At 39.8% G+C, this 72,089-nt stretch overlaps 4 protein-coding genes and 1 pseudogene across 4 annotated transcripts; all 5 read left to right on the forward strand.

The window, feature by feature from the left end:
• The first annotated feature begins 9,910 nt into the window (after positions 1-9,910).
• Positions 9,911-10,687, forward strand: LOC124084475 (proline-rich protein 23C-like). Its single transcript, XM_046431778.1, has one exon. It carries the CDS (start codon positions 9,911-9,913, stop codon positions 10,685-10,687), a length of 777 nt encoding a protein of 258 aa, XP_046287734.1.
• A 9,804-nt stretch (positions 10,688-20,491) lies between these two features.
• LOC124084476 (proline-rich protein 23B-like) lies at positions 20,492-21,211 on the forward strand. The gene has a single exon (XM_046431779.1). It carries the CDS (start codon positions 20,492-20,494, stop codon positions 21,209-21,211), a length of 720 nt encoding a protein of 239 aa, XP_046287735.1.
• A 13,571-nt stretch (positions 21,212-34,782) lies between these two features.
• Positions 34,783-35,520, forward strand: LOC124084477 (proline-rich protein 23B-like). Its single transcript, XM_046431780.1, has one exon. It carries the CDS (start codon positions 34,783-34,785, stop codon positions 35,518-35,520), a length of 738 nt encoding a protein of 245 aa, XP_046287736.1.
• An 18,846-nt stretch (positions 35,521-54,366) lies between these two features.
• On the forward strand, positions 54,367-55,113 carry LOC124084478 (proline-rich protein 23B-like). Its single transcript, XM_046431781.1, has one exon. It carries the CDS (start codon positions 54,367-54,369, stop codon positions 55,111-55,113), a length of 747 nt encoding a protein of 248 aa, XP_046287737.1.
• Positions 55,114-64,983: 9,870 nt separating this feature from the next.
• Positions 64,984-65,500, forward strand: LOC124084479 (proline-rich protein 23B-like; annotated as a pseudogene).
• Positions 65,501-72,089: the final 6,589 nt, after the last annotated feature.

Here is a 72,089-nt window from a genome sequence, read left to right on the forward strand (position 1 = left end):
AATGAGATGTTTAACATACCTGTATATTAGAAACTCTAATTTCTATAATTCTTAAGTCAAAGAAGAAATCAAAATAGAAATTATCAGCTAGGAATAAATATAAATTACAAATATGTGGACACAACCAGCAAGGAACTCAAAAGATTTGTATGTTTTATTTGCTTTCATTGAAGTGGGTCGGGGAGTGTTGAAGGGAGTTGAAATTAAGTTTTTCCTTACAGACCAATAAACACAAAAATATAGGAAAAAAGTTTCCTCACCCCTTAAGGAATTTAATGAGCAAATGCTGCCAAAGCTTCAAAGAAAAGATAAGTCCCAGGTTATAGAAACTGTTTCAGGGCTTGGGAAAAAAACAGATAGCTACAACTCATCTCCCAATGCCAGCAAATGCAAATAGTGGGGAGATCATGAGCAAACAAACAAAAAACTATATGCCAACCGCATTTATAAATGTAAACATAAAAATCCTAAAGCAAATACATATGATCAATTTAAACATCCTGTATCAGTGTTTTTTTCTTTTTCTTCTTTTTTTTTTTTTTAAGAAAAAATTCTCCTGACATATGGCTGAAGAACAATTCTAGCAGTTGATAATCTAGAAAAAAACTACTTCAAAATCCAATTTGGAGAGGAAACTTTAGGAACATTTCCAATAGTCAAGGCCTAGCCAATAATACCTGCCATCAGCATTGACATTCAACTGGGTGGCAGAGGCTTTCAACAATGCAGAGGAGACCAAACTGTGCCAGTGTGCAGGTGCTGACACTGCAATATCAAGCAAATTCAGCAGAATAAACAAGAAAATAAATCATGAATTCGGTGCTATCATTAAATACCTGGAAAGAAAAGCCAGAAACAGGAGGAGAGGGAAGAGAAGCCTTTTCTTTATACCTGCAAACAAGTAATCATAAAATTTAATCCAAAAAATACATATGCTACTCACAAGAGCAACAAAATGATAAACACCACAAGAATTAATCTAAGAAGAAATTCACAAGATCTATATAGAGAAAACTTTAATACTCTGTATAAAGAAAACCAGAATATATAACAGATATGCTGCTCCTGGCCAGAAAGATGTGAGACTATACAATATCAAAAAACCCTCAAATCAATCTACAACCCAATGCAATTCTACACAAAATATTATTAGGTTTTTATAAGGAACTTAAAAAGCTTTGACAATAAATTCATCCAGAAGAAAACACGTGCAGGAAGAGTCATGATAACTTAAAAAGAAAAGACTAATAGGGCCTGGGGTTGTAGCTCAGTGGTAGAGTGCTTGCCTAGCACATGTGGGGCACTGGGTTTGATCCTCAGTACCACATATAAATAAATAAATAAATAAATAAAGTGTGTGTGTGTGTGTAGAGAGAGAGAGAGAATAAACAAATCTATTCTCCTAGACATCAAAAGTAAGTAATAATCATTGAGTTTTTAAACAAAAACATATAGTAACATAACAAAGAGCTCCGAAATAGACCAATAAATACAAAAAAAATTATGTATAAAGTGAAGGTGACAATTCAAATGAATAAAGAAATAGGACTGGGGATGTAGCTCAATGGTAAAGTGTGCTTATTAGCATAAGTGAGGCCTGGGCTCAATCCCCCACATCAAAGAGAGAGAGAGAGAGAGAGAGAAAAAAAAATATTGTAATGTTCAATAATGGTGTAGATACAATTGGATATCTATTTAGAAATATAATAGCAATTCTCACACACAATATTCATGAAAATGAGCGAGCTGACAACATATGCTTTTGGTGCCTTTGTTAAGAATCAGTTGGATGAAGGGCTGGCGATGTGGCTCAGTGCTACAACACCTGCCTAACCTGTGAAGCCCTGGGTTCAATCCCCAGCACAGAGGGAAAAATCAGTTAACTGATTCTCTTCAGTTTGATAATAAGACAAAAACTTGAATTTTAATATAGAATATTTTAATAAACATTGCATCATAGAATATTAGCATGGCTAATAAGCTCATGAGATGTTCAACATCATTAGTCATTTGAGAAATCAAAGCCATAACATACCCATACCATTCTATATTATGCCCTTATAGAATGGCTGTAATAAAAAGACAGACAGTACAAGTGTTGATGATAATGTAGACAGACTGAAAAGTCTCATGCATTGCTGGTGGAAATATAAAATGGCACAATCATTTTGAAAAAACATTTGGCAGAGTTTTTGTGTTTTCCCCCCATTGGTGCATATTAATCATACAGAATAATTGGTTTCATTGTGACACATTCATATATGCATATACAATCAATTTCACTCCCCCGTACTTCCCATTATCCTTCCATTCTCCCTCTCCTGATCCCTTTTCTCTATACCAATGATCTATCTTCTACTCATGACATCTTTTTTTTTCTTTTTATTGCTCTAGCTTCCACATATGAGGAAAAACATATGATACTTGTCTTTCTGAATCTGATTTATTTCACTTCATGTGATACTCTCCAATTCCATCCATTTTTCTGAAAATGATATAATTTTGTTCTTTTTCATGGCTGAATAAAACTATATATATATAAAATATAGTTTATATATATAAAACTTCTTATATATATAAACTTTATATATATATAACTACATATATAAACTATATATAGTTATATATATATAAACACATATATATACATATATATATCACTTTTTCTTTATCCATTCATCTGTCAATAGACATCTAAGTTGATTCCTTAAACTTGGCTATTTATTGTGAATTATCCTGAGACAAACATGGGTCTGCAGTTATCTCTGAAGTATGCTGACTTTAATTTTTTCAGATAAATGTCAAGGAGCAGTATAGCTGGATAATATGGTAGATCTATTTTTAGTATTTGAGGAACCTCCATCTGATGTCCATAGTGGCTGTAACCAATTTATTCCCATCAGCAGTGTATACAACCTCCTGCCCCACCACATCCTCACCAGCATTTATTGTTATTTGTGTTCTTGATGCCAGTCAGATTGCCATTCTGACTGGGATGAGATGTAATCTCAATGTAGTTTTGGATTGCATTTACCTGATGGGTAAAGATGTTGAACATTTTTTCATATAATTGTTGGCCATATGTACTTCTTTCGAGAAGGGTCTGTTCAGTTCACCTGCCCATTTATTGAATGAGTTATCTGGGTTTTTGGTGTTACATTTTTTGAGTTATTTTTATATTCTAGATATTAATCCTCTGTTGGAAGAGTTTCTGGAAAAGATTTTGTCAGATTTTTGCTCACTCTGTTGTTATTTTTTCTGGGCAGAAGCTTCTTTTTTCTTTTCTTTTTCTTTTCCTTTTTCAGTACTGGGGATTTGCCCAAGCTGGCCTCAGACTTGCAATCCTCCTGCCTCAGTCTCCTAAGTCACCAGGATCACAGATTTTTTACCACCACACCTAGCCAGTTATGCAAAAGCTTTTAAATTTTATTTAGCAGAGATTTTTTTTTAAGTGAAGCATAAACTTGCTATTTGACCCAGAAATTCTACTCCTTGGATTCGGTCCAAAAGGCATGAAAACATATGTCTACATAAAGGCATGTACATGAACATTAGTAACAGCCTTACTCAGAAAAAAATTGGGAATACTCCAAATGTCCATCAACTGCTTACTAAACAAAATGTGGTATGACCATGCAATTAGATACTAGTCATAAATTAAAATGAACAAAATACTCATACAACATGATACAACATGGTTAACAACTGCTGCAACCAAAGTAAACCTCAAAAATGGAAAGAAGCAAACATGGAGTGTGGGGAGCCACTCTGAATGATTCACGCCTTCCATCCTGGTGCTAGAGGCTTTGACCAATTACTACATAGTGGCCTGGACGTTGTCCCAGTCCAGGAAGTTGAGGGTGTGTCTTCAGATGTAGTTGTGTCACCCAAGGAGTTGACTACACTTACCTGTTCCTTTCTGATATTATCCCTTTGCCCTGTTTGGGATAGAATGTTCCATGGAAACTCCCTTTGTGTGTCCCCTTCTCTTGCTCTGCCTTTGGGTGTGGCCTTCCTAGATGACAGTCAACCTGCTGACAGTAGTCATCACCAAGCTAGACTCAACCCCCTGAAACCTGACCCCTTGCCTCATTTGAATGGCATCTCTTCAATAAAAGGCTTCAGTACATGCTCTCTCGCTGTTTCAGCGGACCCTTAAGGTCAGAGGAGCTATCACAGGACCCAAAGAAACAGGTATCTCTGTCTCTTGTGTGATTATTTCGTGCAGCCCAGTTCCCCTGGAGTGACCCTGAGTGTTTTTGTCGCGTGGAACACAACAATGGAAGTTACATATTCTATAACTGCACTGATATGAAATATCTAGTAAGAGGCAAATTTGTAAAGAGAGGCAGTAAGTGCCTAGGTCTGGGTCTTGAGCAGGGATGAAATGCAAAGAGGCATGAAAGAACTTTTTGAAGTAATGAAAATGTTCTAAAACTTCATTGTAGTGATAGTTGCACAAGTCCATTAATTTACAAATAACCATTAAGTTAAAAATAAAACTCATGTCACCAATCAGGAACAAATGGATATGATGTGCCTTCAAAGAAGAACACAAGATCATTTTTTAGTATTCAAGCCCCAAAATGTAGCTTTAACCTTACCATAAAACATCAAAGAATGCCAAATTATTCTATAAAATACCTACCTATATCTTTCATAATATTAATGACATGAAAATACAATGGTCTAAGAAACTGTTCCAGATAAAAGGTGACTAGAGACAGACATCTGAAAACAAGACACAACATTGCTCTGTCTTGCTTGGGGAGGGGTGGGGAAGAAGAGCTATTTTAAGGGCTTTAATGGTATAATTGGAAAATGGGCTAGATTAAAGTATGGTGTCAATGTTAAATTTCTTTTAGTTTTATAACTAAACTAAAGATATATAAGCAAATATTCTTATTCCTAGGAAATATGCACTGAAATGTCATGGGATAAAGGGACCTGATATATATAACTTCCTCTCAAATGGCCCAGCAAGTAGAGAGAGAAATTGATGATAAATAGGTAGGTAGGTAGGTGGATAGGTAAGTAGGTCAGTAAGTAGATACTGTACTATCTTTCTGAGAGATAAAGAATGATAAAGCAAATGTGGCAAAGGGTTGAAAGTTGACAAAGGATAAGTGGGACAACTTTGTACTATTCTTGCAAAGTTTCTGTGAGTTGGGAATTAATTCAAAATAAAGAATTTAAAATTTTAAAAATCAATAAAACAGACTGACACTTTTTAAACATGTTATTCCTGAACAATGGGAGCACCATCTTAATGGGCAAACATGAGCGGCATTCTCAACAAAGCCTGAGGTGACAAAAAAATCACTACTTTCCCACCATTATTTAACTTGTACTGGAGGTGCCAGTCAACAGAATAAACTAGAGCAAGACCTTACAGGTGTAAAACTTCAAAAAGAGGGGAAACATCACCATTGCAGACCATATGATTCTAAAACCTAGAAAACTGGGCAGGGGTCAGGATTCTGTAAGACATCTGAATACAAAACCAATATACAGAAATCAATAGCTTTCAGATGTAATAGAAAAGTGCTGTAGTTTGACTTTTGTCTAAGCATTTCACAAAAATCTGCTATTTAGCTTCAGCCTCAGTCTTTAAAGGACAGATAACCAAATAACTACTTCAATGTCTTTGCCATCATCACAGCTAATCTTTGTAACAGCATCAGTAATACAAAGCATTCCTCCCTCAGTTGTTTTCCGGAAGTAAGAACAACACAGCATATTATACCACAATTACCAGAATTACTGTGAGATAAGCAAAGAGAGAGCAAGCCATAGTTTTCATTTTTTTAAGGGCAAAGAAGTTGCTGTACAAGGGGTTTTCAAAGCTGCCTTTTTCTTGTACTTACACAAAACTTTCAAACAAGATAGAGAAACCAACATAGCATGTTGAAAATCATCTCTCAAATAAAAGAGAGAAGAGATAATGTACTTGTTAATATTTGGTGTTTGCAAATAATAGCAAACAGCAGGTAGCTCTAACATATGGCAGAAAAATACATACAACATGTTGCCATTACAGAAAGAAAAGGAAAACCTCATATTATGTTTGTAAATACAGAGGATAGAATCTTACCACACATCAACCTTAGGTGAGCAGTTGGGTGGGCAGTTGAGAGACTGACCTGTTCTACACTGGTTGTTTTTTGAAAACAGGTGTACCACTAGTCATTCTTAGATGTTACTCCTTGGGTGAAAAAAATAAATAGAAATATTTTACCCACTTCCTTCTGTATTAAAAGGGTAATAGAAGAGTCTTCATTTCAACCAATGCCAAGAGCACTATAGGAGTCCCAAGCCATTGGCATCTCATATGTAGCCACAAGGATTCCCAGTGCTCAAACAAGGCTCCTCAGGAAACTCTTGAGCACCATTCAATAATGTCCACCTTGTACCCAAGATCCTGTACCCAAGGTCCTTACACTTTCTTCTCCCAGTGGGACTCACCTGTGGCCACCAGATTGCCTGTCCAGACCCTGAAGTCTGAAGTCATTTTTTCCAAATGAGTCCACACAGAAGCTCATGCATTTCATGGTGCCTAGCTGGGTAGTATTGACTGATACCAAGACAGCCCAGAGAGCAGGCATGATAGTCCACCCCACAGCCTTTGTCTGGGCTGTTTTAAAAAGAAAGAAAAATCAAGCAGGATGAAAGACTATCTGAGTGGAAGCCAGCCCAGCCATTCCTGCACTATGCAGACATTGTGCCATGAAAACACCTGGAGAGTACTTCCTTACAGGTCTGATCTCTTTTTAGGATGATGATTTCTTTATCATTCTCTGAGAACCTGCTATATGTGGTTGGGGAACAAACTGACACTGTCAAGTGATTATAAGCATAATAAATAGTAAATAGCTACATTTGGTAAGTACTTACTATGTTCCAGAAACTGTGCATACTCTCTCACAACCGCCCTGCCCAGTAGAAGGCGTTCTCTCCATTTTACACATAAGAAAACTAAGGCTTAAAAGAAGTGAAGTGACTTGCCCACAATTACTCCACAGGAAAGCAGCAGACCAGGAGAGGAATCCAGGTGTGTGTGTTCCAGGGTGCTTCTAAGTGTTTCTGCCTTGGAGCAGGAACACGTTTCCTTGGAAAGAGAGCTCACAGAGGATTCTGAGTAAAGCTGGAATAAATCACAGGGTCAAGGACTGATGAGGTTGCAGGTGAGCACACTCAGACCAAGCATGCAGCAGACTCAAGTTGGCACTAGTCAGGGGCAGATGCCATCCACTCAGAGCTGCAAGCCTAGCCAGGTGTTCTGAGCCCCTCCCTGTGTGCCCACCTACCTTATGTTCCCCATCTGCTCCTGCTCCCTCTCTTCTGCATGGCACAGACGATCACAGACAGGTCTCTCCAGGGCCAAAGCAGGTTGTTTCCTTCAAGCTTCACTGCCACTCCTGTCCTCTGCCCAGAAGCCCAGCACTCAGCACCCAAGTTCTCCTGAAGGAGGAGCATGCAGAGACCCCAGGCTCTGAGCAAGGCCTTCAAAATCCTAGTAATAGGAGGTATTGATTTAACATTGAGCAGCCATCTTAAATGTTAACCGCCATCTTATAAATTTCGCTTTCCTGCACTTCCTCCTACCGAACTTCCCTCATCCCCTGTTAGTGACCTACCCCATGGTACAGTAACCCTAAGTCAATCCCAGAAGGACGACCCCTTGACTCTGGAGAGCCTCGAGGTGCCACTGCACAACAACTCCAAACCCCTGCCCATAAAAGCTGAACACCTGAATATTTTAGGCGCCTCTCTCCTCTCTACAGAGAGATGGCCTTTAATTGTCACCTTTGACAAAGAAACCTTTTCGTGGATCTCTGCCTGGTCTCAGTCCTTCATTTCTCGCTTGCTCCCCTCTCACTTTCTCACTTTCCTTTAAAGTACCTCAACCCAAGTCCTGCCCCAGCCCATGTCTCCCACCAACACAGGGGAAAATTTCCAGCTCTCAATCAAGAACACATGAAATTCCGCCAGAGGAGAGGATCCCTTACTGCAGGCCAGTTGTGCCCAGAAAAATTCTGAAGGCAACCCAAACATTTGAATCCCATCCACAACATTAAAAGGAAGAAACGGGGCCACCATCACTCCATAAATCACCCTCCACCTGACACCTCAACTGCTCAGCGAAAACAAGATCAGCAATGTTGAACTTCCACTTAAAACAGGATCTTGGGAAGGTGCTTACAGGGAATTCCTAGATCCTGTCTCCAAGCATTCAGATTCAGTGGCTCTGGGATGAAGCAAATAATCTGTATTTTTTAATATGTATTTTTTTACTTGTAGGTGGACACAATACCTTTATTTTGTTTTTATGTGGTGCTGAGGATAGAACCCAGTGCCTCACACATGCTAGACAAGCGCTCTGCCACTGAGCCACAGCCACAGCCCATAATCTGTATTTTTTCATGAGCCTGTGAGGGGATTCCTATGCCATTAGAATGACAAAATACAAGCTTAAATGTCCATTAAGAGAGACCTGATTTAAATTTAAAGATCATATAAAGGCACATCATACAGCCCTATAAAGGGAGATCCTGTTTAAAGGGCAGGTAAAATATGCATGTAATTTGCTTTTTTTAAAGAATTTAACCTTTATTTATTTGTTTTTATGTGGTGTTGAGGATCAACTGAGTGCCTCACACATGCTAGGCAAGTCATCTACCTCAGCCCTGTAATTTGCTTTTAAATGCACAAAATATTCTGGAATGAGAAATTATAACGTTACATAGAAAGTAAGGAATCACATGGTTAAGGGACAGGGATGGGAGGAAATGCTGATGTCCTCTACAATGGTTTAGAAATATTGCCTATTCCTAAATCAGTGTTGGAGTGTCTTCTCCTGTTAACACTAGATGAGGAACCGAGCCACACCTTCATTTTTGCCACCTCAACACACCATGCAGATGCAGATGTGCCACTAAGCTGACACTCAGATTAAAAAACCCTGATGCCTATCATCTTCAGTGGGGCTTGAAATGCCAGTCCCAACTCTGTAATTCCCGGCTCCTGGACAAATTATTCATCCTTCCAGATGACATTTTCCATATCTGTAAATTGGACTAAAAACAGATGCACCTCGGATATGTAATGCGGTCACCGTAGACAAACTCCACTTCAGCTGGTGGTAGCATAATAATTACTACAGCACTGACTCTCCCACCATAAACAGAAAATGCAGAAGCCGCATCATCAGAATGACGCTAGCTTCACTTTCCTCCTAACACCCCAGAAAGGTGAGACTGGTCATTTACAACTGAGGCTAATAGAACCCTAGGGGCGACCACCCCAAACACTCGCACCACTATTGGGCCTAGGGTAGCACGAGGGCACTTCCGGGGTAGGGCCTGAGTGGAGGCGGAGCTTACACCTGGGGGTGCTGATTTGGCATTCCACTCGCGAGACTTGAACCCTAATAGGTCTTCACTGGGCATCTGAGGTAAACGCGAGGAAAGCCGAGAACTGGACACCGGAAGCCGAGACCTAGAACAACTCTTTTGCTCTGCCCCCTAAGGGCCCATAGAGGTATTTCCCCACAGAGACCCACCAATCACAGCCAAAGCTATTGGCCAGCAGACGCCTCCCATCTGGGGCGGAGCTCCGTAGGGGCGGAGCTTAGCGTGACACTTTGCGACTTGGCTTGCGCTGCGTCGCTTGCAATACAATTGGCCGTCTAGGGCGCATCCGGGTCTGTGTAAAGAAGGCCTAAGGTTCCAAGGTGCTAGGCGGAGCCCAGCAGCGGGCGCAGATCCACAGAAGCCAGGACTGCGGCCCATCCAAAAGCTCAGCCCACCTCACCTATCCCCCGGGCCTGTCACCGCGCGCAGGACCGCGCCGCCCGCGCCCCGCACTCATTTTGCCCTGAAACGGGAGCATCCACCACAGCGCCGTCGACATGATGGGCATGAGGCCACGCAGCCCCAGTGCCTGCTCTGCGCCCTGGTGGGGACCACAGCCTGGAGGACCCGGCCCTGCCAAGCGCCGCCGACTAGACGACCCTGCAGACCCCGCAGAGCCCCCGGCGGCACCCACCCTGCAGGACTCCGCAGGAGCAGCAGATGCCACCGCGCTCACCTCCGTGGTGGTTCTGGCCGCGGGCTGCGCCTTACAGGTACCCCTGGACGACGTCGACCTGGTACTAGAGCCCGCGCCAACCTCGGTCCTGCAAGTGTCTCTCCAAGGACACACCCTCATCCTGATCCCTGAGGGCCTCGTGGGCCCCACTGACCAACGCCCAGGAGGCCAGGGAGACTGTCCTGATGACCCGGAACTGGGCGCCTTTCTGAGCGCCCCCGGGGAGGACGTGGTTGTAGAGCAGGGATTCTTCTGCGAGTCTGTCCCAGAGATCGCCAGCCTAGAAGAGGCCTATGAGGAAGACGCAGATCCTGAATCCCTGGAGTCTTGGATGGACCCTCCAGCCGGCTCAGCTGCTAGGCTCCTCCCCTCCACTGGAAGAGTATCCAGGCTGTTTCCTCTGGCCCCCACCCTTAATTTGGGAAGAAGCTCGCCTCGCCCCGTCTTAGACCTGGATTTCCACCTTCTGAGGCCTTTCCCCAGCTCACCGCTGGAACCTCTACCTCCCTCTCCAAGTCCAAGTTCAAGTCCCCAGGCACTTCCGGAGCGTTCTCCAGGTCCTCGGAGCAAAGCCTGCAGACGCCTGTTCCAGGAATGAACTGACTTCCAGGATCCTTCGCCACCTTACTGGGGTCCAGGTGAGGGTCTTCCCAAGTCTTTGGGTGTACCCTGCACAGCCTACAAGGTTAGATAACGGACAGATTTTTTTTTTTTTTTAATGTAGGCAGCACTGCAGAATTGTGGATCAATGGCCGACTAGAAAGTCCAGAAGAGATCACCTTGGCCAAAAAAGAAATGTTCTTCTTGAAATACAGTGTACTTTCGGATCCAAAGATTGCTACTTGGGTCCTTTGCCATAAAGAAGTCATCAACAATTCGTTCCACCTCGGCTAGTTTTGCTTCAAAACTCAGCTTTTAGCACTTTTCTCTAGGAATCCATTCTTGAGGCAGCACCGAAAGCTGCATCCCTTTTCTCCCAAATTCATTAGTAAATTTTTTTTGTTTAACTGGGTTGGGTCCTCAGCTACCTTCTCACCAAGATCTTTTCCTTGAGGAGGCCCCCACCCACTTTGAGGACTCTAGAAAGTTGTACTTAGACAAATGTTTGTTCTTTACAAAACCAGACACAGAACTGGGAAAGATGATCATGCACCCTCATTTTTTTTTCTTTTTAATGATTAGGTTAGCAAATAATTTAACTCTGTTGTGCTTTGTTTCTTTCCCAAAGAACCAGTTTTTTTCCATTTATTTCTCTTATGTATTTTTAATATAATTCTACTGTTCCGAAAAAGTTCATAATTCTAACATTCTGCATTTTTATAGTTATAAGATTCCAATTTATGTTGTATATTGTTAATAGTGTATAGAAATAATTTATTTTTGGTTGATCTGGTATCTAACAAGATTACTTAATTTCACTAATGATTTAACAGTAGATTGTCTAGGATGATTGAGAAGAACAACAATATCTCTAAATAAGAGACTGTTTTCACAAGCTTTATATCTTATTTTTCCTTAATCTTTTGTATTGGATATTAATTTATATCCAGGGTGAACAGTATGTCTGATAGGGGCATTCCAGTCTTATGTTTTATGTTGACATTTATAAATTTCCCTATAAAGTATTATCTTTACTGTACATGATTGGTCTGTAGCCCTTATCCTATTGAAGAAGTTAGTTTTCAATCTTTCTGATCAAGAAAAAATGTTGGATTTCTGTTTGGATTTTGGCTAAGTGACTACAGAGACTTTGTCAAATTATTTTAAATGTTGGATTTAAATGAATTGATTTTTTAAATTAATTATTTTTTCAAGTATATAATAGTTAACATGCAACCTTCAGGTCATTGGAGACTCACAAAAACTTGGCAAGAGAACACATGAGACCAGGGTTGGGACTTCAAGGATTTAACAAATTGGATGCCCTTGTGAAGACTTAAGAAGAGAGGAGTGAAAGAAGAAAGTGACTGCAGGGTCATTTTAGGTCTTAAATGTTAAGTATTAACAATTTTTTTCCCTGTATACATAAGTTTGTAGTGTCTTTTTTAATAAATTCCTGTGGTGATTTATACTGATAGAATTTTTAATGACTATGTATTTTTGCAGTTCTGCTCTTCCATGTAATTTTATAAGACTGTAATCTCACTCTGGGTTCTTTTTCTTTTTTGTGGGGGGAGGGGATGCCTTTTGTTGGCTTGGTTGGTTTGGTTTGGTTTTGATGCACACCACTCCTAATGTTAAAATGTCCATAATTTTGTCAAGTTTTAAAACCAAATAAACTACTACTGAATAAAGCTAAAGTCAACAAGATTCTAGGGGGTTTTTTCCCTGTTCATCATTAATAATTATTGTTTAGATTTAGCAAAATATTTTACCAATATTTAGCAAAATATTTTTTCTTTACTCATATTCTATTCTTGCATTGCTTGCCTTCATTCTGTTCTAAACTGTCCTCTTTTGTCTTCTTACTATGGTATACTTTTTTTTTTTTTTTTTTTGAGACATGGTCTCATTATGTTGCCCAGGCTGGTCTCTGACTTGTGAGCTCAACTGAGCCTCTCACCTCAGCCTTCTGAGTAGCTGGGGCTATAGATGTGCACCACCATACTGGACTAGTATGGTTTTGGTTTAGGGCTTTTTGTTTGTTTGTTACAGGGATTGAACCCAGGGGTGCTTAACCACTGAGCCACATCCCCAACTATTTTCTGTATTTTATTTAGAGACAGGGTTAAGTTGCTTAGGGCTTCATTAAATTTCTGAGGCTGGCTTTAAACTCATGATCCTCCTGCCTCAGCCTCCTGAGCCACTGGGATTACTGGGTGTGCCACCATGCCCAGCTTTATCCCTCAATTAGTATTGTCATTCTTTTGTATAGAATAAGCTGTTTTCACTTTAGTATTTCTCTTGACTTTGATGTTCTACAGTTTCAACCTGATATGCTTAATTGTATACAGTTTGCCTGCTTCGACACAGTGAGTTTCTAAGTCTGGAAAACTCATCCTTTCTTAAAGTCTCAATTTTAAAAATGAGTCCATATCTCTTGAACCTTTGAACCCTCTCCCATCCCTGGAACTCCTAATAGAAAAATTCTGGTGCGACTGATCAGTGTACTCCTCCATGTCTCTTATTATCTATATTATTATTCTCTTTTATCATAGTGTACTTTTTCTCTTATATTTAACTGTTTTATTGTCTGTTTTCAAAATTCTGTTTCTTTATAAGAGAGTCCTCATTTCAAATACTGCATTTATCATTTTCAAGGCTTCTAATTAATGGGTCTTTAAAATATACTTTCTTTCATTTCACACTTTTTGGTCAATGTCACATAAATGTTTTGCTTCATGGATGTTAATTTCCTTTGCTTCTAGAAACATTTACACATTCTTGTTTTAAATTCTGTGTTAATTTCACTAATTACATTTCCTCAGGCCAAAAAAATCATCCAACTATTTGGTAGAATCTAACAAAATACTGGTTTCTTCCTGAACAAAGACATTTTGGTTTTTAGACAAATTTTGAAAGAAAATTCATTTTCTGCTGCATAGGTGAATTTTGTATTTGCCTCTTTCTGGTTCTCTAAGACTCTAAGAGTTGAACATGGAGTACATTTTAACTTGCCACTTAAAAGTCATAGTTCTTGTCCTCAAACATCAGATGGTCCAATTTCCAATTTTAAACTGTTAAGTCCCATCATTCCTCTATAGGTAGGACACAATAAAAAACTACAAAATTTTATAGGACACCTATAAAATTGCACAGTGTAAGTTTTTATAAGATGATGGGACACAGTGAGTCAGTGTAGTTATGATACTGGGGTGGGTTCTCTGTATCCACACCCCCTCAAGACTGCTGGGAGAGGGGCTTGGGTTGTAGCTCAGTGGTAGAACTCTTAACTCCCATGTAGGAGGCACTGGGTTCGATCCTCAGCACCACATAAAATAAATAAATAAAATAAAGACATTGTGTCCATCTACAAATAAAAATATATATTAAAAAAAAAAAGACTGCTGGGAGAATTAGCAGCTAACGGTTTGTTCAGGAGTTTCTCTTAGCCTCCGTGGTTACCCCACTCCAATGACTATTCAACAGGCACAGCCTACATGCTTCAAATTGACACGCCAAAGGGCAAATCCAATTCTAGGACTCTCAGTGAGTTGGCCAGAGGCATTTGTTGCACCCACACCCCAGTTCAACTCCTCCTCCACCTGCCCAGTCACATTTTCTTTGTACTCCCAAATTCCTACATGCAAATCTCCATCTCAAACATTCCCAAACTTGAGTTAAGACACCTAGTGCCAGGATTTGTCATAGGACACAGTCACTAAAATGGGTTTCAGGGTTGAATCATAGAGCATGAAGAGCCCATGGTAAGCTAAAGCAAAGCAGATAAGATCTTAATCAGTATTGATCTCACTGGGACCCTAGTAGAATAAAATACACTGGAATTGGCTATATCCCAGGCACTGAGAAATTCAGAGCACAGAGTTACAATAAGAACTAATATTTTAAAAGTACTATGGAGCCAGGCCCAGTGGCCCATGCCTCTAATCCCAGAAGCTGGGGAGGCTGAGGCAGGAGGATTGCAAGTTCAAAGTCAGCCTCAGCAACTTAGCAAAACCCTATCTCAAAATAAAAAACAAAAAGGACTGGGCATGTAGCTCAGTGGTTGAGTGCCCTGGGTTCAATCCCTGGTAACAACAACAAAAAAAAGTACAGTGGAATTGAATGGCCATTTCTAAAATAATCAATCCATTTGGAAAAAGAAGGATGGTTAATTACCTATGAGATCCAGGCAGTCTCTTCAACTCATACAATTAGTCTTACATCTCTTGGAGCTAGGGGTAGGAACCTAAGCACCTGACCCACAGTTTACTGAACAGATAGGCTGAATTCTCAAATTAGGCAAGTCTGTGCTGGTGAGGTCACCGCTCTGATTGGGCTCTGAGACATGGGGTAAAGACAACTAGGTGGACAGATTTGAATACCTTGAATTCCCAGACCCCAAGCCTGGAGAACTGGCCTGCTCTTCTCTGTTAATGGTTGACACTGCCTTGCATTAAGTTGACAGAAGCAGCTGCCTGGCAAGGCAACATGCAGTGACCTCAAAATCTAACCTTACCTCCTCTCCACCACAAGGCCAGTAACTAAAGTTAAGCCCAGAATATGGGCCTGTAAACAATGAAGGGGAGGGAAGAAAAGCACATAATTGTGTGTGTGTGCACGCGCGTGTGCGTATGTAGGTGTGTGTGTGTTCTGCAGAATTCACCCAACATAAACCAGTAGGAATAAAATATAGAACTGAAGCTGCTGGATATCAGCTTGATAAAGAGAGAGTTTGGCAATTTAGAAGAATTCTCCTGTAATACAGGAGAGTTTTAACACCCTGGCAAGGTTTGAAGACAGTACTCACATTCTTATAAGCAACTCTTGGAAGCTTGGAGAAAAGAATGATCCACACAAAGTTAAGGAGAAATGCCATTGCTGCAAAGGCAGACTGTAGAAAAACGGAGCAAAGGTTTAGAGAAGTTGGGCGTGGTGTCATACACCTGTAATCCCAGCAACCCAGGAGGCTGAGGCAGGAGGATCACAAATTCAAAGCCAGTCTCAGCAATTTAGCAAGGCTTGAAGCAATTCAGAGAGGCCCTAAGCAATTCGGCAAGACCCTGTCTCTGAATAAAACATTTTAAAAAGGGCTGGGGATGTGGCTTAGTGGTTAAATGCCAATCTCCAATACCAAAATAATATATAAAATAAAATTAGCATTGATCAGTGTCTGTAAGACAGGGAGAGAATTTCAGCCCCACCTCAAAGAAGTTAATATCTCAGACACCACTACATGTTTTCAGATTCAGTTTCATAATTATTGGAGTATCAACAGTGCACTTTTTAGCCATATGATTTTATTTTTTGTTTTGTTTATTCTTTTTACATAAGTTTAATTGTCTACATATGCCAAGAACTTCATACTTGTGTAGTACGATCTCAATGAGAATATATGAAGAATCAGGAGATCTCAGAGAAGTCAAAAGACATGGCAGGAATGTTTGCATTAAAGGATATGATCATCCCACATCCCGGGAATTCATTTAGAGCCTGTATGTTCTAAGTTTACTCACACACTTTTTTTTTTTAATCTAGAGACTTTTAACCACTGAGCCACTTTCCCTTTTTTTATTTTTGTTTGAGGCAGAGTCTCACTAAGTTGCTTAGGGCCTAGAAGGGGTTTACTGAAGAGTGTTTGTTTTAAAATAGAAAGGCTTTACCTCTCAATTATACATTGAAGATATGGAATCAACAGCTAGCATTCTAAGAAGAAGCTAAAATGTGATAATGAAGGGCAGAGATGGAAGAATTGCTGAAGAGAGGTTCTCAAGGAGGCAAGACGCAATGAGATAGTTTACACAGGTGAAGGGAGTAGCCCTGGCTAGAACATGGATAATTTGGCAGGGAAAAGCAGAGCAGGCAGAATATATACTCCCCACGCATCTTGGTAGGTAGATGTGATTATGGCAATTTGGGGAAATCTCCTGATTGCTTTTATTGTTTCTGTGTAAAGGAAACAAGGGGACCATCTAGGAGTGAGCATGAGAGAAGAAATAGAGGAGGCTTGAGAAAAGAGGAGAAAGTAGGCAACATTCATCGAGGAAAGTTAAGTGACTGGACTTGAGCAATACAGTTAAATCACTAGCCAGCATTAGGAATCCACCTAACAGAATCCATCACATTTACACAGACATCATTCAATGGAGTTGAGTGGTTTTTTTCTCCAACACATTAGAGGCAGATAGATTTGACCTGCTAAGCAGGACAAAGGGAAAGGATACAAAGTTATAAACATGGCAGTGACTATCATGTTGCCCATGGAATCTAAGTTCCAGAAAAGGAGGGAAATGTGAACATGAGGGTGTCAGCTTCAGTGAAAATATGATAGAAGAAATGGATTTTTCCCCCCAGGAGGGCTGAGACAGATCAAGTTTGGATATTTAAAAGACTGAACTAGGAGGTTAGAAGTGGCACTCTGAAAATAAAATGTTTGAAATTGTGATTATACAGGGGAAACAACTAGGAGTAATGCAAAGTCAAGCATATAAGTCTTACAGGAGGGAGGACAAAGTGTTAAAAGGAAAGAGGACTTAGAGGTCACCTTTCAGGAAAAGTCTATGAGAATATTCAAATGACCACAAAGTATACCAGAAGTAGAACTGTAAGAATAATAGGGAATCAGGTAATAAGGTCATCAAAGAGTATAGGAGAGCCATAGACACTTGATTAGACATCTGATAAGTAAATGGTGTGTAGGATTCTGAGACCCAATTTTTTAAAGTAAAAAAAAATAGAACAGAGGAACATTTTATAGAAAATATAAAAAATAATTGCCAATAATTATATGAAAAAAAAATGATGTAGCCACACAGGTAATCAGAAATGCAAAATAAAAACACAGGGTACCAATTTACTATACCAGGTTGGAAAAGATTTAAGAATCCGGCAATAAGAAATGCTTGCAAGGCAAGTAACCCAGTCGATAAATGGGTAAATGAATTGTAGAGACACTTCTCAAAAGAAGTATGAAGGCTCAACAATTATATGAAAAATGTTCAACATTTTTAGCCATCAGGGAAATGCACATCAGGGTAGGGGATGTGGCTCAGCAGCACAGCACTTGCTTAGCACCAGCAAGGCCCTGGGTTGGATCCTCCGCACCACATAAAAATAAATAAATAAACGGAAATGCACATCAAAACTATACTGAGCAGTGGTCTATGCCTGCAATCCCAGCTGCTAGGGAGGCTGAGGCAGAAAGATTGTGAGTTCAAATCCAGCCTCAGCAACTTAGTGAGGCCCTTAGCAACTCAGTGAGACCCTGTCTCTAAATAGAATACAAATAAGGACCTGGGGATGTGGCTCAGTGGTTAAAGGCCCCTGGGTTCGATCCCCAGTACAAAAACAAGAAAACCTATACTGAGATTCCATCATACTTCAGTTAGAAGTGCAGCCATCAAGAATACAAACAATAAATGCTGGTGAGGATGGGATGACGGGGTAAGAAACTCTTACACACTGTTGGTGGAAATATAAATTAGTACAGCCACTATGGAAATCAGTATGGGGGTTCTTCAAAAGGCTAAAAATAAATCTGCCATATGATCCAGCTATACCACTTTTGGGTATTTATCAAAAAATAAAGACAGCACATTTTACAGATAACATGCATACCATGTTTACTGCAGCAAAATTCACATTAGCCAAGTTATGGAATCACCCAAGGTGACTGTCAACAGATAAATGGAGAAAGAAAATTATTTATATATATATATATATATATATATATATATATATATATATATACACATACACACACATATATGCACAAACACACAATGCAGTTTTATTCAGACGTAAAGAATAACAAATATGTCACTTGCAGAAAAAAGGATGAAACTGGACACCATAATTTTTTTGAGTGAATAAGTCAAAATCAGAGAGAAAAGTACCATGTGTTTTCTCCCATGTATGGAAACTAGGAGGGAAAAAAAGGACCCCATGAAATTAGAAGGGAGATAGGAGAGTAGAGAGAAGGGATCAGGGGAGAAAAGAAGGAACAGTGAGGGAAGCACTGGGGAATGAAATTGATCCAATTATGGTTTTGTGTGTGTACGAATAAGCCACAGTGAAAGTTGCCATTCTGTACATTTTATATGCACTGATGAATGGAAGAAAAGCAGGCAGGCCAGCAGACAGGCAGGCATATGAGAGATTAATGTTTGCAAGAATGTAGTGAAATTGAAACACACTGGGCTCCCGGGAATGTAAACCAAGAAAAAAAAACATTGGAAATAAAACAGGGTAGACACACATGTTAATATGAAAGGCACACACAGTACCAAATCAGCATTTGTTAGGTGTGCACAATAAATACATAAATTAAGTATATTTGATTTAAAGTCACGATTGCATTTGATTCTACAACCAACATAAATGAAGTGTTTAATTTTGGGAAATTTTGCTTTACCACTTAGAGCCTCAGCTGTTGTAAGGGGGAAAAAAAGATCATATCTGGCGAGACCGCGGTGAGGAAGTACCAAGGATTGAAACCAGGGGTAACAATTTAACCACTGAGCCACATCCCCAGCCCTTTGTTTTTTTGAGACAGGGTCTCTCTAAATTGCTTAAGATCTCTTTAAATTGTTGAGGCTGGCTTTAAACTTGGGATCTTCTGGTTTCAACCGGCCAAATCGCCCGGATTACAGACATGCACCTCTACGCCTAGAAAAATCATTTTTTAAAACAGTAAAATGGTGGACATATAAGTGCTCGATAAAAAAGAAAAAAAGTTAATTGTATTGCTTTAATTTTAATAATGCAATTAACAATTTTATTACAGGCCTTAACCTTCAGGAACAAACTGCCATAAAGCTTTTCATTTTAGTATTTAAAAAGCACTTTTCCTAAAAGAAAAATCTACATTTTTCATTTATTCTTAAGATAAAACGATTGTCAAACATTAAAAAGAATTTCAGGCCGGGCATGGTGGTGCAAGCCTGCAATCCCAGCAACTCAGCAGGCTGAGGAAAGAGGATCAGGAGTTCAAAGTCAATCTCAGCAACAGTAAGGCTCTAAACAACCTAGAGAGACCCTATCTCTAAATAGAATACATAAAGAGCTGGGGATGTGGCTCAGTGATCGAGTGCCCCTGAGTTCAAAGTACCTCCCCTTCCATTCAAAATAATAATAATAATTATAATAAATTCAGAATAGGAATGTAGCTCAGGGGTAGAATGCTTGCTTAGCATGTGTAAGTTCCTGAGTTCAATCCCCAGGATCAGAAAGAACAAACGGGGGTGGGGTGGGGGGGGTGGACTTTAAGTAGCCTGTGGGTGGGTTGGCTGTTGGGGATTACTAGGTGCAGGGGTCTTTTTGAGTGTTTTCCCCAGAATCCTGGAAAACATGAATTCTAACATTAGCCATCTTGAAATTCTATGCCTGTTTTTATCCCTCCACCCAAGAAACACCAGTGATTCTGCCCCCCAAGGGCCCAGACAGGTATTTCCCCACAGAGACACACCACAGCCAAAGCTATTACCCAGCCGACTCCTCCCATCTAGGGGCCGAGCTCCGTAGGGGCGGAGCTAAGCGTGACACTGGTACTTGGGTTGCGAGGGCAATACAATTGGCCCTCCAGGGCGCATCCGGGTCAGTGCAAAGGAGCAAGGTTCCAAAGTGGGACGCCAAGCACAGCAGCGGGCGCAGATCCACAGAAGCCAGGACTGCGGCCCACGCGAAAGCTTAGCGCACCTCACCTACCCTCCAGACCTGACTGTCACTGCGCGCAGCACCGCGCCGCCTGCGCCCCGCACTCACTTTGCCCCGAAACGGGAGCATCCACCACAGCGCCGTCGACATGGTGGGCATTCGTCCACGCAGCCCCAGCGCCTGCCCTGCGCCCTGGGGGGGACCACAGCCTGAAGGACCTGGCCCTGCCAAGCGCCGCCGACTAGACGACCCTGCAGACCCCGCAGAGCCCCCGGCGGCACCCAACCTGCAAAACTCTGCAGCAGCAGCCAACGCCACCGCGCTCCCCTCCGTGGTGGTTCTGGCCGCGGGCTGCTCCTTACAGGTACCCATGGACGACGGCGACCTGGTGCTACAACCTGCGCCAACCTCGGTCCTGCAAGTCAATCTCCAAGGACACAACCTCATTCTGATCCCTGAGGGCCTCGTGGGAGCCAGGGACCAACGCCCAGGAGGCCAGGGAGACTGTCCTGAAGACCCGGAACTGGGCGCCGTCCTGAGACCCCTCGGTGAGAACATGGTCGTCGAGCAGGGATTCTTCTGCGAAGTTATCCCAGATATCGTCAGAAAAATAGAGGCCTTCGAGGAGCAATGGATGGACCCTCCAGCCGGCCAGCAGGGGCCCATCCCATATCTCCCTGCTTGGGCCCCCACCCCTAGTCCAGTGAGGCGCTCTTCTAACCCCGCCTACGACGTGGATTTCCACCTTATGAGGCCCTTCCCCACCTCACCGCTGCAACCTCTACCTCCCTCTCCAAGTTCAAGTCCCCAGGCGCGTCCGCAGCGCTCTCCAGGCCCTAGGAGCAAAGCCTGCAGACGTCTGTTCTAGGAAGAAAGGAACTTCTCCCCACCCCACCACCGGACCCAACTCCTGGACACTCTCCTGGGGGGCCTGCTGCATCCCCAGAGCCCCTCAATAGTCAGCAGTTCTGTGCTGACAATTGTTTTTTCTGTACCCGATTGTAAGGAAATAAAGACATCAGGAAGAGAAGGCAGATTCCACATTTCATCTTGGAAATGGAAAATCTTCAGGGAAACCAAAAACTGTGTTTTCAGATTTTGGGGATTCTTCACAGGATCATTCTCTAAACACACACACACCATTTCCCTGCATTTTGTAGACGTTGTTTTCTCTCAAAATGCACTTTTTAACTCATATCACCACTCCCCTGATTTTCCCTCAAACCAAGAAATCACTGGATTTCTCATGCTGTGAGTTTCCTTCTGTGTTTTCCCATGGATTTATGAAGACATTCAGCCATAGCATGTCTAGTTCTTCATTTTTCCACCTGCTGCCCCAGTAAACTGCCAAATAGTATGATGGTTGCTACATCTGATTGTATGGTGTTTGTTCTCAGCAGTCTCTTAACCTGTTAAAGAAATTCTCTTCCAATCTTACTTCTTAATGTAAATGAGATGTATGTTTAATTTTATCTGATGTTGTCAGCATGCATTGGAATATATTTTTTAAATAAGTTCATCTGGTGATTTAAACCAATAGACTGATGGAAATGTTTGCTTTACTGCTATTCCACAGTGTTTTCTACCCTTAAATTGTACCCTGATATTTTTTGTAATGTAAATAAAACTTGTAACATTTGAAATGTTAATTTATTACCATGTTTCGTTCATTTCTGTAAAGTAAAATATTACAAAACTGAAGTCAAACAGTCATTTCATTTCAAAACATCAGTAACTATTCAGATTGACCATCGCACCTTGCCAATTATTATTTTTAATTTTTAGTTGTAGCTGAACAGAATACCTTTATTTTATTTATTCATCTATTTTTTTTTAATGTGTTGCTGAGGATTGAACCCAGTGCCTCCATGGACTAGCCAAGGGTTCTACTGCTGAGCTACAACTCCAACCCCACATTACCAATTCTTTCCTACCTTTTTATTCTTAACATTCTACTCATTCAGTCTAGCCTCAATTTTCATCTGGCTGAAGAATATCCTTTAATAGTTATTTCCACCATGTCCTATGTGTGGTAAACTGTCTTGGTTCTATAAGTTTGAACATGGTTTTCCATGATAAACTCTCTTAGTATTGTATGCCTGAAAAGGCCAATATTACTCATGTATGAATATTTCTATTTAGTGTCAACATACATTATATATAATCAGAGATATGATAAATTATTGATATAGGTGTATTAAGAATTGTAGTGCAAAATAAATTTTAAAAAGAAAAATGCCATTATTACATATTCATTCTTAAATATAAAATGTTATATAACTGCTTGAACAATATTCGCCTATTGCCATTTTTGTGGTTGCAAGATAAAAAGTCTGCCAATCAAGTTGTTATTCCTTTATATGTGACTTTTCTACTCATTGTAGTATATTTATAAATTGTCTTATTTTACACTTTGTGTTCCTTGATTTTTAAATGTTTTTATTATTGCATTATAGTTATACATAAGAGTGGGGTTCATTTTTGACACTCATACATGCATAGAATATAATTGGTTCCATTTTAATACCCAGTACTTCCACTTTCCCTTCCCTCCTCTCTCCCCTGTTCCTCTTCCTCTCTACTAGTCTTCCTTCTATTTATTTTAGCTTTTTTAATCAGTTGCTTTATAGATAATACATAATTATAGAATGCACTATGACATATTCACATATGTACATAGCATAATATGATCAATTTCATTCCACAGTTCCTCCCTTTTCCCATCCCTCCTCCTTCTCCGTCAATTCCCTTCTTCCATTCCACTGATGTCCCAAAGGAAAAAATTAACACCATGAATAAAGAGCTTACAGAATGAGAAAATCTTTACCACTACTCTTCTGACAGGGAATTAATACTTAGAATATATTAAGAACTCAAAATGCTTAATCCCCCAAAAAAATCACAAAATAACCAATCAATAAGTGGGCAAAAGAACTAAACACACTTCTGAAAAGAAGAAATACAAACGATTAACAAACATTAAAAAAATGTTCAAAATGTTCAACATCCCTAGAAATCAGGGAAATGTGAGATACAGGAATTCGGATTTCTTGAGAATCATGAAAGACGGAGTCATACCAGTGTGTTGGAAGAATCATCCAAACATATTTTTAAATCATTAGGAATTGTGACAGAATCAATGTGGAATAGAGTAAAAAGCACTCAAGAAATGAGGGGCAAGAGCCCCAGTGTTGGAATGAGAGTGGAGAGATGAACTAAGAAAGAGTAGTGGGCGGGATGGGTGTGGTGGCGCCCATATTCCCAGCAGATCATCCCAACATCTGAAGGTTGAGGCAGGAGGGTCACAAGTTCAAAGCCATCCTCAGCAACTTAGTGAGGCCCTAAGCAACTCAGTGAGACCCTGTCCCTAAACTACAAAAAAAAAAACTGGGGGTTTGACTCGGTGGTTGAGTTCCCCTGGGTTCAATCCCTGGTACCAAAAAAAAAAAAAAAATAGTGTGGAAATAATGGCCATTTCTAAAACAATCAATGCATTTGGGAATGAGAAGGATGGTTAATTACCAATGAAATCTAAATATGAGATCCAGGCAGTCTCTTCAACTCATACAATTAGTCTTACATCTCTTGGAGCTAGGGGTAGGAACCTAAGCACCTGACCCACAGTTTACTGAACAGATAGGTTGAATTCTCAAATTAGGCAAGTCTGTGCTGGTGAGGTCACCGCTCTGATTGGGCTATGAGACATGGGGTAAAGACAACTAGGTGGACAGATTTGAATATCTTGAATTCGCAGACCCCAAGCCTGGAGAACTGGCCTGCTCTTCTCTGTTAATGGTTGACACTGCCTTGCATTAAGTTGACAGAAGCAGCTGCCTGGCAAGGCAACATGCAGTGACCTCAAAATCTACCCTTGACTCCTCTCCACCACAAGGCCAGTAACTAAAGTTAAGCCCAGAATATGGGCCTATAAACAATGAAGGGGAGGGAAGAAAAGCACATAATTGTGTGTGTGTATGTGTGCCTGCACGAGTGTGTGCATGCATGTGTGAGCAGGTGTGTGTGTGTGTTCTGCAGGATTCACCCAACATAAACCAGCAGGAATCAAGTATAGAACTGAAGCTGCTGGATATCAGCCTGTTAAAGAGAGAGTTTGGAAATTTAGAAGAATTCTCCTGTAATACAGGAGACTTTTAACACCCTTGCTAGGACTTTGTTAAGACAGTACTCACATTCTTAAAAGCAACTCTCAGAAGCTTGGAGAAAAGAATGATCCACAGTACATTAAGGAGAAATGCTACCACTGAAAAGGCAGATTGTAGAAAAATGGAGCAAAGGTTTAGAGAAGCTGGGCGCAGTGTCACACACCTGTAATCCCAGCAATTCAGGAGGCTGAGGCAGGAAGATCTCGAGTTCAAAGCCAGCCTCAGCTAATTAGTGTGGCCCTAAGCAACTCAGGGAGGCCCTGACTCTAAATAAAATACAACAACAAAAAAGGGCTGGGGATGTGTGTCAGTGTTTAAGCACACCTGGGTTCAATCCTCAGTACAAAAAAAAAAATTTAGAGAAACGGTATTATATGGTGGATATACTAGCTAAAGTAGTAAAAAGCACCAGCTACTACCATGTCTAGCAGAACTTAGAGGGACACTGCAAATAAGAGCAATAGGAATGCAGGAACATGACTGCATGACCAATGTGATTCTGCAACCTGTACACTCAGAAAAATGAGAAATTATATCCCATCTGATTCAAATGTATAATATGTCAAGATCGTTGGACTGTCATGTGTAACTAATTAAAACAATTTTTTTTTAAAAAAAGGAATGCACTTGGAGATAGCCAGTATCATTGATAAGCTCCGAGGGGAATAGGGTGATGGCAGGAGATGCCATTTGAGAGCTGGACTCCTTGTCAGCCAAGGTAATAAAAAGATCTGAGAGACTAAAAATAGAAATTGATGATGGTCAGATCATACCTGACAGTAAAACCCAAACCCACAACCTCTCCAGCAACTGTCCTAGAAGATAAATCATAAACTCTAGAGTAAGATCCCAAAATGGCCAGAACTTCATCATTAACTGTCAAAAGCCTAATCTTCTCTCCCAATTCCAACACAGGACCAACCAGAGAAAACTCAATATTCTGTTCCTAAGAGATGGTAAACCATACCAATCACTTAGAATGTCCCACTTCTATTAGCCCACCTCCAGCTTTCCCATGGCAAAAACTTCCAATCAGACACACCTGAAGCCTTCCCTTTATCCATTGCAAACCTCTCCTGACCTCCTGGCTGCCTTTAAATCTCCAGAAAAAGCAAATGATGATCAATGTTTATACCAGCTCAATTCACAATAGCTAAGCTATGGAAACAACCTAGATGCCCTTCAACAGATGAATGGATAAAGAAAATGTGGTACCTACACACAATGCAATATTACTCAGCCATAAAGAACAAGGAAAGTATGGCATTTGCCAGTAAATGAGTGGAACTGGAGACTATCATGCTAAGTGAAATAAGCCAATCCCAAAAACCAAAGGCCAAATGTTCTCTCTGATATGCGGATGCTGACTCAAAATAAGTGGAGTGCAGGGTGGAGGTTCACTGGATTGGATGGAAAGAATGAGGGAAAGTAGGAGAGTTGGGAATAGAAAAAAACAGTAGAATGAACCCAACATAACTTTCCTGTGTTCGTATATGAATACACAACCAGTGTTAACTCCACATCATGTACAACCACAAAAGTGGAAAGTTATGCCCAATGTATGTATGATGTCAAAATACATTCTACTGTCATGGATAACTGAAAAGAACAAATAAAAAAAATTAAAGCAAATGCTGTGGGATGACTCCCTTGCTATAGCAAGACCTGAATAAATAGCTTCTGTTTGTTCTCATTTGGATGGTGTTTGTTTATTTTCTGTCTGCCAGAAGGCCCCATTGAAACAGGGTCTACCCAGCCCAATACAGTAGATCAGCACGGGGTCTAAACTTTCTCTTTGAGTTCCTCCTTTGTTTATTCTCAGTTGAAAACTCACGTTTTGTTATCACATCCATTTGTTTGCCATCTTGGTGGAATCAAGCCATTCCCCTTCATCCCCTTTTGCTCTTTTCTGTGTTTCCATGTTGCATTGTACAATCTAAAAGTGGCAAGATGGCTAGAACCTCTTACACAAGGTGCACAGCACCATGTTTATTGACCATTGCCAGCTCTTAGAATGCCTCCTGAGTCTAAATTCTCTCCTCTTGCAGGAAAAATGCCTGCTTCTTATATGTTTCTCATTATAATCCTAAATCTTGTGTCTCTTTCTAAGTGGCACAATTTCACCAAGGATGATGTGGACCATCAGTGGCTAATGTGGGGAATGTTTGACTTGAACAAAATTTGAGAGACACCTTAGAAAAGGAAGGGAATAGGATTTCCACAGATTCAGTGGGTACAACTTTTTCCTCGGGTACACAGAGAAGCCTCCAAACAAAATTCTGAGTCAAAATTTCCCTCATTAAAGGATTCTCTAGCCAAAGATAATGAGCCATTTGACAAGTAACATCAAACAAGACTCATATCCCTAATAAATATTTCACCTTTGAACTTCAGCTGCCTCCCTATATTTAGATCTCCCTCTGGCCTTTCTCCTCCCAATCTCCCTCCTTCAGTACTTCCATCAATTCCTTTTTTTAATTCTTCTTGTCCAAGTTCCAACCTTTTCCCTTTTCTCTCTCAAAAACCTAAAATGTCAATTGCTTCTAAAGATCCATCTGTTCTATAAATCAAGGATTCGGGCAACTGTAGAATTTAAACCTTGGACCTGACTGAATTAAGAGCTAATGTGTCCCTTAACACAGACAAGACCAGAAAACATTCATGGAAGAAATTTGATCTCTTTAAAAGAATTTAGATTTCGATGTGGTACACATGATCCTGAATCACCTGACTCACATCAATGGATACACATATTGGTCATAACCGCAGATGCTAAATCCTGGATAGCAAAAGCTGATTGGACTGACCCAGAAATGGATCTATGGGTCTCTCTTTCCATAATAAAACTGAGAGTCAAAAAAAAAAACTGAGGGCTGGGGTTGTGGCTCAATGGTGGAGCGCTAGCCTAGCACATGAGAGGCCCCAGATCCAATCCTCAGCACCACATAAAAATCAATAAAGGTACTGTGTCCAACTAAAAAAAATCAATTTAAAAAAAAGCTGAAGCCATGTGTTGGCTCACACCTATAATCCTAGCTACTGGGGAGACTGAGGCAAGAGGATCACAAGTTTGAAGTCAGCCTGGGCAATTTAGTGTGATCTGTCTCAAAATAAAAATAAAAAGGGTGGGTATGAAGGTCAGCGGTAAAGCACCCCTGGATTTGATTCCCAGTATTTGAAAAAAAGGCTGAAAAGTAGACCCAAGTCTCTTAAAACCATATCCCAAACATTTCCAACAAAAATTAATCCAAGTGCTAGTATTTCTATACGAAATGCTGCTACAGTTGTAGAGCTTCCTTACTGGAGGAAATGCACTCTATAGGTGGAGGGTGTTTCAAATAATACACATATTCTCTCTATCCCTCAGCCTTTAACTGGAACCCTTGGGCCTTTGACTAAAAATATTCTTCCTGGCTCTGTGATAACACGCCTGGAAATTCAATAGGGAGAGACTTACTTTGCACATAGAATTATAATATTAAATGCACACCAAATGGACCATTTCTTGAGTTTACAAAGGACTCCTTTATTTATACACAAGGCAGGTCTCTTCTGTATATACCTTTGCATTCTCTATTATATGTGATGCATATCTTCCATCAACATAGGGAAAATAATGGGAAAACAAACTACTAAAGTTCAGATTGAACCTACCAAGCCATTACCCAAACTTGTCCAGTGTCCCTTGAAGGACTCAAACCTGTGGCTGAAGCCATTATATACAAAGGCATTCTCATACTGTGCATAAGTGCTTGTCACATTCTCATCCCGCTAGGAAGGAAACAAAACAGACAATCAATTTGCTAAGAACTCTAGTCAATCAGATCCAACACTTCCTGCTAGAACTTGACCCAAATCCTAGCCTGTCATCTGTCCCACCTGAAGTCTCTTGTTTCCCTGCAGTGAATCTCTGCTCTGCTCTTCTCAGTTTACTTCTAGACCAGAACAGTCAATGTCTTTTTGCCTCTACCAAAAGTGGACAGTATCCCAGGAATTCACCAGTGACCCCTCTGATTTTCCCAGTTCCTTGATCAGACCTAAAATTCTTGCGAATCCATTCTAATACACCATGTGATATCTTCTCCTACGGTGTTCAGAGAACAAGGAAGCCTATAAAAAGGATTGTTTACTTGCCTCCAACCTTAGCAGAAAAGAGACAATAAAGATTCAAAAGATAAATGTTTTGTCAAATCCTAGTTCATTATTTAGAGTGATCTGTCTGAGGAATGAAAAACAGTCTCTGATAAATTGAAGATTACCCCCAAATATTCTAGAACCCTCACAAAAGACAGTTCAGAGTCTTCTCTTGAAAGGGTGTTAACCCTACTGCATTTAGGGATATGGACCTCCATCAGGGTGACCAGCAATTCAGCTTGCACCACCTCGGCCTCCACCCACACGTGGAAGTCGGTTAGAGCCCAATTTCAAGATCTAAGCCTATAAAACTCTTAAAACAGGAAAAGCTTCATGACATTGGATTTGGATATGATTTCTTGGATGTGACACCAAAAGTACAACAAAAGTAAAATAGATTAATTGGATGGCAACAAAATGAAAAATTTCTTTGCAACCAAGAACATGATCAAGTGAAAGACAACCTACAAAATGAGAGAAAATATCTTCCAATTATATAAGTAGGGGTTAGTATCTAGAATATATAAAGAAGTTCTACAACTTATCAACAGGTTAAGGACACCTTTGAATGCTTTCTTAGAAAGGCTTTTCATGACCACTACTCAGGAGATTTCATGTATTGAAAGACATGTCAGAGGAAAAGCTGCTCTTAAACTTCACTGGAAAGGACCTTATCGGGTACTGTTCACAATAAATTCAGCAGACAGTCTGTCCTTGTGTTCATGTCAGAGCCAATTCAGAATTCCATGGAACTGAAAAACTACTCCAGTAGGTGACATCAAATTCAGGATTCTAGAAATCCCATTGGAAAGCACAAAGCTAATCTAAGACTCTCAGAATAAGCAGATGAACTTGGATGGCCACGATTTCTGCCAAAGACATCAAATAAAGAGTCCTGTATAATTCCTGCTTTGTTTTATCTGCTTGCTTATCTTCATTTTTTTCCTCATTTTCTATAGACCCTGGTGTCAGGACACTCCTGTTTTATATGACACAGTAACAAAATGATCACAAATATCTTGTAATACAGTTGAATATGGAAATGAATAAAAATAAGTAGAGAAGACTGGAGTGTCTACATTTCACTGAACTGATCCACCTCTCCAAGAGAATGCTCAAAAGTAGGGGAAGGGATTAAGAGATTTAATATACAAATTGACAATCACCAGATCACATATGATGCCAGAACTCTAATTCACAACCACCATAGCAATCAGCCCTAGAAACCAAACAACCTCTGCAGTAATCAAGTCATGAAACCAAACTACAACTTCTAAAGGCAACTGGCTCAAAATGGTCAGCACTGAGCTGGGTGTGGTGGCATACACCTGTATTCCCAGCAACCCAGGAGGCTGAGGCAGGAGGATCACAAATTCAAAGCCAGTCTCAGCAATTTAGCAAGGCTTGAAGCAATTCAGAGAGGCCCTAAGCAATTTCGGCAAGACCCTGTCTCTGAATAAAACATTTTAAAAAGGGCTGGGGATGTGGCTTAGTGGTCAAATGCCAATCTCCAATACCAAAAAATATATATAAAATAAAATTAGCATTGATCAGTGACTGTAAGGGAGGGAGCAGAATTTCAGCCCCATCTCAAAGAAGTTAATATCTCAGACACCACTACATGTTTTTAGATTCAGTTTTATAATTATTGCAGTATCAACAGTGCACTTTTTAGCCATATGATTCTATTTTTTGTTTTGCTTACTCTTTTTCTATAAGTTTAATTGTCTACATATGCCAAGAACTTCATACTTGTGTAGTATGATCTCAATGAGAATATATGAAGAATCAGGAGATCTCAGAGAAGTCAAAAGAGATGGCAGGAATGTTTGCATTAAAGGATACAGTCATCCCACATCCTGGGCCTTCATTTAGAGCCTGTATGTTCTAAGTTTACTCACACTTTTTTTTTTAATCCAGAGACTTTTAACCACTGAGCCACTTTCCCTTAATTTATTTTTATTTGAGGCTGGGTTTCACTAAGTTGCTTGGGGCCTGGAGGGTTTTAGTGAAAAGTGTTTGTTTTAAGATAGAAAGGCTTTACCTCTGCATTATACTTCAAGATTTTGATTCAATAGCATTTTAAGAGGAATCTAAAATGTGATAATGAAGGGCAGAGATGGAAGAATTGCTGAAGAGAGGTTCTGAAGGAGACAAGACGCAATGAGATAGTTTACACAGGTGAAGGGAGTAGCCCTGGCTAAACATGGATAATTTGGCAGGGAAAAGCAGAAAAGGCAGAATATATACTCACCATGCATCTTGGTAGGTAGATGTGATTATGGCAATTTGGGGAAATCTCCTGATTGCTTTTATTGTCTCTGTGAAAAGGAAACAAGGGGACCATCTAGGAGTGAGCATGAGAGATGAAATAGAGGAGGCTTGAGAAAAGAGGAGAAAGTAGGCAACATTCATTGAGGAAAGTTAAGTGACTGGACTTGAGCAATGGTTAAATCACTAGCCAGCATTAGGAATCCACTAACGGAATCCATCACATTTACACAGACATCATTCAATGGAGTTGAGAGTTGTTTTTTTTTCTCCAAACACATTAGAGGCAGATAGATTTGACCTGCTAAGCAGGAGAAAAGGGAAAGGATACAAAGTTATAAACATGGCAGTGACTATCATGTTGCCCATGGAATCTAAGTTCCAGAAAAGGAGGGAAATGTGAACATGAGGGTGTCAGCTTCAGTGAAAATATGATAGGAGAAATGGATTTTTCCCCCCCAGGAGGGCTGAGACGGATTAAGTTTGGATATTTAAAGGAGGTTAGAAGTGGCATTCTGAAAATAAAATGTTTGAAATTGTGATTATACAGGGGTCACAACTAGGAGTAATGCAAGGTCAAGCATATAAGTCTTACAGGAGGGAGGACAAAAGTGTTAAAAGGAAAGAGGACTTAGAGGTCACCTTTCAGGAAAAGTCTATGAGAATATTCAAATAACCACAAAGTATACCAGAAGTAGAACTGTAAGAATAATAGGGAATCAGGTAATAAGGTCATCAAAGACTGTAGGAGAGCGGTAGACACTTGATTAGACATCCAATAAGTAACTGGTGTGTAGTATTCTGAGATCCAATTTTTTAAAGTGAAAAAAAAATAGAAGAGAGGAACATTTTATAGAAAATATAAAAAATAATTGCCAATAATTATATGAAAAAAATGATATGTCCTCACAGGTAATCAGAAATGCAAAATAAAAACACAGGGTAGCACTTTACTGTACCAGGTTGGAAAAGATTTAAGAATCCGACAATAAGAAATGTTTGCAAGGCAAGTAAGCCAGTCGATAAATGGGTAAATGAATTGTACAGACACTTCTCAAAAGAAGTATAAAGGGTCAACAATTATATGAAAAATATTCAACATTTTTAGCCATCAAGGAAATGCACATCAGGGTAGGGGATGTGGCTCAGCAGCATAGCACTTGCTTAGCACCAGCAAGGCCCTGGGTTGGATCCTCCGCACCACATAAAAATAAATAAATAAAGGGAAATGCACATCAAAACTGTACTGAGCAGTGGTGCATGCCTGTAATTCTAGCTGCTAGGGAGGCTGAGGCAGGAGGATTGTGAGTTCAAATCCAGCCTCAGCAACTTAGAGAGGCCCTTAGCAACTCAGTGAGACCCTGTCTCTAAATAGAATACAAATAAGGACCTGGGGATGTGGCTCAGTGGTTAAAGGCCCCTGGGTTCGATCCCCAGTACAAAAACAAGAAAACCTATACTGAGATTCCATCTTACTTCAGTTAGAACTGCAGCCATCAAGAATACAAACAATAAATGCTGGTGAGGATGGGATGACAGGATAAGAAACTCTTACACAGTGTTGGTGGAAATATAAATTAGTATAGCCACTATGGAAATCAGTATGGGGGTTCTTCAAAAGGCTAAAAATAAATCTGCCATATGATCCAGCTTTACCACTTTGGGGTATTTATCAAAAAACAAAAAATAAAGACAGCACATTTTACAGATAACATGCATACCATGTTTATTGCAGCACAATTCACATTATCCAAGATATGAGATCAACCAAGGTGTCTGTCAACAGATAAATGGATAAAGAAAATTATATATATATATATATATATATATATATATATATATATACATATATGCACACATAATGCAGTTTTATTCAGAAAGATTGTAAAGAAGAACAAATATTGTCACTTGCAGAAAAATGGATGAAACTGGAGACCATAATTTTTTTGAGTGAATAAGTCAAGATCAGAGAGAAAAGTACCATGTGTTTTCTTTCATGTGTGGAAGCTAGGAGGGAAAAAAAGGACCCCATGAAATTAGAAGGGAGACTAGGAGAGTAGAGAGAAGGGACCAGGGGAGAAAAGAAGGAACAGTGGGGGAAGCACTGGGGAATGAAATTGATCCAATTATGGTTTTGAGTATATACAAATAAGCCACAGTGAAAGTTGTCATTCTGTACATTTTATATGCACTGATGAATGGAAGAAAAGTAGACAGGCCAGTAGACAGGCAGGCATATGAGAGATAAATGTTTGCAAGAATGTAGTGAAATTGAAACACATTGGGCTCCCGGGAATGTAAACCAAGAAAAAAACCACTGGAAATAAAACAGGGTCGGCACACATGTTAATTTGAAAGGCACGCACAGTACCAAATCAGTGTTTGTTAGGTGTATACAATAAACACATAAATTAAGTATATTTGATTTAAAGCCACTATTGCATTTGATTCTATAACCAACACAAATGAAGTATTTAATTTTGGGAAATTTTGCTTTACCACTTAGAGCCTCAGCTGTTGTAAGGGAAAAAAAGATATTTGGCGAGACCTGGGTGAGGAAGTACCAGGGATTGAACCCAGGGGTAACAATTTAACCACTGAGCCACTTCTCCAGCCCTTTGTTTTTTGAGACAGGCTCTCTCTAAATTGCTTAGGATCTCTTTAAATTGTTGAGACTGGCTTTAAACTTGGGATCTTCCGGTTTCAACAGGCCAAATCGCCTGGATTACAGACGTGCACCACCATGCCTAGGGAAATCATTTTTTAAAACAGTAAAATGGTGGACATAGAAGTGCTCAATAAAAAAGAAAAAAAGTTAATTGTATTGCTTTAATTTTAATAATACAATTAACAATTTTATTACAGGCCTTAACCTTCAGGAACAAACTGCCATAAAGCTTTTCATTTTAGTATTTAAAAAGCACTTTTCCTAAAAGAAAAATCTGCATTTTTCATTTATTCTTAAGATAAAACAATTGTCAAACATTAAAAAGAATTTCAGGCCTGGCATGGGTGGTGCAAGCCTGCAATCCCAGCAACTCGGGAGGCTGAGGCAAAAGGATCAGGAGTTCAAAGCCAATCTCAGCAACAGTAAGGCCCTGAACAACCTAGCGAGACCCTAACTCTAAATAAAATACATAAAGAGCTGGGGATGTGGCTCAGTGATCGAGTGCCCCCGAGTTCAAAGTACCTCCCCTTCCCCTCAAAAAAAAAATAATAATAAATTCAGAATGGGAATGTAGCTCAGGGGAAGAATGCTTCCTTAACATATGTAAGTCCCTGAGTTCAATCCCCAGCACCAAAAAGAACAAAGGGGGGGGGGGGGGGGCGGTTAAGTAGCCTTTGGGTGGGTTGGCTGTTGGGGATTACTAGGTGCAGGGGTCTTTTTGAGTGTTTTCCCCAGAATCCTGGAAAACATGAATTCTAACATTAGCCATCTTGAAATTCTATGCCTGTTTTTATCCCTCCACCCAAGAAACACCAGTGATTCTGCCCCCCATGGGCCCAGACAGGTATTTTCCCCACAGAGACACACCACAGCCAAAGCTATTACCCAGCCGACTCCTCCCATCTAGGGGCGGAGCTCCGTAGGGGCGGAGCTAAGCGTGACACTGGTACTTGGGTTGTGAGGGCAATACAATTGGCCCTCCAGGGCGCATCCGGGTCAGTGCAAAGGAGCAAGGTTCCAAAGTGGGACGCCAAGCACAGCAGCGGGCGCAGATCCACAGAAGCCAGGACTGCGGCCCACGCGAAAGTTTAGCGCACCTCACCTACCCTCCAGACCTGACTGTCACTGCGCGCAGCACCGCGCCGCCTGCGCCCCACACTCACTTTGCTCCGAAACGGGAGCATCCACCACAGCGCCCTCGACATGGTGGGCATGCGGCCACGCAGCCCCAGCGACTGCCCTGCGCCCTGGGGGGGACCACAGCCTGGAGGACCCGGCCCTGCCAAACGCCCTCGACTAGACGACCCTGCAGATCCCCTGGCGGCACCCACCCTGCAGGACTCCACTGGAGCAGCCAACGCCACCGCGCTCCCCTCCGTGGTGGTTCTGGCCACGGGCTGCGCCTTACACGTACCCCTGGACGACGTCGACCTGGTACTAGAGCCTGCGCCATCCTCGGTCCTGCAAGTCAATCTCCAAGGACACAACCTCATTCTGATCCCTCAGGGCCTCCTGCGCGCCACCTACCAACGCCCAGGAGGCCAGGGAGACTATCCTGAAGACCCGGAACTGGGCGCCTTCCTGAGACCCCTCGGTGAGAACATGGTCATCCAGCAGGGATTCTTCTGCGAAGTTATCCCAGATATCGTCAGAAAAATAGAGGCCTTTGAGGAAGATGTCGTGGAGGAAGAGTACGTGGAGCCATGGATGGGCCCTCCAGCCAGCCCTCAGGGGCCCATCCCATATCTCCCTGCTTGGGCCCCCAGCCCTAGTCCAGTGAGGCGCTCTTCTAATCCCGCCTACGACGTGGATTTCCACCTTATGAGGCCCTTCCCCACCTCACCGCTGCAACCTCTACCTCCCTCTCCAAGTTCAAGTCCCCAGGCGCCTCCACAGCGCTCTCCAGGCCCTAGGAGCAAAGCCTGCAGACGTCTGTTCTAGGAATAAAGGAACTTCTCCCCACCCCACCACCGGACCCAACTCCTGGACACTCTCCTGGGGGGCCTGCTGCATCCCCAGAGCCCCTCAATAGTCAGCAATTCTGTGCTGGCAATTGTTTTTTCTGTACCCGATTGTAAGGAAATAAGGATATCAGGAAGAGAAGACAGATTCCACATTTCAACTTGGAAATGGAAAATCTTCAGGGAAACCAAAAACTGTGTTTTCAGATTTTGGGGACTTCTTCACAGGATCATTCTCTAAACACAAACACACACCATTTCCCTGCATTTTATATACATTTCCCTGCATTTTGTTTTCTCTCAAAATGCACTTTTTAACTCATATCACCACTCCCCTGATTTTCCCCCAAACCAAGAAATCACTGGATTTCTTATGCTGTGAGATTCCTTCTGTGTTTTCCCATGGATTTATGAAGACATTCAGCCATAGCATGTCTAGTTCTTCATTTTTCCACCTGCTGCCCCAGTGAACTGCCAAATAGTATGATGGTTGCTACATCTGATTGTATGGTGTTTGTTCTCAGCAGTCTCTTAACCTGTTAAAGAAATTCTCTTCCAATCTTACTTCGTAATGTAAATGAGATTTATGTTTAATTTTATCTGATGTTGTCAGAATGCATTGGAATATATTTTTTAAATATGTTCATCCGGTGATTTAAGACTGATGGAAATGTTTGCTTTACTGCTATTCCACAGTGTTTTCTACCATTTAAATTGTACCCTGATTTTTTTCTAAGGTAAATAAAACTTGTAACATTTGAAATGTTAATTTATTACCATGTTTGCTTCATTTCTATAAAGTAAAATATTACAAAACTGAAGTCAAACTGTCATTTCATTTCAAAACATCAGTAACTATTCAGATTGACCACAGCACCTTACTAATTATTATTTTTAATTTTTAGTTCTGGCTGGAGAGAATACCTTTATTTTATTTATTCACCTATTTTTTTATGTGTTGCTGAGGATTGAACCCAGTGCCTCCATGGACTAGGCAAGGGTTCTTTGCTGAGCTACAACTCCAACCCCACATTACCAATTCTTTCCTACCTTTATATTCTTAACATTCTACTCATTCAGTCTAGCCTCAATTTTCATCTAGCTGAAGAAGATCCTTTAATAGTTATTTCCACCATGTCCTATGTGTGGTAAACTATCTTGGTTCTATAAGTTTGAACATGGTTTTGCATGATAAACTCTCTTAGTATTGTATGCCTGAAAAGGCCATTATTACTCATGTATGAACATTTGAATTTGGTGTCAACATACCTTATATATAATCAGAGATATGATAAATTATTGTACAGTGGTGGATTAAGGATTGTAATGCAAAATAAATTTTAAAAAGAAAAAATGCCATTATTACATATTCATTCTTAAATATAAAATGATATATAACTGCTTGAACAATATTCGCCTATTGCCATTTTTGTGGTTGCAAGATAAAAAGTCTGCCAATCAAGTTGTTATTCCTTTATATGTGACTTTTCTACTCATCGTAGTATATTTTTAAATTGTCTTATTTTACTTTTTGTGTTCCTTGATTTTTAAATGTTTTTATTATTGCATTATAGTTAAACATAAGAGTGGGGTTCATTTTTGACACTCATACATGCATAGAATATAATTGGTTCCATTTTAATACCCAGTACTTCCACTTTCCCTTCCCTCCTCTCTCCCCTGTTCCTCTTCCTCTCTACTAGTCTTCCTTCTATTTATTTTTAGCTTTTTTAATCAGTTGCTTTATAGATAATACATAATTATAGAATGCACTATGACATATTCACATATGTACATAGCATAATATGATCAATTTCATTCCACAGTTCCACCCTTTTCCCATCCCTCATCCTTCTCCCTCAATTCCCTTCTTCCATTCCACTGATGCCCCAAGGAAAAAATTAAGAGCATGAATAAAGAGCTTACAGAATGACAAAATCTTTACCACTACTCTTCTGACAGGGAATTAATACTTAGAATATATTAAGAACTCAAAAAGCTTAATCCCCCCCAAAAAAAATCACAAAATAGCCAATCAATAAGTGGGCAAAAGAATTAAACACACTTCTGAAAAGAATAAATACAAACAACTAACAAACATGAAAAAAAATGTTCAAAATGTTCAACATCCCTAGAAATCAGGGAAATGTACATCAAAACTACATTGAGATTTCATCTCCAATTAGAATGGCAATCATCAAGAATAAAAAAATAATAAATACTGGCAAGGATGTAGAGGAAGTAATACACTCAAACATTGTTAGTGGGACTACAAATTAGTAGAATCACTCTGTAAAGCAGTATGGAGATTTGAGTCTCAACAGGAACACAACCATCATATGACCCAACTACCCTTGATATTTATCCAAAAGACTAACATCAGCATACTATAGTGATATAGACACATCAGTGTTTATAGCAATGCAAGTCACAATAGCCAAGTTATGGAACCAGCCCAGGTGCCCATCAACAGAGGAGTGGAGAGAGAAAATATGGTGTGTATATATACACATTTTGTGTGTGTGTGTGTGTGCAGTCATAAAGAAGAATGAAATTATGTTATTTGCTGGCAAATGGATGGAACTGGAGAACATCATGTAAGTTAAATAAACCAGAGTCAGAAAGTTAAAGATGAAATGTTTTCTCTCATATGCAGAAGCTAGAGAAAAATAAAGGGGGAGAGGGTGATCACATTTTAGTATTTTTTAAAATGTTTATTTGCCTTTCGTGTCCTACAGCCTTCCTGCAATGTTGTCTAGAGGTATGCTCTCTTTCCCTTCGGCTTGATAGAATTTAACAAAATCTTAGGCTCTGTAATTTCAGTATATCTCACATAGCCCCAGGTTGAAAATCCAATCACATACATAATGGCATTATCCAATCTATCTTTTGTTTATGCTTCTGTAGGAAAGTTTTTGTTTCAATGATTTTATTTGTTTTCCTCGATTTTTACCACTTCTTGTTTTAAAACTTCTCCCACTGGGTATCAGAAAGTCCTATTTAGGTATGTTCATGGATATTGCTGCAATAGTTAGGTTTTGAAAATTTTTAAACTCTTAACAGTTCAGTTAATTCAATTTCCTTTTGTTGTTGTTGTTGTGTTTGTACTAGAGATTGAACTCAGGGGCACTCGACCACTGAGCCACATCCCCAGCCTTTTTTTATATTTTATTTAGAGACAGGGTCTCACTGAGTTGCTTAGGGCCTCGCTAAGGTGTTGAGGCTGGCTTGGAACTTGTGACCCTCCTGCCTCAGAGTTACTGGAATTGTAGGCATGCACCACCATTCCTGGCTAATTCAATTTCCTTACAAGTAAAATCTCCCATTGTTTTTAATCACATTGGATTGCCTCATAAACTTAGTAGACATCATTGGTGGGAACAGACTGGGAATTCATCTTCAGTATCCACAGTTTCCACTTCCTAGTTCACCAAGGACCACAACTCAGAATCAGACCTTTGGAACTCTTATAACTTGTCTCTCTGAAAAATTACAGGTCTTATACCCAAGCAATCCCACAGCTGCTCATTCTCAGTTTCCACCTGCCTCTCCTGATCCACTGCAGGCCCCTTGAAATAGTGGTCAGTGCCTCCTCAGCCTCTGACCATGGCAGTAGGCTGATTTTCAGACACCTAAAAGGAGTCGAAATCCCAAATGCCACTATATATTTCAGTCTTACTACAAGAAATACATTAAAATATCAGCTCTGCATTCAGAAATAGAACTTCCTACTCCATTTCTGATACCTAGAAGTCTGTATCTTCCTTTGGATAGTAGATATCTACTTTAATATGATTTAATACATCAATGCTGTGTCTCCAGTAGATGAAATCTCTTTGTATTTACTATTGTCTTGTCCACAGTTCCCACCATGACTCTACCCTCCCTCCTCCTCCCTCAATAGCTCAGCAGTTAGTCAGTCATAAATCTCTACCTAATTATCTGCTCATTCTGTAGGTCGGTGGCCCTATCTACAAAACTGTGTCTTCTATTACAAGAGCCTCCTGATCTAAACTAGACACTAAGCACATCCATTTTCAGTCACATGTTAATGGAACAGTTCCAAGAGATCCTTAAAAACAATTCTCTTGAAAGCCATGGAGAAAAACTAATATTTTTAATTGGATATCACATATTATAAAAATATAAGAGAAATCCTTCAAAGCCAAAACTGGTGACCAATCATGAATGTAGAGAAGACAGGAGATGCTGAAGCAAGAAGTCTCCTTAAGAATCTATGGTCAATGCCAATCAAAATCCCATCGGCATTTCTTGTAGAAATAGAGAAAGCAATCATGAAATTCATATGGAAAAATAAAAGACCCAGAATAGCAAAAACAATGCTAAGCAGGAAGTGTGAATCAGGCGGTATAGCGATACCAGACTTCAAACTATACTACAGAGCAATAGTAACAAAAACAGCATGGTACTGGTACCAAAACAGGCGGGTGGACCAATGGTACAGAATAGAGGACACAGAAACCAATCCACAAAACTACAACTATCTTATATTTGATAAAGGGGCTAAAAGCATGCAATGGAGGAAGGATAGCATCTTCAACAAATGGTGCTGGGAAAACTGGAAATCCATATGCAACAAAATGAAACTGAATCCCTTTCTCTCGCCATGCACAAAAGTGAATTCAAAATGGATCAAGGAGCTTGATATCAAATCAGAGACGTGCTGTCTGATAGAAGAAAAAGTTGGCTACGATCTACATAGTATGGGGTCGGGCTCCAAATTCCTCAATAGGACACCCATAGCACAAGAGTTAATAACTAGAATCAACAAATGGGACTTACTCAAACTAAAAAGTTTTTTCTCAGAAAAAGAAACAATAAGAGAGGTAAATAGGGAGCCTACACCCTGGGAACAAATCTTTACTCCTCACACTTCAGATAGAGCCCTAATATCCAGAGTATACAAAGAACTCAAAAAATTGGACAATAAGAGAACAAACAACCCAATCAACAAATGGGCCAAGGACCTGAACAGACACTTCTCAGAGGAGGACATACAATCAATCAACAAGTACATGAAAAAATGCTCACCATCTCTAGCTGTCAGAGAAATGCAAATCAAAACCACCCTAAGATACCATCTCACTCCAGTAAGATTGGCAGCCATTAGGAAGTCAAACAACAACAAGTGCTGGCGAGGATGTGGGGAAAAGGGTACACTTGTACATTGCTGGTGGGACTGCAGATTGGTGCAGCCAATTTGGAAAGCAGTATCGAGATTTCTTGGAAAGCTGGGAATGGAGCCACCATTTGACCCAGCTATTCCCCTTCTCGGTCTATTCCCTAAAGACCTAAAAAGAGCATGCTACAGGGACACTGCTACATCGATGTTCATAGCAGCACAATTCACAATAGCAAGGCTGTGGAACCAACCTAGATGCCCTTCAATAGACGAATGGATAAAAAAAATGTGGCATTTATACACAATGGAGTATTACTCTGCATTAAAAAATGACAAAATCATAGAATTTACAGGGAAATGGATGGCATTAGAGCAGATTATGCTAAGTGAAGCTAGCCAATCCCTAAAAAACAAATGCCAAATGTCTTCTTTGATATAAGGAGAGTAACTAAGATCAGAGTAGGGACGAAGAGCAGGAGAAGAAGATTAACATTTAACAGGGATGAGAGGTGGGAGGGAAAGGGAGAGAGAAGGGAAATTGCATGGTAATGGAAGGAGACCCTTGGGGTTATACAGTGGAGGGGGTAGAGAGAGAGGAGGGGAGGGGAGGGGAGAGGTGGGGAGGGGAGAGGGTGGAGGATGGGAAAGGCAGCGGAGCACAACAGACACTAGTATGGCAATATGTAAATCAATGGATGTGTAACTGATGTGATTCTGCAATCTGTATATGGGGTGAAGGTGGGAGTTCATAACCCACTTGAATCAAAGTGTGGAATATGATATGTCAAGAAATTTGTAATGTTTTGATTAACCCACAATAAAAAATTTTAAAAAAGAAAGAATCTATGGTGACCTAGAGCTTTGGTTGTAATGGCCTATTTATGGGAGACAGAAAATAAAATTCAGTGCTTACACAACACTGAAGAGAAAATCCCAGGCTTCTAGTGATTCTAAGCTCTTAACCCAAACTTAAACAATACATAAGGAAACACACCACTACAAAAGAGAAAAGGTAGACCTAAAACAGGACAAAGGAGTCAGTCCCTCAAATGGTTGTGATAGATTATCAGTTATAAAATATTTTAAAATAAATGTAATTTGATTGGGCTGGGGATGAAGCTCAGTTGGTAGAGTGCTTGCCTCCCATGCACAAGGCCCTGAGTTCAATCCCCAGAACCACAAAAAAAAAAATCAATAAATGTAATTTGATTGAGAGAGATGGAAACTTTAAAGGGGAACCAAAGGAAACTTACAGGAATTAAATACATAAACATTGAAGTGGCGAATATAAGGAATGGGTTAACAATAGAGAGAACTAACTGGAAATGGAAATATACTGAGGCCATCCATAAAGCTAAGGGGAAGAGGTAAAAATATATAAAACGTGCAAGGTAAGATCACGAACTTTAGACAGAGGTTGCCATCTACCATCACTGTCGGGGACAAAGAGGATGAGCACCCAGAGAATGGGAAAGCAGTATGAATGAGGACTCTCTGGATGTGTTGATAGAAAAATCATTCATTCATTCATTCATTCATTGAACAAATATGTATTGAGTACCTTCTGTGTACCAGATATTTTTCCAAACCCTGGGAATAGAGCCAAGAACAAATTGGTTAAAAATCACGGTCTTTGGGGAGTGCAATAATTCACACAAGAAATGATTCTGCCCTAAATGAAAGTAGTTAACAGAAACAATGATATGAAGTGGTATTTCTCAGACATATTTTCTGGTGGTTGGGGGCAGAGTGGTTACCAGGGATTGAACTCAGGGGCACTCAACCACTGAGCCACATCCCCAGCCCCATTTTGTATTTTATTTAGAGACAGAGTTTTACTGAGTTGCATAGTGCCTTGCTTTTTGCTAAGGCTGGCTTTGCGCTTTTGGTCCTCTCACCTCAGCCTCTGGAGCTGATTGGATCACAGTTGATTGGATTACAGGGTTACAGGTGTGTGCCACCACACCCAGCTCTCAGACATATTTTGAAGATTGGAAAAAAACAATTTGTTGACGTGAAAGGTGAGGGAGGGTTAGGATAACTTGAAGGTTTGAAGCCTGAGCTCATACACACACACACACACACACACACACACATGCATGAACACACCAAAAAAGATGGAAATATTGTTTTCTGAGATCAGAAATACTTTGAGAGGAGAAATGATTTTTAAATTAGTTCAGTCTTGGATATGTATGATTTGAGTTGCTCGTTACATAGCTAAGTGAAGATATTGACTAAAAAATGAGATACAGGAGCTTGGATTGCTTGAGAATGATGAAAGATGGAGATATACTAGTGTTTTGGAAGAATCATCCAAGCATATTTTTAAATCATTAGGAATTGTGACAGAATCAATGTGGAATAGAGTAAAAAGCATTCAAGAAATGAGGGGCAAGAGCCCCAGTGTTGGAAAGAGAGTGGAGGGCTGCAATAAGAAAGAGTAGTGGGCGGGATGGGTGTGGTGGAGCCCACATTCCCAGCAGATCATTCCAACATCTGAAGGTTGAGGCAGGAGGGTCACAAGTTCAAAGCCATCCTCAGCAACTTAGTGAGGCCCTAAGCAACTCAGTGAGACCCTGTCTCTAAACAACAAACAAGAACTGGGGGTGTGGCTCAGTCGTTGAGTTTCCCCTGGATTCAATCCCTGGTACCAAAAAAAAAAAAAAAAAAAGTGTGGAATGAATGGCCATTTCTAAAATAATCAATGCATTTGGGAAAGATAAGGATGGTTAATTACCAATGAAATCTAAATATAAGATCCAGGCAGTCTCTTCAACTCCTACAATTAGTCTTACATCTCTTGGAGCTAGGGGTAGGAACCTAAGCACCTGACCCACAGTTTACTGAACAGATAGGTTGAATTCCCAAATTAGGCAAGTCTGTGCTGGTGAGGTCACCGCTCTGATTGGGCTCTGAGACATGGGGTAAAGACAACTAGGTGGACAGATTTGAATATCTTGAATTCCCAGACCCCAAGCCTGGAGAACTGGCCTGCTCTTCTCTGTTAATGGGTGACACTGCCTTGCATTAAGTTGACAGAAGCAGCTGCCTGGCAAGGTAACATGCAGCAACCTCAAAATCTACCCTTAACTCCTCTCCACCACAAGGCCAGTAACTAAAGTTAAGCCCAGAATATGGGCCTGTAAACAATGAAGGGGAGGGAAGAAAAGCACATAATTGTGTGTGTGTATGTGTGCCTGCACGAGTGTGTGCATGCATGTGTGTGCAGGTGTGTGTGTGTGTTCTGCAGGATTCACCCAACATAAATCAGCAGGAATCAAGTATAGAACTGAAGCTGCTGGATATCAGCCTGTTAAAGAGAGAGTTTGGAAATTTAGAAGAATTCTCCTGTAATACAGGAGACTTTTAACACCCTGGCAAGGACTTTGTTAAGACAGTACTCACATTCTTAAAAGCAACTCTCAGAAGCTTGGAGAAAAGAATGATCCACAGTACATTAAGGAGAAATGCTACCACTGAAAAGGCAGATTGTAGAAAAATGGAGCAAAGGTTTAGAGAAGCTGGGCGCAGTGTCACACACCTGTAATTCCAGCAGCTCAGGAGGCTGAGGCAGGAAGATCTCGAGTTCAAAGCCAGTCTCAGCTTCTTAGTGAGGCCCTAAGAAACTCAGGGAGACCCTGACTCTAAATAAAATACAAAAAAAAGGGCTGGGGATGTGACTCAGTGGTTAAGCACACCTGGGTTCAATCCCCATACAAAAAAAAAAAGTTTAGAGAAACGGTATTATATGGTGGATATACTAGCTAAAGTAGTAAAATGTACCAGCTAATATGATGTCTAGGAGACCTTAGATGGACACTGCAAATCAGAGCAATAGGAATGCACTTGGAACATGACTGCATGACCAATGTGATTCTGCAACCTGTTCACTCAGAAAAATGAGAAATTATATCCCATCTGATTCAAATGTATGATATGTCAAGATCTTTGTACTGTCATGTGTAACTAATTAAAACAAATTTTTTTTTAAAAAAGGAATGCACTTGGAGATACCCAGTATCATTGATAAGCTCTGAGGGGAATAGGGTGATGGCAGGAGATGCCATTTGAGAGCTGGACTCCTTGTCAGCCAAGGTAATAAAAAGATCTGAGAGACTAAAAATAGAAATTAATGATGGTCAGATCATACCTGACAGTCAAACCCAAACCCAAAACCTCTCCAGCAACTATCCTAGAAGATAAATCATAACCTCTAGAGTAAGACCCCAAAATGGCCAGAACTTGATCATTAACTGTCAAATTCCCTAAACTTCTCTCCCAATTCCAACACAGGACCAACCAGAGAAAACTCAATATGCTGTTCCTAAGAGACGGAAAACCATAGCAATCACTTAGAATGTCCACTTCTATTAGCCCACCTACAGCTCTCCTGTGCCAAAAACTTCCAATCAGACACACCTGAAGCCTTCCCTTTGTCCATTGCAAACCTCTCCTGACCTCCTGGCTGCCTTTAAATCTCCAGAAAAAGCAAATGATGATCAATGTTTATAGAAGCTCAATTCACAATAGCTAAGCTATGGAACCAACCTAGAAGACCTTCAACAGATGAATGGATAAAGAAAATGTGGTACCTACACACAATGGAATATTACTCAGCTATAAAGAAAAAAGAAATTATGGCTTTTGCCAGTAAATGGGTGGAACTGGAGACTATCATGCTAAGTGAAATAAGCCAATCCCAAAAACCAAAGGCCAAATGTTCTCTCTGATATGCGGATGCTGACTCACAATAAGTGGAGTGCAGGGTGGAGGTTCACTGGATTGGATGGAAAGAATGAGGGGAAGGAGGGGAGTTAAGAATAGAACAAAACAGTAGAATGAACCCAACTTAACTTTCCTGTGTTCATATATGAATACACAACCAGTATAACTCCACATCATGTACAACCACAAAAGTGGGAAGTTATACCCCATGTATGTATGATGTCAAAATACATTCTACTGTCATGTATAACTGAAAAGAACAAATAAAAAAATTAAAGCAAATGGTGAGGCCTAACTCCCTTGCTATAGCAAGGCCTGAATAAATAGCTTCTGTTTGTTCCCGTTTCGATGGTGTTCCTTTATTTTCTGTCTTCCCGAAGGCCCCATTGAATCAGGGTCTACCCATCCCAATACAGTAGATCAACACAGGATCTAAACTTTCTCTTTGAGTTCCTCATTTGTTTATTCTCAGTTCAAAACTCACGTTTTGTTATCACATCCATTTGTTTGCCATCTTGGTGGAATCAAGCCATTCCGCTTCATCCCCTTTTGCTCTTTTCTGTGTTTCCATGTTGCATTGTACAATCTAAAAGTGGCAAGATGGCTAGAACCTCTTACACAAGGTGCACAGCACCATGTTTATTGACCGTTGCCATCTCTTAGAGGGCCTTCTGAGTCTAAATTCTCTCCTCTTGCAGGAAAAATGCCTGCTTCTTATATGTTTCTCATTATAATCCTAAATCTTGTGTCTCTTTCTAAGTGGCACAATTTCACCAAGGATGATGTGGACCATCAGTGGCTAATGTGGGGAATGTTTGACTTGAACAAAATTTGAGAGACACCTTAGAAAAGGAAGGGAATAGGATTTCCTCAGATTCAGTGGGTACAACTTTTTCCTCGGGTACACAGAGAAGCCTCCAAACAAAATTCTGAGTCAAAATTTCCCTCATTAAAAGATTCTCTAGCCAAAGATAATGAGCCATTTGACAAGTAACATCAAACAAGACTCATATCCCTAATAAATATTTCACCTTTGACCTCCAGCTGCCTCCCTATATTTAGATCTCCCACTGCCCCTTCTCCTCCCAATCTCCCTCCTTCAGTACCTCTATCAATTCCTTTTTTCAGTTCTTCTTGTCCAGGCTCCAACCTTCTCCCTTTTCTCTCTCAAGAACCTAAAATGCCAATTGCTTCTAAAGATCCATCTGTTCCATGAATCAAGGATTCGGGCAACTGTAGAATATAAACCTTGGACATGCACTGAATTAAGAGCTAATGTGTCCCTTAACACAGACAAAACCAGCAAACATTCATGGAAGAAATTGGATTTTTTAGAAGAATTTAGATTTCGTTGTGGTACACGTGATCCTGAATTACCTGACTCATATCAACTGATACACATATTGGTCATAACCGCAGATACTAAATCCTGAAAAGCAAAACCTGATTGGACTCATCCAGAAAAAAATCTATAAATAAAACTGAGGGTCAAAAAAAAAAAAAAAAAAGCTGAGGGCTGGGGTTGTGGCTCAATGGTGGAGCACTAGCCTAGAATATGAGAGGCCCCAGGATCAATCCTCAGCACCACATAAAAATCAAAAAATTGGGTATTGTGTCCACTAAAAAAAAACAAATATAAAGCTGAAGCCAGGTGTGGTGGCTCACACCTATAATCCTAGCTACTGGGGACGCTGAGGCAAGAGGATCACAATTTGAAGTCAGCCTGGGCAATTTAGTGTGATCTGTCTCAAAATAAAAAATAAAAAGGGTGGGTTTGTAGCTCAGTGGTAAAGCACCTCTGGATTTGATTCCCAGTATTTAAAAAAAAAGGCTGAAAAGTAGACCCAAGTCTCTTAAAAGCCATATCCCAAACATTTCAAATGAAAGTTAATCCAATTGCTAGTATTTCTATAGGAAATGCTGCTACAGTTGTAGAGCTTCCTTACTGGAGGAAATGCACTCTATGGGTGGAGGGTGTTTCAAATAATACACATATTCTCTCTATCCCTCAGCCTTTACCTGGAACCCTTGGGCCTTTGACTAAAAATATTCTTCCTGGCTCTGTGATAACACGCCTGGAAATTCAATAGGGAGAGACTTACTTTGCACATAGAATTATAATATTAAATGCACACCAAATGGACCATTTCTTGAGTTTACAAAGGACTCCTTTATTTATACACAAGGCAGGTCTCTTCTGTATATACCTTTGCATTCTCTATTATATGTGATGCATATCTTCCATCAACATAGGGAAAATAATGGGAAAACAAACTACTAAAGTTCAGATTGAACCTACCAAGCCATTACCCAAACTTGTCCAGTGTCCCTTGAAGGACTCAAACCTGTGCCTGAAGGCATTATATACAAAGGCATTCTCATACTGTGCATAAGTGCTTGTCACATTCTCATCCCACTAGGAAGGAAACAAAACAGACAATCTATTTATTTACGAACTCTAGTCATCAATCAGATCCAACACTTCCTGCTAGAACTTGACCCAAATCCTAGCCTGTCATCTGTCCCACCTGAAGTCTCTTGTTTCCCTGCAGTGAATCTCTGCTCTGCTCTTCTCAGTTTACTTCTAGACCAGAACAGTCAATGCCTTTTTGCCTCTACCATAAGAGGACAGTATCCCAGGAATTCACCAGTGACCCCTCTGATTTTCCCAGTTCCTTGATCAGATCTAAAATTCTTGCCAATCAGTTCTAATACACCATGTGATAACTTCTCCTATGGTGTCAGAGAACAAGGAAGCCTATAAAAAGGATTGTTTACTTGCCTCCAACCTTAGCAGAAAAGAGACAATAAAGTTTCAAAAGATTAATGTTTTGTCAAATCCTAGTTCATTACTTAGAGTGATCTGTCTGAGGAATGAAAAACAGTCTCTGATAAATTGAAGATTACCCCCAAATATTCTAGAGCCCTCACAAAAGACAGTTCAGAGTCTTCTCTTGAAAGGGTGTTAACCCTACTGCAATTGGGGATATGGACATCCATCAGAGTGACCAGCAATTCAGCTTGCACCACCTTGGCCTCCACCCACACGTGCAAGTGGGTTAGAGCCCAATTTCAAGATCTAAGCCTATAAAACTCTTAAAACAGGAAAAGCTTCATGACATTGGATTTCGATATGATTTCTTGGATGTGACACCAAAAATACAACAAAAGTAAAATAGATTAATTGGAAGGCAACAAAATGAAAACTTTCTATGCATCCAAGAACATGATCAAGTGAAAGACAACCTACAAAATGAGAGAAAATATCTTCCAATTATATCATAAGTAGGGGTTAGTATCTAGAATATATAAAGAAGTCCTACAACTTATCAACAGGTTAAGGCCACCTTTGAATGCTTTCCTAGAAAGGCTTTTCATGACCATTACTCAGGAGATTTCATCTATTGAAAGGCATGTCAGAGGAAAAGCTGCTCTTAAACTTCACTGGAAAGGACCTTATCGGGTACTGTTCACAATAAATTCAGCAGACAGTCTGTCCTTGTGTTCATGTCAGAGCCAATTCAGAATTCCATGGAACTGAAAAACTACTCCAGTAGGTGACATCAAATTCAGGATACTAGAAATCCCATTGGAAAGCACAAACCTAATCTAAGACTCTCAGAATAAGCAGATGACCTTGGATGGCCACGATTTCTGCCAAAGACATCAAATAAAGAGGCCTGTCTAATTCCTGCTTTGTTTTATCTGCTTGCTTATCTTCATTTTTTTCCTCATTTTCTATAGACCCTGGTGTCAGGACACTCCTGTTTTATATGACACAGTAACAAAATGATCACAAATATCTTGTAATACAGTTGAATATGGAAATGAATAAACCTAAGTAGAGAAGACTGGAGTGTCTACATTTCCCTGAACTGATCCACTTCTCCAAGAGAATGCTCAAAAGTAGGGGAAGGGATTAAGAGATTTAATATACAAATTGACAATCACCAGATCACATATGATGCCAGAACTCTGATTCACAACCACCATAGCATTCAGCCCTAGAAACCAAACAACCTCTGCAGTAATCAACTCATGAAACCAAACTACAACTTCTAAAGGCAACTGGCACAAAATGGTCAGCACTGAGCTGGGTGTGGTGGCACACACCTGTAATACCAGTAACCCAGGACTCTGAGGCAGGAGGATCACAAATTCAAAGCCAGTCTCAGCAATTTAGCAAGGCTTGAAGCAATTCAGAGAGGCCCTAAGCAATTCGGCAAGACCCTGTCTCTGAATAAAACATTTTAAAAAGCGCTGGGGATGTGGCTTAGTAGTTAAATGCCAAAATCCAATAGCAAAAAAATATATAAAATAAAATTAGCATTGATCAGTGACTGTAAGGCAGGGAGCAGAATTTCAGCCCCACCTCAAAGAAGTTAATATCTCAGACACCACTACATGTTTTGAGATTCAGTTTCATAATTATTGCAGTATCAACAGTGCACTTTTAGCCATATGCTTCTATTTTTTTGTTTTGTTTATTATTTTTCTATAAGTTTAATTGTCTACATATGCCAAGAACTTCAGACTTGTGTAGTATGATCTCAATGAGAATATATGAAGAATCAGAAGATCTCAGAGAAGTCAAAAGAGATGGCAGGAATATTTACATTAATGGATTTAGTCATCCACATCCCGTGCCTTCATTTAGAGCCTGTATGTTCTAAGTTTACTCACACACTTTTTTTTTTTAATCCAGAGACTTTTAACCACTGAGCCAATTTCCCTTTTTATATTTTTATTTGAGGCAGGGTCTCCCTAAGTTGCTTAGGGCCTGGAAGGGGTTTAGTGAAGAGTGTTTGTTTTAAAATAGAAATGCTTTACCTCTCGATTATACATCGATGATATTGATTCAATAGCTAGCATTTTAAGAGGAAGCTAAAATGTGATAATGAAAGGCAGAGATGGAAGAATTGCTGAAGAGAGGTTCTCAAGGAGGCAAGACGCAATGAGATAGTTTACACAGGTGAAGGGAGTAGCCCTGGCTAGAACATGGATAATTTGGCAGGGAAAAGCAGAGAAGGCAGAATATACACTCCCCATGCATCTTGGTAGGTAGATGTGATTATGGCAATTTGGGGAAATCTCCTGATTGCTTTCATTGACTCTGTGTAAAGGAAACAAGGGGACCATCTAGGAGTGAGCATGAGAGATGAAATAGAGGAGTCTTGAGAAAAGAGGAGAAAGTAGGCAACATTCATCGAGGAAAGTTAAGTGACTGGACTTGAGCAATACAGTTAAATCACTAGCCAGCATTAGGAATCCACTAACGGAATCCATCACATTTACACAGACATCATTCAATGGAGTTGAGTGTTTTTTTTTTTCTCCAAACACATTAGAGGCAGATAGATTTGACCTGCTAAGCAGGACAAAGGGAAAGGATACAAAGTTATAAACATGGCAGTTACTATCATGTTGCCCATGGAATTTAAGTTCCAGAAAAGGAGGGAAATGTGAACATGAGGGTGTCAGCTTCAGTGAAAATATGATAGAAGAAATGGATTTTTCCCCCAGGAGGGCTGAAACGGATCAAGTTTGGATATTTGAAAGACTGAACTAGGAAGTTAGATGTGGCATTCTGAAAATAAAATGTTTGAAATTGTGATTATACAGGGGTCACAACTAGGAGTAATGCAAGGTCAAGCATATAAGTCTTATAGGACGGAGGACAAAGTGTTAAAAGGAAAGAGGATTTAGAGGTCACCTTTCGGGGAAAAGTCTATGAGAATATTCAAATAACCACAAAGTATACCAGAAGTAGAACTGTAAGAATAATAGGGAATCAGGTAATTAGGTCATCAAAGACTATAGGAGAGCCATAGACACTTGATTAGACATCCAATAAGTAACTGGTGTGTAGTATTCTGAGATCCAATTTTTTAAAGTGAAAAAAAATAGAAGAGAGGAACATTTTATAGAAAATATAAAAAATAATTGCCAATAATTATATGAAAATAAATGATGTGGCCTCACAGGTAATCAGAAATGCGAAATGAAAACACAGGGTAGCACTTTACTATACCAGGTTGGAAAACATTTAAGAATACGGCAATAAGAAATGTTTGCAAGGCAAGTCACCCAGCCGATAAATGGGTAAATGAATTGTACAGACACTTCTCAAAAGAAGTATAAAGGGTCAACAATTATATGAAAAATGTTCAATATTTTTAGCGATCAGGGAAATGCACATCAGGGTTGAGGTTGTGGCTCAGCTGCAGAGCACTTGCCTAGCACCAGCAAGGCCGTGGGTTGGATCCTCTGCACCACATAAAAATAAATAAATAAAGGGAAATGCACATCAAAACTGTACTGAGCAGTGGTGCATGCCTGTAATCCCAGCTGCTAGGGAGGCTAAGGCAGGAGGATTGTGAGTTCCAATCCAGGCTCAGCAACTTAGTGAGGCCCTTAGCAACCCAGTGAGACCCTGTCTCTAAATAGAATACAAATAAGGATCTGGGGATGTGCTCAGTGGTTAAACACCCCTGGGTTCAATCCCCAGTACAAAAACAAACAAAAAAAAAAACCTATACTGAGATTCAGTCTTGCTTCAGTTAGAAGGGCAGCCATCAAGAATACGAACAATAAATGCTGGTGAGGATGGGATGACGGGGTAAGAAACTCTTACATACTGTTGGTGGAAATATAAATTAGTACAGCCACTATGGAAATCAGTATGGGGGTTCTTCAAAAGGCTAAAAATAAATCTGCCATATGATCCGGCTATACCACTTTTGGGTATTTATCAAAAAATAAAAAATAAAGACAGCACATTTTACAGATAACATGCATACCATGTTTATTGCAGCACAATTCACATTAGCCAAGTTATGGAATCACCCAAGGTGTCTGTCAACAGATAAATGGAGAAAGAAAATTATATATATATATATATATATATATACACACACACACACACACACATATGCACACACACACAAAATGCAGTTTTATTCAGACGTAAAGAAGAACAAATATGTCCCTTGCAGAAAAATGGATGAAACTGGAGACCAAAATTTTTTTGAGTGAATAAGTCAAAATCAGAGAGAAAATTACCTTGTGTTTTTTCTCATGTGTGGAAGCTAGGAGGGAAAAAAAGGACCCCATGAAATTAGAAGGGAGATAGGAGAGTAGAGGGAAGGGACCAGGGGAGAAAAGAAGGAACAGTGAGGGAAGCACTGGGGAATGAAATTGATCCAATTATGGTTTTGAGTATATACAAATAAGCCACAGTGAAAGTTGCCATTCTGTACATTTTATATGCACTGATGAATGGAAGAAAATCAGGCAGGCCAGCAGACAGGCAGGCATATGAGAGATAAATGTTTGCAAGAATGTAGTGAAATTGAAACACAATTGACTCCCGGGAATGTAAAGCAAGGAGAAAAAAAAACATTGGAAATAAAACAGGGTAGACACACATGTTAATATGAAAGGCACACACAGTACCAAATCAGCATTTGTTAGGTGTATACAATAAATACATAAATTAAGTATATTTGATTTAAAGCCACGATTGCATTTGGTTCTACAACCAACACAAATGAAGTGTTTAATTTTGGGAAATTTTGCTTTACCACTTAGAGCCTCAGCTGTTGTAAGGAAAAAAAAGATCATATTTGGCGAGACCGCGGTGAGGAAGTACCAGGGATTGAACCCAGGGGTAACAATTTAACCACTGAGCCACTTCTCCAGCCCTTTGTTTTTTGAGACAGGCTCTCTCTAAATTGCTTAGGATTTCTTTAAATCGTTGAGGCTGGCTTTAAACTTGGGATCTTCAGGTTTCAACCGGCCAAATCGCCTGGATTACAGACGTGCACCACCATGCCTAGAAAAATAATTTTTTAAAACAGTAAAATGGTGGACATATAAGTGCTCAATAAAAAAGAAAAAAAGTTAATTGTATTGCTTTAATTTTAATAATGCAATTAACAATTTTATTACAGGCCCTAACGTTCAGGAACAAACTGCCATAAAGCTTTTCATTTTAGTATTTAAAAAGCACTTTTCCTGAAAGAAAAATCTGCATTTTTCATTTATTCTTAAGATAAAACGATTGTCAAACATTAAAAAGAATTTCAGGCCGGGCATGGTGGTGCAAGCCTGCAATCCCAGCAACTCAGCAGGCTGAGGAAAGAGGATCAGGAGTTCAAAGTCAATCTCAGCAACAGTAAGGCTCTAAACAACCTAGAGAGACCCTATCTCTAAATAAAATACATAAAGACCTGGGGATGTGGCTCAGTGATCCAATGCCCCCTAGATCAAAGTACCTCCCCTTCCCCTCAAAAAAAAATAATAATAAATTCAGAATGGGAATGTAGCTCAGGGGTAGAATGCTTGCTTAGCATGTGTAAGTCCCTCAGTTCAATCCCCAGCACCAGAAAGACAAGCGGGGGGGGGGGGGGGGGACTTTAAGTAGCCTTTGGGTGTGTCAGCAGTTGGGGATTACTAGGTGCAGGGGTCTTTTTCAGTGTTTTCCCAGAATCCTGGAAAACATGAATTCTAACATTAGCCATCTTGAAATTCTATGCCTGTTTTTATCCCTCCACCCAAGAAACACCAGTGATTCTGCCCCCCAAAGGCCCAGACAGGTATTTCCCCACAGAGACACACCACAGCCAAAGCTATTACCCAGCCGACTCCTCCCATCTAGGGGCGGAGCTCCGTAGGGGCGGAGCTAAGCGTGACACTGGAACTTGGGTTGCGCAGGCAATATAATTGGCCCTCCAGGGCGCATCCGGGTCAGTGCAAAGAAGCAAGGTTCCAAAGTGGGACGCCAAGCACAGCTGGGGGCGCAGATCCACAGAAGCTAGGACTGCTGCCCACGCGAAAGCTTAGCGCACCTCACCTACCCTCCTGACCTGACTGTCACCGCGCGCAGCGCCGCGTCGCCTGCGCCCCGCACTCACTTTGCCCCGAAACCGGAGCATCCACCACAGCGCCCTCGACATGGTGGGCGTTCGTCCACGCAGCCCCAGTGCCTGCTCTGCGTCCTGGTGGGGACCACAGCCTGGAGGACCTGGCCTTGCCAAGCGCCGCCGACTAGACGACCCTGCAGAACCCGCAGAGGCCCCGGCCGCACCCACCCTGCAAGACTCCGATGGAGCAGCCAATGCCACCGCGCTCACCTCAATGGTGGTTCTGGCCACGGGCTGCGCCTTACACGTACCCCTAGACGACGTCGACCTGGTGCTAGAGCCTGAGCCAACCTCGATCTTGCAAGTGAATCTCCAAGGACACAACCTCATTCTGATCCCTGAGGGCCTCCTGGGAGCCACCGACCAACGCCCAGGAAGCCAGGGAGACTGTCCTGAAGTCCAGGAACTGGGCGCCTTCCTGAGACCCCTCGGTGAGAACATGGTCATCCAGCAGGGATTCTTCTGCGAATTTATCCCAGAGAGCATCAGACAAATAGAGGCCTTCCAAGAAGACGCCCTGGAGGAAGAGTTCGTGGAGCAATGGATGGACCCTCCAGCCGGCCAGCAGGGGCCCATCCCATATCTCCCTGCTTGGGCCCCCAGCCCTAGTCCAGTGAGGCGCTCTTCTAATCCCGCCTACGACGTGGATTTCCACCTTATGAGGCCCTTCCCCACCTCACCGCTGCAACCTCTACCTCCCTCTCCAAGTTCAAGTCCCCAGGCGCCTCCACAGCGCTCTCCAGGCCCTAGGAGCAAAGCCTGCAGACGTCTGTTCTAGGAAGAAAGGAACTTCTCCCCACCCCACCACCGGACCCAACTCCTGGACACTCTCCTGGGGGGCCTGCTGCATCCCCAGAGCCCCTCAATAGTCAGCAGTTCTGTGCTGACAATTGTTTTTTTCTGTACCCGATTGTAAGGAAATAAGGACATCAGGAAGAGAAGGCAGATTCCACATTTCATCTTGGAAATGGAAAATCTTCAGGGAAACCAAAAACTGTGTTTTCAGATTTTGGGGATTCTTCACAGGATCATTCTCTAAACACACACACACCATTTCCCTGCATTTTGTAGACGTTGTTTTCTCTCAAAATGCACTTTTTAACTCATATCACCACTCCCCTGTTTTTCCCCCAAACCAAGAAATCACTGGATTTCTTATGCTGTGAGTTTCCTTCTGTGTTTTCCCATGGATTTATGAAGACATTCAGCCATAGCATGTCTAGTTCTTCATTTTTCCACCTGCTGCCCCAGTGAACTGCCAAATACTGTGATGGTTGCTACATCTGATTGTATGGTGTTTGTTCTCAGCAGTCTCTTAACCTGTTGAAGAAATTCTCTTCCAATCTTACTTCGTAATGTAAAGATTTATGTTGAATTTTATCAGATGTTGTCAGCATGCATTGGAATATATTTTTTAAATATGTTCATCTGGTGATTTAAACCAATAGACTGATGGAAATGTTTGCTTTACTGCTATTCCACAGTGTTTTCTGCCATTTAAATTGTACCCTGATTTTTTTCTAATGTAAATAAAACTTGTAACCTTTGAAATGTTAATTTACTACCATGTTTGCTTCATTTCTATAAAGTAAAATATTACAAAACTGAAGTCAAAGGGTCATTTCATTTCAAAACATCAGTAACTATTCAGATTCACTACAGCACCTTACTAATTATTATTTTTAATTTTTAGTTCTGGCTGAACAGAATACGTTTATTTTATTCATTCACCTATTTTTTATGTGATGCTGAGGATTGAACCCAGTGCCTCCATGGACTAGCCAAGGGTTCTACTGCTGAGCTACAACTCCAACCCCCACATTACCAATTCTTTCCTACCTTTTTATTCTTAACATTCTACTCATTCAGTCTAGCCTCAATTTTCATCTGGCTGAAGAATATCCTTTAATAGTTATTAACACCATGTCCTGTGTGTGGTAAACTATCTTGGTTCTATAAGTTTGAACATGGTTTTGCATGATAAACTCTCTTAGTATTGTATGCCTGAAAAGGCCATTATTACTCATGTATGAACATTTGAATTTGGTGTCAACATACCTTATATATAATCAGAGATATGATAAATTATTGTATAATGGTGTATTAAGAATTGTAATGCAAAATAAATTTTATAAGAAAAATGCCATTATTACATATTCATTCTTAAATATAAAATGTTATATAACTGCTTGAACAATATTCGCCTATTGCCATTTTTGTGGTTGCAAGATAAAAATTCTGCCAATCAAGTTGTTATTCCTTTTATGTGTGACTTTTCTACTCATTGTAGTATATTTTTAAATTGTCTTATTTTACTTTTTGTGTTCCTTGATTTTTAAATGTTTTTATTATTGCATTATAGTTATACATAAGAGTGGGGTTCATTTTTGACACTCATACATGCATAGAATATAATTGGTTCCATTTTAATACCCAGTACTTCCACTTTCCCTTCCCTCCTCTGTCCCCTTTCCTCTTCCTCTCTACTAGTCTTCCTTCTATTTATTTTTAGCTTTTTTAATCAGTTGCTTTATAGATAATACATAATTATAGAATGCACTATGACATATTCACATATGTACATAGCATAATATGATCAATTTCATTCCACAGTTCCTCCCTTTTCCCATCCCTCCTCCTTCTCTCTCAATTCCCTTCTTCCATTCCACTCATGTCCCAAAGGAAAAAATTAAGAGCATGAATAAAGAGCTTACAGAATGACAAAATCTTTATCACTACTCTTCTGACAGGGAAATAATACTTAGAATATATTAAGAAATCAAAAAGCTTAATCCCCCCAAAAAAAATCACAAAATAACCAATCAATAAGTGGGCAAAAGAACTAAACACACTTCTGAAAAGAAGAAATACAAATGACTAACAAACATGAAAAAAAATGTTCAAAATGTTCAACATCCCTAGAAATCAGGGAAATGTACATCAAAACTACATTGAGATTTCATCTCCAATTAGAATGGCAATCATCAAGAATTTTAAAAAATGATAAATACCGGCAAGGATGTAGAGGAAGTAATACACTCAAACATTGTTAGTGGGACTACAAATTAGTAGAATCACTCTGTAAAGCAGTATGGAGATTTGAGTCTCAACAGGAACACAACCATCATTTGACCCAACTACCCTTGATATTTATCCAAAAGACTAACATCAGCATACTATAGTGATATAGACACATCAGTGTTTATAGCAATGCAAGTCACAATAGCCAAGTTATGGAACCAGCCCAGGTGCCCATCAACAGAGGAGTGGAGAGAGAAAATATGGTGTGTATATATACACATTTTGTGTGTGTGTGTGTGTACAGGCATAAAGAAGAATGAAACTATGTTATTTGCTGGCAAATGGATGGAACTGGAGAACATCATGTAAGTGAAATAAACCAGAGTCAGAAAGTCAAAGATGAAATGTTTTCTCTCATATGCAGAAGCTAGGGAAAAATAAAGGGGGAAAGGATGATCACATTTTAGTATTTTTAAAAACGTTTATTTGCCTTTCGTGTCCTACAGCATTCCTGCAATGTTGTCTAGAGGTATGCTCTCTTTCCCTTTGGCTTGATAGAATTTAACAAAATCTTAGGCTCTGTAATTTCAGTATATCTCACAAATCCCCAGGTTGAAAATCCAATCACATACATAATGGCATTATCCTATCAATCTTTAGTTTATGCTTCTGTAGGAAAATTTTTGTTTCAATGATTTTATTTGTTTTCCTCGATTTTTACCTACTTCTTGTTTTAAAACTTCTCCCACTGGGTATCAGAAAGTCCTATTTAGGTATGTTCATGGATATTGCTGCAATAGTTAGGTTTTGAAAATTTTTAAACTCTTAACAGTTCAGTTAATTCAATTTCCTTTTGTTGTTGTTGTTGTGTTTGTACTAGAGATTGAACTCAGGGGCACTCGACCACTGAGCCACATCCCCAGCCTTTTTTTATATTTTATTTAGAGACAGGGTCTCACTGAGTTGCTTAGGGCCTCGCTAAGGTGTTGAGGCTGGCTTGGAACTTGTGACCCTCCTGCCTCAGAGTTACTGGAATTGTAGGCATGCACCACCATTCCTGGCTAATTCAATTTCCTTACAAGTAAAATCTCCCATTGTTTTTAATCACATTGGATTGCCTCATAAACTTAGTAGACATCATTGGTGGGAACAGACTGGGAATTCATCTTCAGTATCCACAGTTTCCACTTCCTAGTTCACCAAGGACCACAACTCAGAATCAGACCTTTGGAACTCTTATAACTTGTCTCTCTGAAAAATTACAGGTCTTATACCCAAGCAATCCCACAGCTGCTCATTCTCAGTTTCCACCTGCCTCTCCTGATCCACTGCAGGCCCCTTGAAATAGTGGTCAGTGCCTCCTCAGCCTCTGACCATGGCAGTAGGCTGATTTTCAGACACCTAAAAGGAGTCGAAATCCCAAATGCCACTATATATTTCAGTCTTACTACAAGAAATACATTAAAATATCAGCTCTGCATTCAGAAATAGAACTTCCTACTCCATTTCTGATACCTAGAAGTCTGTATCTTCCTTTGGATAGTAGATATCTACTTTAATATGATTTAATACATCAATGCTGTGTCTCCAGTAGATGAAATCTCTTTGTATTTACTATTGTCTTGTCCACAGTTCCCACCATGACTCTACCCTCCCTCCTCCTCCCTCAATAGCTCAGCAGTTAGTCAGTCATAAATCTCTACCTAATTATCTGCTCATTCTGTAGGTTGGTGGCCCTATCTACAAAACTGTGTCTTCTATTACAAGAGCCTCCTGATCTAAACTAGACACTAAGCACATCCATTTTCAGTCACATGTTAATGGAATAGTTCCAAGAGATCCTTAAAAACAATTCTCTTGAAAGCCATGGAGAAAAACTAATATTTTTAATTGGATAGCACATATTATAAAAATGTAAGAGAAATCCTTCAAAGCCAAAACTGGTGACAAATCATGAATTTAGAGAAGACAGTAGATGTTGAAGCAAGTCTCCTTAAGAATCTATGGTGGGGGCTGGGGATGTGGCTCAAGCGGTAGCATGCTCGCCTGGCATGCATGGGACCCGGGTTCAATCCTCAGCACCACATACAAACAAAGATGTTGTGCCCGCCAAAAAACTAAAAAATAAATGTTAAAAAATTCCCCCCCCCCTCTCTCTCTCTCTCACTCACTCTCTCTTTAAAAAAAAAAAATCTATGGTGACCTAGAGCTTTGGTTGTAATGGCCTATTTATGGGAGACAGAAAATAAAATTCAGTGTTTACACAACACTGAAGAGAAAATCCCAGGCTTCTAGTGATTCTAAGCTCTTAACCCAAACTTAAAGAATACATAAGGAAACACACCACTACAAAAGAGAAAAAGTAGACCTAAAACAGGACAAAGGAGTCAGTCCCTCAAATGGTTGTGATAGATTATCAGTTATAAAATATTTTAAAATAAATGTAATTTGATTGGGCTGGGGATGAATGAAGCTCAGTTGGTAGAGTGCTTGCACATGCACAAGGCCCTGAGTTCAATCCCCAGAACCACCAAAAAAAAAAAAAAATCAATACATTAATTTGATTGAGAGAGATGGAAGCTTTAAAGGGGAAGCAAAAGAAACTTACAGGAATTAAATACATAAACATTGAAGTGGCGAATATAAGGAATGGGTTAACAATATAGAGAACTACCTGGAAATGGAAATATACTGAAATCATCCATAAAGCTAAGGGAAGAGGTAAAAATATATAAAACGTGCAAGGGAAGCTCACGAACTTTAGACAGAGGTTGCCATCTACCATCACTGTCGTAGATGAAGAGCATGATCACCCAGAGATGGGAAAGCAGTGTGAATGAGGATTCTCGGATGTGTTGATAGAAAAATCATTCATTCGTTCATTCATTCATTCATTCAACAAATATGTTGAGTACCTTCTGTGTACCAGATATTTTTCCAAACCCTGGGAATACAGCCAAGAATATATTGGTTAAAATTCACAGTCTTTGTGGAGTGCAATAATTCACACAAGAAATGATTCTGCCCTAAATGAAAGTAGTTAACAGAAACAATGATATGAAGTGGTATTTCTCAGACATATTTTCTGGTGGTTGGGGGCGGGGGTGGTTACCAGGGATTGAACTCAGGGGCACTCAACCAGTGAGCCACATCCCCAGCCCCATTTTGTATTTTATTTAGAGACAGAGTTTTACTGAGTTGCATAGTGCCTTGCTTTTTGCTAAGGCTAGCTTTGCGCTTTTGGTCCTCTCACCTCAGCCTCTGGAGCTGATTGGATCACAGTTGATTGGATTACAGGGTTACAGGTGTGTGCCACCACACCCAGCTCTCAGACATATTTTGAAGATTGGAAAAAAACAATTTGTTGACGTGAAAGGTGAGGGAGGGTTAGGATAACTTGAAGGTTTGGAGCCTGAGCTCATACACACACACACACACACACACACACACACATGCATGAACACACCAAAAAAGATGGAAATATTGTTTTCTGAGATCAGAAAGACTTTGAGAGGAGAAAATGATTTTTAAATTAGTTCAGTCTTGGATATGTATGATTTGAGTTGCTCGTTACATAGCTAAGTGAAGATATTGACTAGAAAATGAGATACAGGAGCTTGGATTGCTTGAGAATGATGAAAGATGGAGATATACTAGTGTTTTGGAAGAATCATCCAAGCATATTTTTAAATCATTAGGAATTATGACAGAATCAATGTGGAACAGAGTGACAGAATCAATGTGGAATAGAGTGAAAAGCATTCAAGAAATGAGGAGCAAGAGTCCCAGTGTTTGAAAGAGAGTGGAGGGCTTCACTAAGAAAGAGTAGTGGGCGGGATGGGTGTGGTGGCACCCGTATTCCCAGCAGATCATCCCAACATCTGAAGGTTGAGGCAGGAGGATCACAAATTCAAAGCCATCCTCAGCAACTTAGTGAGGCTCTAAGCAACTCAGTGAGACCCTGTCTCTAAATAAACTATAAAAAAGGACTGGGGGTGTGGCTCGGTGGTTGAGTTCCTCTGGGTTCAATCCCCAGTATCAAAAAAAAAAAAAAAAAGTGGCATCTGTTAATCTGATAATATTAAATTCGGAAAGGACAAAGAACTGGTTGGGAAGTGCAATGAGGAGCAATAAAAACAAAGAAGAAGAAGAACATAGCAATTGGGAGCAAGAGGAACCCCTAGAAATACTAGGGCTGTGGAAGATACTCTCCAGTGTGGAAGCTTACAGGGAAAGCAGGGTACTCAGAGCAAGCAAGGACAATTGTAGAAAGATAAAGAGATGCCAGGGAAGCGGGAGATTTTGCAGTTTTGAATTATTGACTATGAGCTCCAGAATACCAAATAAAAAGTATAAAAGATGGAGAAGTGAAGGAGATAAAAGATGTCAAGTACAGGGTATTTGAAGATTTAAATCTGGCATATGAGATAAAAAGAGATTCTCACCCTGAACAAGGACAAAACACATGAGATTAGTCTTCATGATCCTACAGCAATAGAGGTGGGGATTTGCAGTGCTGAAGAAAGAACACACCCAGTTCTGGGTACAGTTTTATCATCCTCATTAAAGAAGCACAATGATGTTCAAGATCATAAATAAGGACACATTTAGACAGATTATTGTGAGCCTACAAAACACCAAATCCTAAGGAGAGGACATATAGAAAGAGTAGGTGAGGCCCTAGGTTCAACCATCAGCACCACAAAAAGAAAAGGGGGATAGATTGATGGCAGAAAGAGAAGATGACTACAATGAAGAGGCAAAGAGTTGGAAAGCTGATTTCTCAACAGCAAAAAAAAAAAAAAAAAATGGAAGACAAAAAAACAGTGGAATAACAGCTGCAAAGCAATGATACAAAACAACTGGAATTCTGGCCTGGAATTTTTCACTTAAATGAAAGAATCTTTTTAAGATATGCATAAAATAAGAATGGAAAATTATACTGCATGTATGTATACTATGTCAAAATACACTCTACTGTCATGTATATCTAGAAAGAACAAATAAAAAGTTAAATAAAAAACAAAAAATACCAATAAAGCATTTATTAATTTATTATGTGAACTCCCAATCAAAATCATAAAAACAGAGAGTATAAGGGTAGTTAGTGGTTGGGAGACAGTGAATGGTATTGGTCAAGGGATACAAAGATTCAGTTTCACCAAAATAAGTTTTGAGATATACAGTATAGCATGATGGCTATTGTTAATAATTATGTATTGTATACTTCAAAACTGCTAAAATAGGTTCTAAATGTTGGCTCCACAAAAATGAAAAGTATATGAAGTGATGAGTATGTTAATTATCTTGATTTAATTTTCCACAACATGTACATCTATCAAAACACCACATTTTACCTCATAAATGTATATAATTGTTAGCTATAAATAAGAATAAAAATTGTTACATGATCTTAAAGGACCCTGTCTCAAATTTTTTTAAAAAAAAATTTAATTTAAAAGGCTAGGGATGTAGCTCAGTGGTAAAGAGTCTATGAGGTCAATCCCCAGTATCAAAAAAAAAAGTAAATGTAATAATTTAAAATGTCAACTGTATGAAATTATCTCTGGCTAAACAATAAAATCAATGCAACAGAAAGATCAAAACATCCACACTTAAATGAATATATATATATATATATATATATATATATATATATATATATTTAAAAATAGGAAATTGTGCAGTTCAGTGGGGAAAGATGAATTTTTCAATTAAAAAATATCAGGACAATTGGTTTTGCATACGGGGAAAAACTGGATCACTATCTCATGATTACAAAAGAGCCTGCTACATCTGGATAAAGATTTTAAATTTTGAAAGGTGAAGATGTAAATATTGGAAGAGATATAGAATGATCTTGGAATAGGGAGTATTTCTGAAACAATACACAAACATCATAATCATAAAGAATAAAACTCATGGAGTTGAAACCATTTTAAAATTAAGCATTTGTTTAATATAAATAAGGTGAATAAAAACAAATCACAAAATGGGTAAAGATCATTTCAATATATGTAAGTAAGAAACAAGTTCCAAAAATCAGTAACAAAAAAATATGGGCAAACGACATAGATATTCCACAGAAGATGTTACATGGATGGCCGATACATACGTGAAAACATGATCAATGTCATGAGTAATCAGGGAAATAGAAAACACATGGTATACCATTTCATACCAACAGACTGATAAATGCTTTAAAATCCAACCTCATTAAGCGCAGGCAAGAATGAGGTACAGAAAGAACACAACCTCCCAGCGGCATTCCCTTACACAAAGGTGCTTTGGGGCAGCCAGGTAGAAAGTTTGCATTATCTATTATTGTTTAGATGCCACTCAATACCCAGAAATTTCATATCTAATTGCCCTAATCATAAAGGTTAAAAAATAAAAAATTGTGTCATAAAATTAAACATGTGTTTTTTGGGGGACGAGGTGTTTGTTTGGTATGAGATTGAACCCAGGAGCACTTCACCACTGAGCCACATCCCCAGTCCTTTTTTTTTTTTTTTTAATTTTTTATTGTTGGTTGTTCAAAACATTACATAGTTCTTGATATATCATATTTCACACTTTGATTCAAGTGGGTTATGAACTCCCATTTTTACCCCGTATACAGATTGCAGAATCATATCAGTTACCCAGTCCTTTTTAATATTTTATTTAGAGAAAGAGTCTTTCTAAATTGCCTTAGGGCCTTGCTAAGTTGCTGCAGCTGGCTTTGAATTTGGCGATCCTCCTGCCTCAGCTTCTCAATGATCCGCTTGCACAGCTGAATCCAAATAAACATGTGTATTTGATTCCCTTGTCCAACACAAATCAGGCATTTAATTTTGTAAAACTTTCTTTCCTTCTCTTAACTATTTGTGAGGATAAACTAATTTTTACACTTAATAAAGGTCAAATATCAGATTTGAATAAAAAAAATCTTATTTTTTTTCTTCTGTGCCTGACTTCCAACAAAATACTATTCTCTTTATTTCCTAAAAAGCTCTTTTATCAAAGAAAATTTTGGTATTTCTAATTTCTCTCATAAATGAAAGAAATTTCTAGAACCATATGTAGATAGGCTGGAAAAGCAGTGATGAGTGCTGAGATAAAGCTCTCTTTCATAGTCTTCTGGAAAATTTAGAAGAGACATTAGACATAGGCTACTTCTAAAGTAAGCAAGTCGTTTATAGGTTGCATTTTGGGTTTCAGTCGGTTGGTTTGTTTTTAATCAGAAATATGAGCAATAAGGACCACTGGTCCCAGCGGTGCTCCCTTTCCGAGCCTTCCTAAAACCCTTCCCTGCTATTGCACTACACAGCGCCTGTCCCGCTGGCCACGCCCTGAGCCGTCAAAGTCTGGAGGCAGCGCTTCTGCTGAGCCCCAGCTGGTGATTCCACAAACCCGGCCAGCAACTGAGCCCGAGGCGTACGCGCGGGCAGAGCGAAAGCCAATTATTCCAGGGCGGAGCCCAGCGACGGGCGTGGCTCCCCAGAAGCCTGGACTGCGGCCGCCCTCCCAGCTAGCCTAACCTGTCATCCAGACCTGTCACCGCCCGCGCGCAGGACCGCGCCATCCGCGCCCCGCACTCACTCGGCCGGGACCAGAGAGCGCGGCCTGAAGCGCGGCCGCAATGATGGTCTTGTGGCCACGCAGCCCCAGCGCCTGCCCGGCGCCCCGGTGGGGACCCCAGCCCGGAGGACCCGACCGTGCCAAGCGCCGCCGACTGGACGACCCCGCAGACCCTGCAGAACCCCAGTCGGCGCCCAGCCTGCAAGATTCCGCGGGGACAGCTGACGCCACCGCGCTCATCTCTGTGGCGGTCCTGGCTGAGGGTATCTACAGGCACCCCAGAACGACGTCGACCTGGTGTTGCCAACCTCGGTCCTGCAAGTGTCTCTTCAAGGACACACCCTCATCCTGATCCCTGAGGGCCTCGTGGGCGCCACCGACCAACGCCCAGGAGGCCAGGGAGACTCTCCTGATGGCCCGGAACTGGGCGCTTTCCTGAGCGCCCCCGGGAAGGACGTGGTCGTCGAGCAGGGATTCGCAGAAGAATCTGTCCCAGAGATCGCCAGCCAAGAAGAGCCTGTGAGAAAGAGGACATGGACCCTCCAGCCGGCCAGGGGCTGGGGCTCCTTCCCTCCAAGTGAGTCGCTAGGCTCCTTCCTTCCAAGTGCTCACGCGTACTTGCTACTTGCGACTCGGAGCGCTGTCCAGGACCTCAGTGGCAGCAAAAACCTCTTCCAGGAGTGAACTGACTCCGTAATTCATCGCCATTTGGTTGAGGGTATTAGTGGATCTGCAAGACCCACTGTAAGCATAGAAGAAGCAACCACCCAGAGACGCGACATCTTCATTCGAGGACCGTGGACAGCTACTTATTTCCTTTTTGGTTTGGTTTGAGATTGTTCTCTCCTTCGTTTTGTTTTGTTTAGCGGAATTTCTTAATCAGTAGCAGATGAAGGCACCAAAAAGAAGAGAATACTGGCACCTTTATGAATAAGTAACCTCAGAGAGCCCACCATGGACTTTTAGTTCCCTGGCCTCTGCCGCGGAGCTATTTCTTCCACCTCTGCCAACTCCTGTCTCCCTGTTTCATCCTAACTCTTGCTTAAAACTCATCTCAACTTTTTTTTTTCAATTTTACCCGATTTTTCACCACTTCCATATGTATCTCTTCATTCTCTACGATCAAGGTTGTTGTCTTTCTTTTTTTTTAATATTTATTTAGTTGTAGATGAACATACAGTATCTTTATTTATTTTTATGTGGTGCTGAGGATCGAACCTAGTGCCTTACACTTTTGAGGCAAGCACTTTACCACTGAGCTACAGCCCCAGCCCCGGTTGTTGTCTTTCCTTCTTTATGTAAGTATGAATTTGCATGTAGGGTTGCTCCAATATCTTATAAGGTGCTTCTGATTAATGATTTTTTTTCCTGTTTCTTCTTGCTTTCCTTAATTTCTTTTCTTGGATCTGGTCAACCAAGATAAATATATATTAGATAAATAAATGAAAAAAAAAACACAAATGTAATGTACTGGACCTTTTGGAAATGTTTCTAAAATCTGAGGGTGGTAAAAAGTACAACTGCTCACTACCACACACTTGGTTTCAAGCACAGACATTAGGTCTAATTTATTTTTGAGAATTTTTTCATTCCCAATGCCTATGAGCCCACCACCCAGAATTGGAGTTATTCTTTACTATTTCCTCAGTGTCTTTTTTACTTCAAAGAAATTATTTTTTTGAGAGAGAGAGAGAGAATTTTTAATATTTATTTTTTAGTTTTCGGCGGACACAACATCTTTGTTTGTATGTGGTGCTGAGGATGGAACCTGGGCCGCAGGCATACCAGGCGCGCTACCGCTTGAGCCACATCCCCAGCCCAACGAAATTATTTTAAATGATGTATATCCTTTTACCGCATTCCTTGCTCCCATTCCCAGAACATTCCTATCATAACATGAAGTTGGTATTATTCCAATCAAAATACAAATGCTACATATACATTATACATATGTATAGATATAAGTAAGCAAAGTTTATGTTGTTTTGTAAGTGATTAGATTTTCATACCTGGCTTCATATTCTTTGATTTGTTTTTTTCCTCAACTCTGTTTTTTAAATCATGACTTACAAATATAGTTGATGTTTCCTAAATATTTGAGTTTCCATCATATGAATATGCCATTCTTTTGGGGGGGTGTAGGGTACTAGGGATTGAACTCAGGAGCACTAAACCACTGAGCCACATCCCCAGCCCAATTTTGTATTTTATTAGAGTTGCTTAGCACTGAGTTGCGTAGCACCTCGCCGTTATTGAGGCTAGCTAGCTTTGAACTCGAGATCCTCCTGACTCAGCCTCCTGAGCCACTGGGATGCCATATTTTATTTATTCATTAGATTCATAGTGATTTCAGTTTTTACTATTACAAATGAACTTGAACTTGTCATCCTGTGTGCCTAGGAAGAGTGTCTCTAGGAAATACACCTGGTTATATTAATGGGTTGTAATTTCAGTAAAGTTTACCAAATTGTTCTCTAGAGTGATCACAACATTTGAACAGCTCCAGAAGTCTCTCATCAGACCAAATCACTTTAAATTGTTTTCCAATGGTATCTCAGTTTTAAATTTTGTACTTTCATAATTACTGATAAGATAATGCAATTTTTAATGTGTACAGAGGATCACTTTTAAAATAATTCGATGCACTTTCATATATTGTAAATCTTACTGTTTCAATTTACCACAAGTTCAGTGGGAAGGACAGGTACAACCTGGATTAAAGCACTTACTTTTCAGCTGGCTCCTTTTTAGTCCATTACTAGGCAATTATCATGAGAATCAAATTTTCCCCAGGCAGAAAATTGACATTTATTAAACAAATTTTAAATAGTAAAAGCTAAGTTTGGATGTCTGAACATAGAGTTTTAATAGAAAACAGTGCAAAGAGAACCAACATCTAACTGGGTAAGAATTAAAAGAGAAAAAGACTAGTCTTTTCAAAAAAGTAGAAGGTGGAAAAGAAAAGGCAGACAAAATAAAAAGCATTCATCACTCCCAGACACCATAACTTCTAGCTTCTGGAACTCAAAATCCTTCATATTATTTGAGAACAAGTCCAGAGAGAGAGAGAGAGAGAGAGAGAGAGAGAGAGAGAGGTTTTGTCCTTACTTCCTGTTTAAGAATCTGGTAAAGACAAGAGGATGATACTCAGGTGAGGAAAGCCTCCCTCCACCATGTATCCAGCCACCATCTTGAGGAGGAGCAGGGGAGGAGGGCATCCACGCACAGGGAGCATTTCCTACAAGCTGCCATGTTATCTGAAAGAGAATTAGAACCCAGCCTGTCTGGGATTCACTTGTATGGGAAGTTTAGAGTGGCCCTCTTCCCCACCCCACACCCAAACCTATGAGGTGGAGGCCCAAAAGGAAAATTAAAAATATGTCCAATAAAGAAGTCAGATTTTCTTTACATGACTAAGCAGAAACCTGTTAACTGATCTTCTGTTTGCTGTCAATTTACATCCTTTAACCATTTTTTCTATTGTTACATCTATTAGATTTTTTCCTTATTCATTTGACACTTTTTTCATGATATGATCCCTCATTATATATCTTGTAAATATTTCTTCCAGTGTGTCCCTTGGCTTTTAACTTGTTCAATACACAGGCTTTATAATTCTCATAAACTGAAATCTCAAGGTCGTTTCTTTATAATTTATATTTTGTGCCAATTTAAGAAATATTTCCCAGGATGTAACAAATATATTTCATACATCTCTAATCAAATCTCAAATTTTTTCTTTTTTTCCAATTTAAACATTTAATCTGTCATAATTTTCCTTTTTAATTTTTTATTTTATTTTATTTTATTTATTTTTACAGTTCAGGGTAGGAATATATTTTTCTTTCAGATGGAAAGTCATTGTCCCAGGATCTACTATTGAATTGTCTACCCTTTCACTACTTACTTATAATGCCAATTCTGTCCTTTACAGATGTTCACCCTATAAGGGCAAACTAAAGAAATAAGCAAATACTGAGTTTACAACAGCAGGCCCTCGCTAAAGGAAATCCTGAATGATACAAAAGAGATCCCAAAGTGGAAGTTCTGGAAAGCGGAGGGTTGAGGGGGGGATGAAAAACAAGGAGAGCCAGGTGCGGTGCTGCACACCTGTAATCCCAGAAGATCATTGATCATCCGGAGGCTGAGGCAGGAGGATGGCAAGTTTAAAGCCAGCCTGTGCAACAAGTGAGGCACTCAGCAACTCAGTGATTCCCTGTCTGTAAATAAAATACAAAATAGGCCTAAGATGCAGCTCAGTGGTCTAGTGCCCCTGAGTTCAATCCCTGGTAACCACCCCCAAAAAAGAGTAGTATTTATGTAGGTAAATTCAAAGGAACAGTGGTTGGATAAAACATTAATAATGTCTTGAGGATATAAAAACAAATCAAAGATAGGATTAAAATACATGGTAAGTGTAGCAGTTTAAGCAAGAGATTATAAAATGTTTTCAGATCGTTGCATGGCTTGAGGGGTGAGGGAGGTAAAATCATTGAATAACTAAAGACTCCATTAATCCTAGACTCTGATATGTAAAACATGCATGATTTAGTATAGAAGTTAATTAATAAAGGAAAAACAGAGGGATAATAGACATTCAGTTCATTCAAAGTAGGCCACGAAAATAGACAAAACAGAACATACTGGACAATATTAATTGGTAGCATTAAACCCAAATATGCCAACTATTATCTTAAGTGTAAATGGACTAAATGCTCCAGTTAAAAGACAAGGATTATGAAATTTCATATTAAAAATCAAATATTATGTTGTGTATAAGGGAATGTTACAGAAATGTTGAATATAAAAGAATTGAAAAGATATATAATGCAATAATCACTAAAAGAAATATGTTGATAGTAAGTAAAAGAAACAATATGGAGAAATAAGGAGCATTGCTAGGAGAAAAGAGACTCACTAGAAATGATTTAAAAATTTACCAGGATTATATTGCAATTGTGTAATATATATATATTAGCCTTGAAACATAAATCAAAAATTAGCAAAACAAATAAATTACATTACTATAACTAACCCAGTAACTGAAAAAACAAAGACTTTTAAAATGGGAAAGGACTGAGGATCCTGCTCGGAAGCAAAATCTCAATAAGCCTCCTTCAGGGACATTTTAAAAAATAAAAAAATAATAAAATAAAATGTGTAAGGATATTTAAAACTAGAACACCAGAGGCCCAATAGAAAAATTTAGAGCCCTAAATTCTATACGTTTTTTTCAAATGCGCACAGAAATTCTACAACTGAATATACAGTGGATCATAAAGCAGCTCTTAACAAACTTTAAATGATAAACCATACGGAGCGTATTCTTTGACTATAATATGACTAAGTGATAAATCAATGATAAAAAGGAAAATAAACAAATTGCCAAGTGGTATATGCTTCTAAATAGCCAATGATTCCAAGAAAACATGCAAATTGGTATTTTAATTATGCAATAACAAAAATACTACATATCAATACGTGCGGAATACAATCAAAATAGTTCTAAGAAGGAAATTTATCTCTGAAATCAATAAGCTAAGGAACTATGTTAAAAAGTTAGACTGAGCCAGGTATGGTGCAACACACCTGTAATCCCAGCTACTCAAGAGGCTGAGGCAGGAGGATCACAAGTTCCAGTTCAGTCTGGGCAACTTATTTATATAAACATAAAAATAAAAAGGGCTGGAAACATAAAAATAAAAAGGGCTCAGTGTTAGAGCACTGGCCTACAATGTGAAAAGCCCTGAGTTCAATACCCAGTATCACAGTATTAAATGTAAACAAATTAGAAAGATAAAAATTCTATCATAAATTGATGAAATAGAAAGAAAACAGAATTTTGAGCAAAAAATGGAAGTCACAAAATAATATATGGCATTATAGTACTGTTATAAAGATCAAAACAGCTGGGTGCAGTGGCACATGCCTGTAATCCCAGTGACTCTGGAGGCTGAGGCAGGAGGATTGTGAGGCACTAAGCAACTCAGTGAGACCCTGACTTTAAATACAAAATAGGGCTGAGGATGTGGCTCAGTGGTTGAGTGCTCCTGAGTTCAATCCCCAGTACAAAAAAAAAAATCAAAACAAATATAACTATACTATCCAGGTTGTCCAAGGCAACCAACCAATCTGCAATGTAAGAGAAAATAGGTGCCTGCATAAAGAAATGGTATGCATGCTATAGTTACAGAAAGCTATACTTACAGAGGCTGTAGTTACGGAAGTTATACTTACAGAAAAGACACCACTGAATTTCCTCATCCCTAAAAAACAAAAGCCAGTGTTACCCTGATACTAAAACCAGCAAAGACATAAAAGAAAAGCAAATAGCAAAAAAAAATAAGTGTCATGTACATAGCCACAGAAATTCTTACAAGATATTGAAAAGATGAATCCAGTAAAATGTAGGAAGGATAATGACCAAATGGGCTGTATCCTAGTAAGACAAGATTGGGTCAGTACTCAATGATCAATGTAACTCACTACATAAAGAAGAAAATTCATATCATCCCGGCAGTTTCAGAAAAAAAAAAGCATTGAACAAAATTTAATGTCCATTTGTGATTTTCTTTAAAAGAAGAAATCCAAGATAGCTAGAAGTAAAAAAAACAAAAAAAAAAAAAGGAATTTCCTCACCTAAATAAAGCTTGTCCACAAAAACTATGGTAAAAGTCTGAATATTTTGCCCCTAAGATTAGGAGCAAGATGAGGATATTGTTCTCAAACTTCTGATCAGCACTGTACTGGAGGTTCTAGCTAATATAATAAGGCAAGAAATTGAAATTAAAGCGTAAAGACTCACTCCAATCATAATGGCAGCTATTGTGAAGACAAACAACAACAAGTGTTGGCGAGGATGTGGGGGGAAAGGCACACTCATACATTGCTGATGGGACTGCAAATTGGTGCAGCCAATATGGAAAGCAGTATGGCTATTCCTTGGAAAGCTGGGAATGAAACCACCATTTGACCCAGCTATCCCTCTCCTCAGTCTATACCCAAAGGACTTAAATACAGCATACTTCAGGGACAAAGCCACATCAATGTTTATAGCAGCACAATTCACAATAGCTAAACTGTGGAACCAACCTAGATGCCCTTCAGTAAATGAATGGATAAAAAAAAGTGTGCATATATATACAATGGAATATTACTTAACAATAAAAG

Source organism: Marmota monax, unplaced genomic scaffold, assembly GCF_021218885.2.
Source record: "Marmota monax isolate L192 unplaced genomic scaffold, Marmota_monax_Labrador192_F-V1.1 WCK01_AAM20220418_F8-fsc00022, whole genome shotgun sequence".
NCBI classification, from domain to species: Eukaryota; Metazoa; Chordata; class Mammalia; order Rodentia; family Sciuridae; genus Marmota; species Marmota monax.

Bases quoted from the DNA above. Each gene is read 5' to 3' on its own strand.
- LOC124084475 (XM_046431778.1), top strand. From the start codon at position 9,911: ATGATGGGCATGAGGCCACGCAGCCCCAGTGCCTGCTCTGCGCCCTGG.
- LOC124084476 (XM_046431779.1), top strand. From the start codon at position 20,492: ATGGTGGGCATTCGTCCACGCAGCCCCAGCGCCTGCCCTGCGCCCTGG.
- LOC124084477 (XM_046431780.1), top strand. From the start codon at position 34,783: ATGGTGGGCATGCGGCCACGCAGCCCCAGCGACTGCCCTGCGCCCTGG.
- LOC124084478 (XM_046431781.1), top strand. From the start codon at position 54,367: ATGGTGGGCGTTCGTCCACGCAGCCCCAGTGCCTGCTCTGCGTCCTGG.